Source organism: Leucoraja erinacea, chromosome 37 (genome assembly GCF_028641065.1).
Source record: "Leucoraja erinacea ecotype New England chromosome 37, Leri_hhj_1, whole genome shotgun sequence".
Classification (NCBI taxonomy): domain Eukaryota; kingdom Metazoa; phylum Chordata; class Chondrichthyes; order Rajiformes; family Rajidae; genus Leucoraja; species Leucoraja erinaceus.
Window position 1 is genome coordinate 3,988,708 of NC_073413.1, and position 55,304 is coordinate 4,044,011.

General features: G+C 51.8%; 3 protein-coding genes across 3 annotated transcripts in view; 1 reads left to right on the forward strand and 2 right to left on the reverse strand.

Moving 5' to 3' along the window:
• The first annotated feature begins 2,910 nt into the window (after nucleotides 1-2,910).
• On the forward strand, nucleotides 2,911-7,758 carry LOC129713793 (toll-like receptor 13). The gene is given in 2 exon segments (XM_055663095.1): nucleotides 2,911-6,191; nucleotides 6,193-7,758. Coding segments are annotated over 2 exon segments (2,922 nt in total). The 5' UTR covers nucleotides 2,911-3,530; the 3' UTR covers nucleotides 6,454-7,758.
• Nucleotides 7,759-27,313: 19,555 nt separating this feature from the next.
• cbx6a (chromobox homolog 6a) lies at nucleotides 27,314-33,640 on the reverse strand. The gene is made up of 6 exons (XM_055663118.1): nucleotides 33,483-33,640; nucleotides 33,330-33,373; nucleotides 33,183-33,248; nucleotides 32,964-33,030; nucleotides 27,841-28,627; nucleotides 27,314-27,788 (listed from the first exon to the last, which is right to left on the reverse strand). The coding sequence occupies exons 1-6, from the start codon at nucleotides 33,549-33,551 to the stop codon at nucleotides 27,637-27,639; spliced, it is 1,185 nt and encodes a 394-aa protein (XP_055519093.1). The 5' UTR covers nucleotides 33,552-33,640; the 3' UTR covers nucleotides 27,314-27,636.
• Nucleotides 33,641-49,728: 16,088 nt separating this feature from the next.
• cbx7b (chromobox homolog 7b) overlaps nucleotides 49,729-55,304 on the reverse strand; it is a 12,295-nt gene continuing 6,719 nt past the window's right edge. Inside the window, exons 4-6 of the mRNA XM_055663107.1 lie at nucleotides 53,053-53,119; nucleotides 51,237-51,573; nucleotides 49,729-50,217 (exon numbers count right to left, since the gene is read on the reverse strand). Coding sequence (XP_055519082.1) covers nucleotides 50,048-50,217; nucleotides 51,237-51,573; nucleotides 53,053-53,119 — 574 coding nt within the window. The 3' untranslated portion in view covers nucleotides 49,729-50,047. The remainder of the gene's footprint in view (nucleotides 50,218-51,236; nucleotides 51,574-53,052; nucleotides 53,120-55,304) is intronic.

The following is a 55,304-nucleotide window of genomic DNA, read 5'->3' on the forward strand; positions in this document are numbered from 1 at the left end:
ACCCGAGTTCAATCCTGACTATGGGTGCTGCTTGTGTGGAGTTTGCATGGTCTCCCCAGACAACATGGGCCGTGGGACATGGGACAGACAAGGGCTCTTAAAGATAGCGGAGTCAGGGGATATGGGGAACGGGGTACTGATTGGGGGTGAACAGCCATGATCACATTGAATGGCGGTGCTGGCTCGATGGGCCGAATGGCCTACTCCTGCACCTGTTGTCTTTTGTCTCTCTTGCCTCTTGTCTACGGATGCCATGCAGCCCATGAAGTCTATGCCATTCAATCATGGCTGGTCTATCTCTCCCTCCTAACCCCATTCTCCTGCCTTCTCCCCGTAACCCTTGACCCCCGTACTAATCAAGAATCTGTCTATCTCTGCCTAAAAAATATCCACTGACTTGGCCTCCACAGCCCTCTTTGGCAATGAAATCCACAGATTCACCACCCTCTGACTAAAGAAATTCCTGCCCGTCTCCGTCCCAAGGAAACGTCCTTTAATTCTGAGGCTATGTCCTCTAGTCCTAGACTCTCCCACTAGTGGTAACATCCTCTCCACATCCACTCTATCCAGGCCTTTCACTATTCCGTAAGTTTCAATCAGATCCCCCCCCCCCCCCCCCCCCATCCTTCTAAACTCCAGTGAGTACAGGCCCAGCGCTGTCAAACGCTCATCATAAGTTAACCGCTTGTTGCTCCCACATCCCATAGCCATGCAGGTGAGTAGGTTTGTTGACCACTGTAAAGATGCCTTAACATGTGGCTGAGTGGTATAATGAGCACAAATGAAGTGATGGGAATGTGGGGAGAATAAAATTAATTGGATTGATATTGGAACAGTGTGTAGGTGGTTGTTGAAACATAGAAACATAGAAATTAGGTGCAGGAGGAGGCCATTCGGCCCTTCGAGCCAGCACCACCATTCATTGTGATCATGGCTGATCGTCCCCAATCAATAACCCGTGCCTGCCTTCTCCCCATATCCCTTGACTCCACTAGCCCCGAGAGCTCTATCTAACTCTCTCTTAAATCCATCCAGTGATTTGGCCTCCACTGCCCTCTGTCCATAAATTCACAACTCTCTGGGTGTAAACATTTTTACTCACCTCAGTCTTAAATGGCCTCCCCTTTATTCTAAGACTGTGTGGTCCCTGGTTCTGGACTCGCCCAACATTGGGAACATTTCTCCTGCATCTAGCTTGTCCTGTCCTTTTATAATTTTATATGTTTCTATAAGATCCCCCCCCCACCCCTCATCCTTCTAAGCTCCAGTGAATACAAGCCTAGTCTTTTCAATCTCTCCTCGTATGACAGTCCCGCCATCCCAGGGATCAATCTCGTGAACCTACGCTGCACTGCCTCAATCACAAGAATGTCCTTCCTCAAACTAGGACTTGAAGAGGGGTCCGAAGGAGGGTCCTGACCCGAAACGCCACCCATCCATTTCCTCCAGAGATGCGGGCTGGCCCGCTGAGTCACTCCAGCACTTTGTACAAACCAGCATCTGCAGTTCTTTGTTTCCACAACAACTAATACTTGCGGCATTGCTAAAAGCCACGTGAAAATTCATGGTTCACAATTTGCCTGCAGTGAAATCCTTCCATTAAGTTAAATGAATTGTTAAATAATTCTCTTCTCAGCTCATTTATCATTTAAAGGGGCTGAATTTCAATATTCCCTTGACACTAGTTATGACTGTGGTAACTGAGACCCTGCCGACTTCTGATGTGAAAAAAATCCAGACAAGTAAAATATTTGGGATAATCAATACTTCATTGATTCTGGCCCCAAAATGTTATCTGTACACTGGAGGCTCGATCAGACCTGCTCACCTGAGACTTATTGATCTATTAAATATAATGATGACAACTCATATGGTCCACAGCTTTAATGAGATCTTCAATCATTTGGACTATGTTTGTTCAACTGAATCAACTTCACTACGAACATTACCAGTCAGCAGGGCACCTCATTTCAAAAGGGAATCGAATAAAAAATTACAAAAGGCAATTTAGCTTAGTTTCGAGTTACAGTGTACAAACTGGCCCTTCGGCCCACTGAGTCCGTACTGGCCAACGATCGCCCCAGTTCCATCTACACACTGGTAACAATTTACAGAAGCCAATTAATCTACAAACCCGCATGTCTTTAAGATGTGGGAGGGGATGGGAAGATTGCAACCTTCACGTGGTCCGCCCTGTTTCGACGAATGCAATCAACCTGGCGTGCACAGTCAAATAAGATCAAATAGAACAAGTTGTCCTACAACTTGAGGCTGTGCATGCCATACGCAAGAAGGAAAGGACGTGGGAGGAAACTGGAGCACCCGGAGGAAACCCGTGCGGACACAGGGCGAAGGTACAAACTCCTTACGGTAGTCAGGATCGAACCTGAGTCTCTGGCGCTGAGAGGCAGCAACTCTGCGGCTGTAGAAACGAGGAACTGCAGATGCTGGCTTAAACCACAAATGAGGAACAGAGTGAAAGTGCCAGTGAAAATATGTTTCACTTGATTACTGCACATCCTGCAAACGGAACAGAGAGAGGAAAGAGAACTCTGTCGGTATCTAACTACCCCCCCTGGCAGCTCGTTCAATACACCCACCACTCTTTGTGTGAAAATGTTACCCCTCAGATTTCTATTAAATCTTTTCCTCTTCACCTTAAACCTATGTCCTCTGGTCCTCGATTCCCCTACTCTGGGCAAGAGATTCTGTGCATCTACCCGATCTATTCCTCTCATGATCTTATACACCTCTATAAGATCACCCCTCATCCTCCAAGGAATACAATCCTAGGCTGCCCAACCTCTCCCTATAGCTCAGGTCTCGAGTCCTGGCAACATCCCGGTAAATCTTCTCTCCACACTTTCAAGTTTGCCGACATCTTTCCCTCTCAACTCCATTCTCCTGCCTTCGACTCTTAACCCCTGACACCCGTACTAATCAACTAAGAAACTGCCTTAACCCATTGACTTGGCCTCCACAGCCGTCAGTGGCAGAGAATTCCACAGATTCACCACCCTCTGGCTAAAGAAATTCCTCCTCGTCTCCTTTCTAAAGGAACGTCCTTTTATTCTGAGGCTGTGACCTCTGGTTCTAAACTCTCCCACTAGTGGAAACACCCTCTCCACGTCCACTCTGTCCGGGCCATTAATGTTCCTCAATTTTCGTGAGATCACAAACGTCTCTAGATCAGTCGTCAAAACGAAACTGCCGTCTGTAGATGGGCGCTTCCCCAATTTGTCCGAAACCATAATTCGACGAGACGCCGCGGGAGAACACTTGTTCGCAAGAGAGTCTCACGTTTTATTTTAAAACAGCGAAACAACCTTCAATGGCAGAAGCTGGACACTAAAAAGCAGGGCCAGGCACCTCTGGAGAGAAGGAATAGGTGAGACCGTTCTACGGCTGGTACTCAGCTAGTCTCTAGTGCTGGGTTGGCTCAGAAGTTCACTTCCCTGGAGATTGGAGAAATAGAGAAAGGGAGAGAGAGAGTGCGAGGGGCGAGAGTGAGTGTGGACGAACAGACCAAGATGGCCAAGATGGCCAAGATGACCAAGATGCCAGCTTCTTCTGGGCCAGAAGTGCTCACCAGCTTCCTACTTCTTCTGGCCTTGGTGGAGGTCCCTGGCGTGAGGTGCCTGTCTTTTAAACACTGTGCCGGGCATTACTATCAGAAGGACTCCCTCACCTGCATACGCCAGGGAATCAGGACCCTGGACCAGGCTGTTAGAGACCTCCCTACCTACACCAGGGTTCTCAACATTTCCGACAACAGGATCAGGCTTCTGCCGGCCAGAGGTCTGGAAAACCTGACGGCCTTGCAGCATCTCAGACTGGAGCACAACCAGCTGATGAGCATCGAACCGCACGCCTTTTGGAGACTCGACGCCCTCCGGGAACTCAATCTATCCCACAACCAGTTGGTCTACCTGCAACCCGGCGCCTTTGAATCCTTGCCCAACCTCACGGACTTGGTCCTCCGGGGGAACAGGTTGGCCATTATCTCCGGCGAGGTTGTCCGGCCCTTGGTGAGGCTCGCAAACCTGGACATCTCCCACAACTGCTTCAGGAATGTTTCCGCCGTGATGGCTGCACTTGGACTGGCCCCGGCCCTGAGAAGCCTCAACCTCCAGGGTTCCTGCGTGGCCTCGTTCGAAGTCACCTCGCGTTTCCCCCCGCTATTGAGTCTCTTGGTCCTCGCTAACAATTCCATCTCCGGGCTAAGCGGGGAGGCCGCTTTCTTCCGCAACATTCGCCGCCTGGACTTGTCCAACTGCGGGCTGACCCGAGCCGGGATCCTGACCTCGATTGACTTCTCCAGTCTCGGCCACCTGGACATCGGGGGCAACCCGATGGAGCGATCCCAGGTCATCGAGGTAGTGAGGGACATACGCGCTCCTCTGGTGAATATCACCCTCAGCAACTTAGAGCTGGAAACCAAGGAGACCCTACATCTAGTGCGTGGGGTATTACGGGATAGAAAGGTTCACTCAGTCATTCTGCAACATAATAGGTTTCAGGATGTGAGTGGGGTTTTCAACCAGAGTGATTCCATCTTGTACGTGGACCTGTCCCATAATAAGATTAAGAAGGCGAACTTATTCACCTGTGTTGGTTCTCCCAGTAGCGTCCAGGTCTTGGTCCTTGACCATAATAACATCCGGGATGTCTCTCTGTGCGGAGATGGTCCAAATGGGAGCCGGCGGGGCCGTTGCCTGGAGAATCTGCGCCAACTTTCCTTCCGATACAACCGCATCTCGGCCATCGAGTCGCACGCCTTCCAGCAGGCCCCCAACTTGGAGCGCCTCTCCCTGGCTTTGAACGAGATCAACTTCATCAACACGACCGCCTTTGTCGGCCTGACCAAGCTCAAATTCCTCTCCGTCACCAACAACTGCATCGGGGAGATCTTCAACACCACCTTCAGCCACGTCAGAACCCTGGAGCACCTGAAGATGCGGAATAACAGGATACCGATTGTCTACAGAGCCACATACTCCACCCTCACAAGGCTGGTGACCTTGGATTTGGGTGGCAACCACATTGAGATGATCCACGCGCGCGGTTTCAGCGGGCTCCACTCTTTGGTCAGACTCTACTTGGACAAGAATTGGTTGTCCTCCATTTCGGCCGGGATGTTCGAGGAGTTGCAGTCGCTTCAAGTGCTGGACTTGGCCAACAATAAGTTGTCCTTCAAAGTGCCGCCCGGCTCCGCGCCGCCGTTCACCCAGCTCCCCAAACTCCGCATGCTCAAGCTGCCCTCTCAGGTGTCCGTCGGCCCCATGACTCTCCACCACGACCTCTTCCAGGGCCTCCGGCAGCTGAAGACGCTGGACATCTCGGACAACAAGTTCACCACCCTCAACACGCTGCCCTTCCACCCGCTGGTCCAGCTGCAGTTCTTGCAGCTGAGCAACATCTACCACGGCTTCCAGACCATGCACAACGCTACCTTCGCAGGCCTGGTCAACCTCCGCGTCTTGATGCTGGAGAACGTGGGCTTGGAGTCCATCAGGGGAGTCCTCTTCGAGAACCTGAGCAGCCTCCGCACCCTGGTCCTCAAGAGCAACATGGTCCACGTCATCAGGGAGGGGGACATCCCTCGGCTGCCCAACCTCGTCAACCTGGACCTGCAGGAAAACCCCATCTCCTGCGTGTGTGACAACCTGTGGTTTCAGCGCTGGGCGGAGAGCAGCCAGGTGCAAGTGCCTTGGTTTTACCAGTACCCGTGCGTGGATCCCAGGGAGAACGGGACGAGGCTGTTGGCCCAGTTCGACAGCCTGATCTGCGACAACGGCTACGTGGTCTTCTGTTCGACGGCCCCCGCTCTCCTCGTCTTCCTGCTGGGCACCTTGGCGTACCACAAGGGCAAGTGGAACATCCACTATGGCTACTACCTCTTCCGGGCGTGGATACGGGAGAAAGAGCTGAGCAGGTCGCACACACGTGGCCACCGCTACGACGCCTTTGTGTCCTACAATTCCAAAGACGAGGACTGGGTCCTCGACCGACTGATACAGCACCTCGAGTTAGAAGGGCCGCCCTTCCACCGCTTGTGTTTCCACCACAGGGATTTCGCCGTGGGCAAGCCCATCGTGGAGAACATCGTGGAAGCCATTTACAACAGCAAGAAGACTCTTTGCATCATCTCCAAGAACTATCTCCAAAGCGAATGGTGCTCCATGGAGATGCAAGGTCGCCTTGTACAGACTCTTCGATGAGCACAGTGATGTCCTCATCCTGGTCTTCCTGGAAGAGATCCCAGCCCACGTCCTCTCTTCCTACCACCACCTCCGCAAGTTGGTGCGGGGGAAAACCTACATCAACTGGCCCACGGATGATGCGGGCCAGAAACTCTTCTGGGCCAAGTTAAGGGACGCCCTCCAGGCACATGGACCTCCTGCTGGAGAACAGGACCACCCACTTATCCGACACGCAAGCTTGCTGCGCTAATTTCTTCCCAGGTGAACAGTGAAGGAGCTGCTGCCTCACAGCGCCAGAGACCCGGGTTCGATCCTGACCACCTAACGGAGTTTGTACCTTCTCCCTGTGACCTGCGTGGGTTTTCTCCGGGTGCTCCGGTTTCCTCCCACACTCCAAAGGCGTGCAGGTTTGTAGGCGAATCGGCTTTGGTATCATTGTAAAATGTCCCTGGTGTGTGTAGGGTACTCATATAGTCATAGAGTGACACAGCGTGGAAACAGGCCCTTCGACCCAACTTGCCCACACCGCCCAACATGTCTCAGCTACACTAGTCCCACATGCCAGCATTTGGTCCATATCCCTCCAAACCTGTCCTATGCATATACCTGTCTAACTGCTTCTTAAACGTTGGGATAGTCCCAGCCTCAACTACCTCCCCTGGCAGCTCGTTCTATACACCCACCACCCTTTGTGTGAAAAAGTTACCCCTCACAGATTCCTATTAAATCTTTTCCTCTTCACCTTAAACCTATTTCCTCTGGTCCTTGATTCCCCTACTCTGGGCAAGAGATTCTGTGCATCTACCCGATCTTTTCCCCTCATGATCTATACACCTCTATAAGATCACCCCTCATCCTCCTGCGCTCCAAGGAATAGAGTCCCAGCCTACTCAAATGTTAGTGTGCGGGGATCGCTGGTGGTACAGACTCGGTGGGCCGAAGGGCCTGTTTCCATGCTGTATCTCTAAACTAAACTAAACATAGCTGCCCCGTCATCTAAAAAGAAACAAAACTACTGGAGGGACTCTGTGGGTCAGTCAGCATCTGTGGAGAGAAGAGGACAGATAATGGATCAGGACTAGACCTTTCTTCAGGCTATTGCAGTGGAGGAGTGTTAGATTTAGTTTTTAGTTCTAGTCACAGTTGAAGGATAAGGGGGAAGTCTTTTAGGACTGAGATGAGAAAAACATTTTTCACACAGAGAGTGGTGAATCTGTGGAATTCTCTGCCACAGAAGGTAGTTGAGGCCACAGTTCATTGGCTATATTTAAGAGGGAGTTAGATGTGGCCCTTGTGGCTAAAGGGATCAGGGGGTATGGAGAGAAGGCAGGTACAGGATACTGAGTTGGATGATCAGCCATGATCATATTGAATGGCGGTGCAGGCTCGAAGGGCCGAATGGCCTACTCCTGCACCTAATTTCTATGTTTAGTTTTAGTTTTAGAGATACAGCAGGGAAATAGGCCCCTCCGCTCACTGAATCTGCTCCAACGAACAATCCCCGCACACTTGTTCTATCCTACATGCCAGGGGCAATTTACAGAAGCCAATTAACCTACAGGCCTGCACGTCCCTGGGATGTGGGAGGAAACCGGAGCACCCGGAGAAAACCCACGGGGTCACGGGGAGAATGTACAAACCCCACACAGACACAGCACCCGTAGGTCAGGATCGAACCCGGGTCTCTGGTGCTGTGAGGCAGAAAGTGCACCGCTGCGCCACCGTGCCGCAGAGAGAGAAGGGTGGGGCAAGTGATAGGTGGATCCAGGGAGGAGGGATAGAGTGGATGTGGAGAGGATGTTTCCACTAGTGGGAAGGTCCAGGACCAGAGGGCACAGCCTCAGAATAAAAGGACGTAGTCTTAGAAAGGAGATGAGGAGGAATTTCTTTAGACAGAGGGTGGTGAATCTGTGGAACTCATTGCCACAGACGGCGGTGGAGGCCAAGTCATTGGGTATTTTTAAGGCAGAGATAAATAGATTCTTGATTAGTACGGGTGTCAGAGGTTACGGGGAGAAGGCAGGAGAATGGGTTTAGGAGGGAGAGATAGATCAGCCATGATTCAATGGCAGAGTAGATATCCCAGGCTGACTACAGCGCCTCCAGAGGTGGGAGTGTGTGATTATCCCCTGATATGTTCATAAAGGCAGTTCCCAATGCAGCTTTAATTGTGAACGGGAAACTTATAAAGATATGTTTACCGTGTTGTAGAAGATCTTAGAAGCAAATTCTTTAGATAAATTAATTTTATATTAGAAATGTAGAAAGTAGGTGCAGGAGTAGGCCATTCGACCCTTTGAGCCAGCACCGCCATTCAATATGATCATGGCTGATCATTCAAAATCAGTACCCCATTCCTGCTTTCTCCCCATATCCCTTGATTCCCTTAGCCCTAAGAGCTAAATGTAACTCTCTCTTGAAAACTCAGGATAAATCTCCCAATCTGTGTGTCGTAGGTACACAAAAATGCTGGAGAAACTCAGTGGGTGCAGCAGCATCTATGGAGCGAAGGAAATAGGCAATGAAATAGGCCCTTCTTCAGACTGATGTGTCGTGTTTTATTACATACCTGATATATAAAGATTGCTTGCAAAAAATATAGTACTTCTGTGTAAAATATGCTGTGCAAAACAAGAATGACTCGACCCAAGATGCCACCTATTCCTTTACTCCAGAGATGTTGCCTGTCCCATGTTACGGGGAGAAGGCAGGATAAAGGGGTTAGGACAAAGAGATATATCAGCCATAATGTTCCTTGCTGGAGTTCGTGAGAGTGATGTGTTAGAAAGTTTGATAAAAAATCAACTGATGGTAACACAATTCATGTCAGATTCAGATTCAGATTCAGATTCAATTTTAATTGTCATTGTCAGTGTACAGTACAGAGACAACGAAATGCATTTAGCATCTCTCTGGAAGAGCGACATAGCAAACGATTTGAATAAATAATAATAAGTGTCCGGCGGGGGGGGGGGGGGTGGGTGATTGGCAGTCACCGAGGTACGTTGTTGAGTAGAGTGACAGCCGCCGGGAAGAAGCTGTTCCCGGACCTGCTGGTTCGGCAACGGAGAGACCTGTAGCGCCTCCCGGATGGTAGGAGGGTAAACAGTCCATGGTTGGGGTGAGAGCAGTCCTTGGCGATGCTGAGCACCCTCCACAGACAACGCTTGCTTTGGACAGACTCAATGGAGGGGAGCGAGGAACCGGTGATGCGTTGGGCAATTTTCACCACCCTCTGCAATGCCTTCCGGTCGGAGACAGAGCAGTTGCCTTACCATACTGTGATGCAGTTGGTAAGGATGCTCTCGATGGTGCAGCCGTAGAAGTTCACCAGGATCTGAGGAGACAGATGGACCTTCTGCAGTCTCCTCAGGAAAAAGAGACGCTGATGAGCCTTCTTGATCAGAGTAGAGGTATTGTGGGTCCAAGAGAGGTCATCGGAGATGTTGACTCCCAGGAACCTGAAGCTAAAAACACGTTCCACCTTCGTCCCGTTAATGTGGATGGGGGTGTGCGTGCCGCCTCTGGACTTCCTGAAGTCTACAATGAGCTCCTTGGTCTTCTTGGAGTTAAGGGCCAGGTTGTTGTCAGCGCACCATGCTGCTAAGTGCTGGACCTCATATGTCACTTATAAAGAAGTAATTGATTGTGTCCTCGAGCCCTTTACCTATACATGCAATAAATCCTTTCTAAAAGATGTTTTTCACAATAAAATGAAAATGGCTAAGGTGGTTCCAATCTATAAAAATGGTGACAAACATAGACCTGTGTCTTCGCTACCTCCATTTTCTAAAATACTTGAAAAGCTATTTGTGAATAGACTTGATGACTTCATCGAGAAATCTATGAGTTATTGAGTGATCATCAATATGGGTTTAGGAGTAATCGATCGACATGTTTAGCGGTGATGGGTTTTGTAGAAAATTTTGCAACAGCAACAGATAAGAAACTACACACTGTGGGCGTGTTTATTGATTTATGTAAAGCATTTGATACAATTGATCATTCCTTACTTTTGCAGAATTATGGTATAAGAGGTGCCACACAAAATTGGTGGGGAAGTTATTGAAGTAATAGGTTTCAGTATGTAAAAATTAATAATACTGAATAACAGCTTAGAAGAGTAACCTGTGGTGTTCCACAAGGTTCGGTGCTGGGACCTAAGTTATTTATGCTTTGTTTAAATGATATCTGTAAAGTATCCAATGCATTGAAGTTTGTTACATTTGCGGATGATACAAACGTATTTTGTTCAGGGAATGATATGAAAGAACTATTGAAAACAGCAGAAAGAGAATTGATAGTGCTAAAAAATGGTTTGATATGAATAAATTATCCCTAAATGAAAACAAAATGTATGGAGTTTGGTGGTGACAGGGTTAATTATGAAATAAAATTGAATTTAAATGGAGTTGAAATTGAAAGAGTATATCAAACAAAATTCCTGGGAGTGATTATTGATCATAAACGTTGTCGGAAGCCACATATAGAATTCTTCAAACGGAAATTATCTAAATCCATTGCTATTCTTTACAAAACAAAGGATCTGTTGAATAAGAAGTGTTTGTATGTATTGTATTGCTTGCCTATATTGCCATATATATCATATTGTGTTGAAGTTTGGGGAAATGTATATAAAACAAATATAGACCCTATAATTAAACTACAGAAAAGAGTTATTGGAATAATACATAAAGCTTCTTACCGTGAAAATACAAATCCATTTTTCATAAAGACCGGTACCATAAAATGTTTGGATATAGAAACATAGAAAATAGGTGTAGGGGTAGGCCATTCGGCCCTTCGAGCCTGCACCGCCATTCAATATGATCATGGCTCAGTATCCTGTACCTGCCTTCTCTCCATTCCCCCTGATCCCTTTAGCCACAAGGGTCACATCTAACCTTCTTAAATATAGCCAATGAACTGTGGCCTCAACTACCTTCTGTGACAGAGAATTCCACACATTCACCACTCTCTGTGTGAAAAAATGGTTTCTCATCTCGGTCCTAAAAGATTTCCCCCTTATCCTTAAACTGTGACCCCTTTGTCCTGGACTTCCCTAACATCGGGAACAATCTTCCTGCATCCAGCCTGTCCAACCCCTTAAGAATTTTGTAAGTTTCTATAAGATCCCTCCTCAATCTTCTAAATTCTAGCGAGTACTAACCGAGTCTATCCAGTCTGTCTTCATATGTAAAGACATCCCAGGAATACGTTTCTGAGTTAGGACCTAAAAGCCTTCCTATTAGCATTCAAAAAAAAATTCCTTAATTAGGAGACCAAAACATTACGCAATAAGAGGAGGTGTGTATTTTTGATCCCCCCTGAGAACCAATCTAACATATAGGATATGTGTGCATGTTTGGGAGTCAAATTATGGAACGGGCTTAGAGACGAGTTGAAATTTTGTAGCTCTCTGTTGAGTTCCAAAAAAGCTTTAAAATGTAAAATAATTATAATGTAAAATGATTCAGATGTAAAATAAGTAAGGATTACAATTTAGAGTAATTTTTAATCCTTACTTATTTTACATTTTATAGTAATCATTTAGAGTAATTTTTTTTTCTTTGCTTTGTAATATTGATATTCTGGGTTATTTTATGGATTGTATAGGATAGGCAGAAATAATCTTTGTGGCTTCAGGCTAATCCTTTTTCAGTCATTGATTATGTGAACATTGTGTGAAATGGATAGTGTTGGTTCATATTCACACGGATTGTAGAATTTTCTTTTTAATGTATTGACCAAAATAAACCATTCATTGATTCATTCATGGCGGTGTAGACCTGAAGGGCCAAACGGCCCAATTCTGCTCCTATCACTTATGACTCGGCCCGGAGATTATTACCAAAGATCCTATTACAGAGTTGACGTGGAAAAGCTTTCCCACTGAGATAGGGAAGATGGCTTCAGGGGACATGACATTGAGAATCAGGGACTGAAGTTTAGGGGTAACATGTGAACATTGTTTGAAAGAGAGTGGTACAGCTGTGTGTTCATGAGCTTCAGTGAAGGTGGTGGAGGCAGGTTCGTTTTAATCATTGAAAAAAATAAACCATTTATGGATGGGAAGGGAATGGAGGGCGGTGGTCTGAGCGCAGATAGGGCCAAACGGCCCCAATTCTGTTCGGCACGGACTAGAAGGGTCGAGATGGCCTGTTCCGGCTGTTATTACCAAAGTTCCTATATATGGAGCAGGATAGACCACTCCTGCTAAATGCAATGGGCTGACGTGTAGTACGCAACGGGCATTTTTTTCATCCATTTCAGTAACCCGACCCGACCCGACCCGACCCGACCCGCAGTGTAATCAACGTTGCGGGGGAACAGTTTGTGTTAATAAATTATAATTCTGAAAATGAGGAGAAGATTTTTACCAAAGAGCTTTTATTTTTACAAGGATGTTTCCGTAACCGGCTTCCGTCTCCGCACTAGTATCTTTGCTCTGCTGCGGGATCTTTGGTGCGGAGACGGAAGCCGGTTACGGAAATGGGGGCGAAAATGACCCACGAATCTGCCCATGACCGGACTATGTCTTTTTTGTCGAGTGGACTATCTTGCTCGCTAGAGGATCTTTGATGATTAGAGGACTCCAAACCACGTGTGTCACTGCCACCTTGTGGCTGTCATAGTTAGTGCAACCTTGTGGCACCAACAACCAACATCCTCCCAGCTCCATAGATGCTGCTGCACCCGCTGAGTTTCTCCAGCAATTTTGTGTACCAACATCCTCCCATTGAATGGAGGAACTACAGTGATAGGTTTTGCCAGTTGCCCACTCCCCACCCTACGCCTGCTATCCCATCTATCTCTCTCTCTCAACTGCTGCACCTTAGAACAAGCAACTTCCATTTGTAACACTGACAGTCAGAACCTTCACCTCCCAATGGAACGGTCAAATACTGGGGAACATGGGGTTAAAGTAAGAGGAGCAAACTTTAAAAGATGTGCGGGGCAGGTTTTATTTGTTACTAAGAATTGGGTTGAGGAGAGATGACAGATCAGCCATGATTGAATGGCAGAGTAGACTCGATGGGCTGAATGGCCTAATTCTACTCCTATGGCTTAGCGGTAGAGTTGCTGCCTCACAGCGCCAGAGACCCGGGTTCGATCCTATCCACGGGCGCTGTCTGAACGGAGTTTATGTTACTTCCCTGTGGGTTTCCTCCCACACTCGAGATGTAGAACTTTTTTCACACAGAGAGTGGTGATCTCTGGAACTCTCTGCCACAGAGGGTCCAGTTCTTTGGCTATATTAAGAGGGAGTTTCCTCCCACACAGCCAGAGAATGGCGGTGCAGGCTTGGCCTACTCCTGTAATTTCTATGGTTTGTAGGTTAATTGGTTTTGACAAAATTGTCCCTAGTGTGTAGGATAGTGCGGGTGGTGGCATGGACTCGGTGGGCCGAAGGGCCTGTTTCTCCACTGTATCTCTAAACCAGAGATGTTAATATGTGAAAGAATATGTGATTGTGTTCAATATGTAAAATAATATGTGATTGTGTCTATAGTTTGTTTGTTTGTCTTTTTGCACAAAGTTCGCGAGCATTGCCACTTTTCATTTCACTGCACATCTCGCATGTGTATGTGACGAATATACTTGACTTGAGACTTGACTTGAGATGGGAGTTGGGGGTCTGAAGGGTCTCGACCCAAAACGTCGCCCATTTCTTTTTTCCAGAGAATGCCGCCTGACCCGCTGGGCTAACTCCAGCTTTTTTGTGTGTGTCTTCGGTTTAAATCAGCAGTCCCTTCCTACACATAAAAGAGTAAAGGGCCTGTCCAACTATACGAGTTTACCCAAGAGCTCTCACGAGTTAAAAAAATCGAACTCGTGGTAAGTACGTAGAATGTACGTAGCGGGTACGTCGGAGATTGGGACGTCTCTTAGCGGCTCGTAACGCTAACGGCAGGTACTCGGGGAAACGCGGTAAGCTCGTGATGTTTTTTCAAAATGTCCACGAGAGCCCCAAGTACCTACAAGCGGCCATTACCGTAATTTTCCGAGTTCGAATCAGGGGAAACTCGGGAGAACTTGAATTACCTCGTACAGTGGGACAGGCCCTTTGGACTTGGCATCATGATCGACACAGGCAGGATGGGCCGAAGGGCCTGTTTCCGCGCTGTATCTCTTAAAAAGAAATTCCGTTTCCATTTGTTTAAGAAGGAGCTGCAGATGCTGGAAAATCGAAGGTAGACAAAAATGCTGGAGAAACTCAGCGGGTGCAGCAGCATCTATGGAGCGAAGGAAATGGGCAACGTTTTGGGCCGAAACCCTTCCTCAGACTCTTCAGACCATTTCCATTTGTAGCCTTTAGCTTCAACCACTTTGCACACAATAACTTTTCACTCTGGTTATAGGAACATGACATTTATTTAATCCGACATTTCAAAGCGGAACAGAAGTGCCCAGTGCCTGCCTATTCAATGCAAAGATTTGTATATTTTATTAAAAATCGCAAAAAACAGCAAACAAATTTAACCAACAGTCATATCCCGGCCAATTATTGTCCTTTACAAAAAAACAAGTCATCACAAAATAAACGAGGAATTGGAGGGATGGGTGGGGGAGGGTGGGGGCGGAAATAACGGCTCAAATATTAAATATTTCTATTTAACTGGGTGGATGCGATTCAGAAATGGGTCAGATGTTAGAGATAGATTATATTTAGTGTCTGCCGCGACCACATTTATAGGCACAAAAAATGCTGGAGTAACTCAGCGGGACAGGCAGCATCTCTGGATAGAACGGGTGACGTTTCGGGTCGAGACCCTTCGAGAGATTTCTCTCTCGTTTCTCTTTCCCGTGACTTAGTCTGGAGAAGGGTCTCGACCCGAAATGTCACCCATTCCCTTTCTTCAGAGATGCTGCCTGTACCGCTGAGTTACTCCAGCACTTTTTGTGTCCGATTCGATTTAAACCAGCATCTGCAGTTCCTTCCTCCACAGCTCCAACACTTATACCCTGGGGAGCTTACAACCCAGCGGTAGGGACATTGATTTCTCTTGTCAAGTAACCCTTGCTTTCCCTTTCCCTCTCCCTCCATCTATCCCCCACCCTAGCTGTCTTGCTTTTTTTTTTTTAAACTGTTCTTATCCCTTCGTTTTCACCTTCTCCTCAGCCAACAATGGATCATTGTTGGCTCTTTGACCATCAGCGCAGTCTGCTTTGCTCTGCACCTTTCCATACCTCGTTTTCCTCTCCCCCCGACTCTCAGTCTGAAGGGTCTCGACCCGAAACAGTCACCCATTCCTTCTCTCCAGAGATGCTGCCAGACCCGCTGAGTTACTCCAGCGTTTTGTGTAAACCCAGCATCTGCAGTTCCTTCCTAGCAACTTGTCTCAACTCCACAGTCCCATTGGCAAAGACGATCTTGCAGGGCACACCCTTGAGAAGGCATCCCCTAGTTTGGGCTAGTCCAACATGGGACAAACTGCAACTAATCCCAACGTAACCCCCCTGATGGGATTTGGGGGAGAGAGAAAACACCATATAAGGCACAGGAGGGAAAGATAGACCAGCCATGATTGAATGGCAGAGTGGGCCGAATGGCCTATTTCTGCCCTTAGCTCTTATGATCTACTGGAGTCACCAACCATGGCCTACATTGCAATCAAACTAAGCTCCTTCCAATATGCACCTGCAAGGCCCCAAGCCCTAGAGGAGATTGAAACAGCCAGCTCCTGACCCCAACTGTGACTATCTTCACTGGTTTCATCTTGCACTAAACGTTATTCCCTTTACCATGTATCTGTGCACTGGGAAACTCTCGATGGTAATCATGTATTGTCTTTCTGCTGACTGGATGGCAGCAACAAAAGCTTTCCGCTGTACCTCGGCACATGTGACAACAAACTAAACTGTGGACTCAACCTGGCGGTGGGGTGGGAAGGGAGGAGATAGGAGGACCCATCAATGGTGAAGGAAGGAAGGAAGGAAGGAAGGGAGGAAGGAAGGAGACTCGCCAGTGTTTGGGGGAAGAGAGGAGACCAACAACTCCCAGTGGAGTCAAGTCAAGTCAAGAGAGTTTATTGTCATGTGTCCCAGATAGGACAATGACATTCTTGCTTTGCTTCAGCACAACAGAATATTGTAGGCATGACTACAGTCTTTACTGTGGTCGAGTCTTCACTAGGAATGTTCTTCCTTCTCCAGTCTGAGGTCCGTGGGGAGCCTTCCACCAATGCTTCCCCACCACACACACGACCTGGGGCAAAACCCCAGTTCAAACCCAAGGACCAACAATCCACATCAATTTGGCAGCACCTGGATCTACTCAATCCAACCGAGGAATTGGTGGCATCCTCTGGAGTTTGGACCAAGTTGAGCTACTTCCACCTACTCTGCAGACTTCCCAATCCCACCACACACACACACCAAGGGCACAAAATGCTTGGGTGACTCAGCAGGTGCAGTTCAATTGTGTTTCATTAGTCACAGGGACCAAGGTCCATTTTTTGTACACAGTTCAGTACCTGGATATCACTTGAAGCATCTCTGGAGAACGTGGATGCGCGGGGGTTTTGGGGGTCGAGACCTTTCCTCAGACCGACCCTTCCCCACCCTCGTTTACGTCCACGTGTGTCCTCCAGAGATCCTGCCAAGGCCCGCCGAGTTACCCCAGCACTTCCAGTCTCCTTTTGTGCATCGACCGGCGCCTGCCGTTCCTCCCGTCCCACGACACCGAACTCGGCCATCCCACTGCCAATCTCGCCCATCCCGAGACTTCTCTCATCCATCTACGCTCCACAACCAGGGTCCATCTGACCGGATATAATTACGGAAACTGGGGGAAACGAGAGTCAACAGACCCTCTCTCTCTCTCTCTCTCTCTCAACAGGCCCGTCGAGTTTGCGTTCCCCTGGACTGGGGGAGTTTCACGAGTGTTTGAGAGTCATTGCCGAATGTGGGGTGACAAACAAGGGCTTGTAATACAGCCCAACGCCACCAGATGGTGCCACACAGCGCGGGTATCGATCCAACGCTGAAGATAGTATAAGATTCAATACTAGGAAGATGTCACAACAATGTCTCTGATTTGTGGCCGCTGTCAGTTTTTGTATAAACTCCCCCAGGTGCCAAAAGTCAGGTTTGTGGTGGTGATATTAGCTTGGGGGGGGGTATTGGTAGATGACACAGAATGCTGGAGTAACTCAGCGGGACAGGCAGCATCTCTGGAGAGAAGGAATGGAAGACGTTTCAGATCAACATCTCTTCCCTCCAGAGATGCCCGCCTGCCCCCGCTGAGTTACTCTGGCATTGTGTGTGTCTATCTTCGATTTAAACCAGCATCTGCAGTTCTTTCCTGCACACAAAGAGTATTGGCATCTGAGACAAAGACACAGTATGATGAAAGATTGGGTCGACTGGGCTTGTATTCGCTGGAATTTAGAAGGATGTGAGGAGATCTTATCGAAACATAAAATTCTTAGCGGATGCAGGAAAAAAGTTCCCCATCTTTGGGGAGTCCAGAACCTGGGGGTCACACAGTTTAAGGATAAGGGGTCGGCCATTTAGGACTGAGATGAAGAAAAAACATTTTCACCCAGAGAATCTGTGGAATTCTCTGCCACAGAAAGGCAGTGGAGGCCGATTCACTGGATGATTTCAGGAGAGAGTTAGATATAGCTCTTAGGGCTAACGGAATCGAGGGGTGTGGGGAGAAGGCAGGAACGGGGTACTGATTGGGGATGATCAGCCATGATCATATTGAATGGCGGTGCTGGCTCAAAGGGCCGAATGGCCTCCTCCTGCACCTATTATCTGTTTCTAAGAAATATCTCCCTTCTCCTCTCCTCTGGAGTTTGGGAATGATGGATTATTTTTTTTTTTTAACGTCTGCCAAGATGGGGCAGACAGGGCCTGGTTTTAACGTCCTCTCCCAAGGACGGCGCCTCCCGCAGTCAATGACATTTGACAGCGGGAGAAATTATCCCACTCAAGTGTCCGGGCCAGGGGTCCAAACCCACAACAAACCTGTCGGGGGCTGCAAGAGAGATAACCACCACCCCCTCTCCCAACCTCCCCTCCCCTGCCAGATCGAGAGACACCGAGCAGCCACTCGCGAAAATAACATGCACACTTATGTGTCACTTAAACCAAAAGCAGCAATTTTAAAATAAACGTAACTATTTTCTTTTTTTTTTTTTTTTTTTAAATAAAAAGGAGCGTTTTAAAAATTCCTACATAAAAACCGCTTAAAGCACGAAGCCTCTCCGAGAAACGGGGAAAGAATGCACAATATATGGAGTCGCCCTGAAAATATAGTTCAGGTGACTTTAATTAATTAGGTTCAATCAAAAAAAAGTGCTTCAATTTACACAGACCTTTCAGGATCCAGCTCGGCTGCTGCCACTTCTCTGGCCAATAGGGGGCAGAGAGGAGTAGGGTGGACTGTGGAGGGGAGGGGGGTGGGGGGGGAGGGGGGGAAGCGTCACAGCGCCAAAGATCCGCGGTTCGATCCCCGCCTCGGGCGTTGCTGTCTGTGTGGAGTTTGCATGTTTTCCCTGTGACGCTTTGGGCTTCCCTCCCACATCCCAAAGTAGGGGGGGGGGGGGGAGGGGGATTGTAGCTTCATTGTCCCTCTTAGTATTGGCGAAGGGAGTGGATGAGAAAGTGGGATAACAAAATACTGATGTGAACTGGAGGCAGGTCTGTATCTCTAAACTGAAACGCAGGGACATTCAAGACAATGACCACTTCAATGGTCTATAGACAGGTTGGAGAATCAAAGCCGCCCACCGCTGTTATTCCACCTTCCACCCAGAGTCACGGGCTTCCATCTCTGCTTCACTTCCTCCCCACCCTCCCCACACATCCCTCAACTCTGGACATCCAGCAATCCATCCATTCACCTGACAAGACACAAAGTGCTGGAGTAACTGAGCGACACAGGCAGCATCTCTGGAGAGAAAGGAAATGGGTGACGTTTCTGGTCTAGACCCTTCTGCAGACTGTAAACAGTGGGGGGGGGGGGGGGGGGGAAGTTGAAGGGAGGAAAAGGCCAAAACAAAGCAACAGATGACCGAGGAAGGGTGGAGCCCACAATGGTCCATTGTTGGCTGGGGCAGAGGTGATAACGAAGGGATGCAAACAGTGGAACGAGTAGGATGCCCAGGGTGGGGGAGGGATGGAGAGAGAGAGGGAATGCAAGGGCTACATGAAGTTAGAGAAGTCAATATTCATACCGCTGGGGTGTAAGCTGCCCAAGGTGCTGTGCCTCCAATTTGCGCTGGGCCTCACTCTGACAGTGGAGGAGACCCAGGACAGAAAGGTCAGTGTGGGTAATCACATATTGTCTTTCCGCCGACTGGTTAGCACGGGACCAAAGGCTCTTCACTGTACCTCGGTACACATGACAATAAACTAAACTGCAAACTGCAAGACCCCCCCCCCCCCCCCGAGCACACAACTCCATGCCACGCTCCACCCCAGCCTCTGCTCTGGGAATAATCAGCGGGGATCTGGGATGCATCCCTCCATGTAAACCTCACCCCTGGAGCTGGATTAGTTTACAAGTGGCAGAACAAGTTTCAATCCAGACCACCCGCAACTAACCCCCCCCCACCCCCCGCCGACTTTAGTCTGACCCGAGACATCACCCATTCCTTCTCTCCAGAGATGCCGCCCGTCCCCGCTGAGTTACTCCAGCATTTTGCGTCTATCTTCGGCGTAAACCAGCACTGGATGTTTCCTTCCTACACAACTAACACTTGTGCGAGTCACTCCCACTTTGAGTGGGGGTGTCCCTACATGGAACTTGGTAGGAAAAGCATGCAGGAACCTAGATGACTTCCCGCGGAAGTTCTTCACACAGCCTGTCCACTTTGCCCCGACTCTCGCTCAGAAGAAGGGTCTCGACCCAAAACGTCACCTACGCCTTTTCGCCAGAAATGCTGCCTGTCCCGCTGAGTTACTCCAGCAGTTTTTGTGCCTGTCTTCGGCTTGAGCCAGCATCTGCAGTTCCTTTCTACGCACTTCCCCCAGCCATTGGTTTAACCTTGAAACTTTTTAAACAGCCTCCCTGCCTCTGGAACTCTGTGGGAAAATCAGGGACGGGACGCCAGGATTTGAGACCTCCCCTCTCCCAAGGTTCAACGTTACACCAGTTACACTGCCGGCCAGGTTCAGTATATTCCTAGCAGGCTTAACGCTTAAGTGCTTAACCAAAATAAAAACAATAACAACAACAAAAAACTCAATTGACCACAGGACGGTGACCAGAACAAAGACAACACCATCTCCCATCAATAGCAGCCCAGACTACTGTTGCCCCCATTAGTGTTACGGCCAGTTAGTGCATTGGCAAAAAATCCCACAAACAAGATGTTGTGTTTTTCTTTAAAAGAACAAAAACTGTCCAGCCCACACGCCCGGGATTCTTGCAATAGAAAGCAGAGAATATATTGTCCATATCAGTTTGGAGTCTTCACCACCAGGGAGGCAGTGGTAGAGTTGCTGCCTCACAGCACCAGGGAGGAAGGTAGAAAAAAAAGTCCACCTTCCTTAAATAGGATTAGGGGGAGGTGGGGGGGGGGGGGAGGGCAAGGGAAGGGGGGGGGGGGGGGGGAAGGAAGGGGGAAGGGGGAAGAAGAGGGGGGAGGGAGAGAGAAGAGGGGGGGGGAGAGAGAAGAGGGGGGGGGAGAGAAGGGAAGGGGGAGGGGAGAGAAGGGAAGGGGGAAGAGAGGGGGGAAGGGGGGGATGAGAAGGGGGGGGAGAGAAGGGAAGGGGGGGGGAGAGATGGGAAGGGGGGGAGAGAAGGGAAGGGGGGGCAGAGAGAAGGGAAGGGGGGGGGAGAGAAGGGAAGGGGGGGGAGAGAGAGAAGGGAAGGGGGGGGAGAGAAGGGAAGGGGGGGAGGGAAGGGAGAAGGGAAGGGGGGGAGAGAAGGGAGGGGGGAGAGAGAGAAGGGAAGGCGGGAGAGAGAAGGGAAGGGGGGAGAGAGAGGGGGGAGCAGGGGGAGGGAGAGGAGCGGAGAGGGAAGGGGGGAGAGGAAGGGAAGGGGGAGAGGGAGGAGAGGAGGGAAGGGGGGGGGAGAGAAGGGAAGGGGGGAGGGAGAGGAAGGGAAGGGATGGGGGGAGGAAGGGAAGGGTGGGGGGGAGAAGGGAAGGGGGGGAGAGAGGGGAAGGGGGGGAGAGAAGGGAAGGGGGGGAGAGAGGGAGGGAGAGGGGGGGAGAGAAGGGAAGAAGAGGGGGGAGAGAGAAGGGAAGGGGGGGGAGAGAGAAGGGAAGGGGGGGAGGAGGAGAGAGGGAAGGGGGGGGAGAGAGAAGGGGGGGGGGGAGGGGGGAGAGGGGAGGAGAGGAAGGAGGGGAGAGGGAAGGGGGGAGAGGGGAGAGAGAGGGAAGGGGGGGAGAGAAGAGAGAAGGGAAGGGGGGAGAGAAGGGAAGGGGGGAGAGAAAAGAGGGAAGGGGGGGGGGAGAGAGAGGGAAGGGGGGGGGAGAGAGAGAAGGGAAGGGGGGAAGAGAAGGGAAGGGGGGGGGGAGAGAAGGGAAGGGGGGAAGGGGGGAGAGAAGGGAAGGGGGGGAGAGAAAGGAAGGGGGGGAGAGAGGGAAGAAGGGGGGGAGAGAGAGAGAGAAGGGAAGGGGGGGAAGGGAAGGGGGGGGGAGAGAAGGGAAGGGGGAGGAGAAGGGAAGGGGGGGGGAGAGAAGGGAAGGGGGGGAGAAGAGGGGGGGGCGGGGAGGGGGAGGGGGGAGGGGGGGAGAGAGGGGGGGGGAGAGAGAGAGGGGGGGGCAGAGAGAGGGGGGGGCAGGGCCAGAGAGAGGGGGGGGCAGAGAGAGGGGGGGGCAGAGAGAAGGGGGGGGGGCAGAGAGAGAGGGGGGGGGGGAAGGGGGAGAGAGAGAGAGAGGGGGGGGGGGGGGGAGAGTGGGGGGGGAAGGAAGGGAGAGGGGGGGGGAGGGAGAGGGGGGGGGGGGGGGGCAGAGAGGGAGGGAGAGAGAGAGAGGGATGGAGAGAGAGAGGGGGAAGAGGGAGAGAGATGGAGAGAGAGAGCGAGAGGGGGGGGGAGAGAGAGGGGGGGAGGAGGGCAGAGAGAGAGGGGGGGCAGAGAGAGGGGGGGGCAGCGCAGAGAGGGGGGGGGCAGGAGAGGGGGGGGAGAGAGAGGGGGGGGGCAGAGAGAGGGGGGGGGGGCAGAGAGAGGGGGGGGCAGAGAGAGGGGGGGCAGAGAGGGAGGGGACAGAGAGAGAGGGGCCAGAGAGGGGGGGAAGAGAGGGGGGGGGGGCGGGAGAGGGGGGGGGGGCAGAGAGAGGGGGGGGGGCAGAGAGAGAGAGGGGGGAGAGAAGGGGGGGGGGCAGAGGAAGGGGGGGAGGGAAGGAAGGGGGGGGGGGAGAGAGGGGGGGGAGAGGGGGGGGGAGGGAGGGGGGGGGGGGAGGGGGGGGGGAGGAGGCGAAGGGGAGGGCAGAGAAGGGGGGGAGCGAAGGGGGGTGGGGGAGAGGGGGTATCAGTGATCTTCCTCCCAGCTGAAGCGGACATGTTTGCTGACCGCTGAATGTGCACATCCACGCACACCTCCTCAGCGAGCAGAAGCAACGGCAAGCTCTTCCACCATGCATGCCACAATATATATTTGTATATGTCTTCATCAGGGAGCACGAGGGTAGAATTTCTGCCTTACAGCACCAGAGATCCAGGTTCGATCCTGACCAGGGGCGCCTGTCCGTACGGAGTTTGTACGTTCTCCCCGTGACTGCGTGGGTTTGCTCCAGGTGCTCCAGGTTTCCTCCCACACTCCAAAGAAGCACGGGTTTGCAGTCTTCGGTGTGATTGTAAATTGTCCCCAGTGTGTGGGACAGGGGTCAGCGCTGGCCAGCGGGGTCTGAAGTACAAACTGTTCGCGCCAACTCTCCGTGGAACACACTGGCCGGCCCCTCCCTTAGAGAATTCAGACTGAAAAGAACTCGGTCCAACCTGTCAAATGGTTACAACTAAAGGAATAGTACATTGAATGAAATGGGAGGGAGATTTTGAGATAGAAGTGGGTCCAACCCGCTCTGAGGTCCCCAATATCAAAAGAACAGCAGCGTTCATAGAGTGATAGAGAGCGGGGAAACAGGCCCTTCGACCCAACTTGCCCACACTGGCCAACAATGTCCCAGCTACACTGCCTGCGTTTGGTCCATATCCCTCCAAACCTGTCCTATCCATGTACCTGTCTAACTGTTTCTTTAAAAATGAGACAGTCCCAGCCTCAACTACCTCCTCTGGCAACTTGTTCCATACACCCACCACCCTTTGTGTGTAAAAGTTACCCCTCAGATTCCTATTAAATCTTTTCCCCTTGAACCCATGAACCTATGTCCTCTGGTCCTCGATTCCCCTACTCTGGGCAAGAGATTCTGTGCATCTGCCCGATCTATTCCTCATGATTTTATACACGTCTAATAAGATCACCCCTCATCCTCCTGCGCTCCAAGGAATAGAGTCCCAGCCTACTCAACCTCTCCCGATAGCTCACACCCTCTAGTCCTGTCAACATCCTTCCAAACCTGTCCGATGCATGTACCTGTCTAACTGTTTCTTAAACGTTGGGATGGTCCCTGCCTCAACTACCTCCTCTGGCAGCTCGGTCCATACACCCACCACCCTTTGTGTGGAAAAAGTTACCCCTCAGATTCCTTTTAAATCTTTTCCCCTTCACCTTAAATCTCCGGTCTTTTAGCTACCGAGTCAGGAGGAGGATCTGGAGTCATCCAGAGTCCATGGAGGGAGAATCCATTGGGCTTGGAGGAGACGGGGTGGGGTGGGGCGGGGGGGGCGGGCAAGAGTTCATCTGTCACGGATGCACCAGGCTCCTGTTCACAAGACGCACTCCCCTCAACGAGAAATTAAGAAATTAAGCTGTGTATTAAGAGCAGAGGAAAACCAATCAGGATATTTAGCCATTCTGCACGTGTGCGGAGGTGAAAGGTCAAGGGGTGAACGTTTCACCTCCGCCGAAAGGTCACTGTCCCAAATCGTCAGCCTCTGCCCACTCCGCGGACCGACATGCCGAGTAACCGCTTGCTCAGAGCATTCCTCATTTCCCCCTTTCCGGAATGACAGAGGAATAATCAAATCTCCTTGATTGGAACGTAGGAAGGGACAGCACCAGCACCGGCCCTTACAATGCCAGTGCCCAAAGTGATGCCACTATAACCTCACCTGCCCGGCACGGGATCCATATCCCTCCATTCCCCACGCAGCCATGTGGCCCCATCTATCTAAAGCAGAGCTGCCAAGTTTTGTCAGAGCATTTCAGTATTCTAGTACCTGAAAATCAGCATTTTGCTGAGGAAAGCAGTATTTTTACGCTGTGCCATTTTGCTGAATGTTTTTAAATGTGCAGTCATACCCATGTAAGAGTACAAGAATGCATAACTTTGCTACCAATTGACATGTCTCTATGCACCTTACATGACAGTGCATTCATTGCCATCTCTTTGTATGCTGCTCTTTGAATGGCTGCTTCCTGCTTTTAGCACCTGACGATGATGTGGAAGCCATTTTGGAAGCCATTTTGGAAGCCTCCCTCTCCCACCCTCCCTCTGCCACCCTCCCTCCTTCCTCTCTTTCCCTCCCTCTTCCTCCCACTCTTCTTCCTTTTTTTCTCCCTCCCACCCACTCCCTCTCTCCCTCCCCTAACAGTCTGTGACCCATGGCACTGTGGCCATAGCGCTATGTGTAAAGCTTTCCAGCTGGGAGCGCTATTTTTTTAACCCACAGCGCTGAAATCCCCATGCGTTAAACTGACAGCGCTGTTTAAACCTGGAGCGGGGCAGGCAGATCAAAGCTTACAAAAAGATCTTGACATTTAAAATACTAATAGACTAATAGATTTAATCTGCTATCATTTTTAGAGTTACAGTATGACTTTTTAAATTCTTGCATTTTTTTAAGCAGCAAGATGAAACAGGGTTGGGCCGATTTTTTAAAAATCCGTATTTTACAAAGCAATTCCTTACATCCGTATTCTGATCGCATTTCCGTACAAAATACGGAAAATCCGTACTACTTGGCAGCTCTGCTAAAGGCTTCTTCAACACCACTATCGTGTCTGCCTCCATCACCTCCCCTGGTGATGTAGAGCAGGCACACACCACCCTGCGTGGAAAAACGTACAACGTCCATCTCCTTTAAACTTCGCCTCTGTCATCTTAAAAGCTACGTTCTTCAGCTTTTGACTAGATTCCACATCATTGTTTTACTTGGCAAACGCCCGCGCACGCACGCACGCACAACACACACACGCACGCACACACACAAACACTCACACACACAAACACTCGCGCTCACACAAACACTCGCGCTCACACAAACACTCGCGCTCACACAAACACTCGCGCTCACACAAACACACACACACACACACACACACACACACACAAACACTCGCGCGCGCACACACACACACAAACACGCTCTCTCACGCCTCAGATGATGTTTCACGATCACGCTAGCCAGACCGATTTAAAACCTCAACATGCACGTGACACGGTGGCGCAGCGGTAGAGCCCCTGCCTCACCGCGGCAGACAACCCCGGGTGCGATCCTGACCTCGGGAGCCGCCCGTGTACAGAGTTTGCACGTTCTCCCCGTGACCGCGTGGGTTTCCACCGGGCGCTCCGGTTTCCTTAAGGACACGCGGGCTTGTGTGGTAATTGGCTTCTGGAGTGCAGGGAGTGGATGAGAATGTGGGATAACATAAAAACTAGGGTGAAGGGGGTGATGGATGATGGCTGGCATGGGCCCGATGGGCCGAAGGGCCCGTTTCCACACTGTATCTCTAAACTAAAACAATCTATCTCCAATCACTAAGGACCACGATCACATTCATCTCAGAGAGAGGAGCAAGATTCTCCTTCCGAGGGTCAGGAAGTATCGGGACAGACCTCAGCTTTCCCGGCTGATGGGGAGGGTTCTGCCCGAACCGACCTCCCACCCGCCCCTCTCCCGGGCCCACGTGTCCCTGGAGGGGATAAAATCTCCCTGTTCACAAACATAACAATAGATGGCGGCTGAGTTGACGTTGATACACAAAGTCCTACCTCCAGCTTGCATCCCCACCACCTGCAATTCCACACACGATCCCGGCCAGATGACAAAATCCCTTTCCTATCCACAATTCCCAAATCTCTTCCTAAACGCAGTCGGATTTGACCGTTACCCCCTCCCCCTCCCCGCTATTAGCGCTCTAACTAGTGCCTTTTTTGCTTTTCCTTACGATAAAATTATTTGCGCCAAAGTCCCCAAAAAAAAAAAAATAATAATAAAAAATTTAAAACATGGACATTTTTGAAAAATCCCAAAATGGCTCTGGGTAGTTTTTTTTTTTAGCCAGCCGGAGATGCTGGGTTAGGGATGGGGAATGGGGGGGGTGAGGCCGATCCCATCTCTTAAAGTGGCCGCTGTACGCTTTATATTAACGATTAAGCCGGGCGGCAAAAACAGGGCAGGCAGGGCCGGAAACGGGAGCTCGGCATTCCCAGGAATTCCCGTCTGCTGCTTCCCAGCAGGATTCGCGTCTAACGGTTCGGGAACAGGGGGGTGGGGGGACGGGACGAGAACCAGCGACAGGAGAGAGAGGGGGGTGTGGGGATGGCAGGTGGGAGGAACCATCGAGGGTTGGGGGGGGTTAAGTGCTATAAGGGGAGGGGCGGGGAGTAAAGGGGGGGGGGGGGGGGGGTAACACAAGCAAGGGGGACAGAATGGAGGAGGGACACGGCAGGAGAGGGGGGGGGTAACAAGGAAGGGGGATATAAGATGGGGCAGGGAAACAGAGGGGAGGGAGGGAGGGGGGGGGTCGCAAGAGACAGTCAGGGGTCTCGGGAAATGGAGGGGGTGGGGGAAAAAAAAGAGGCAGAGGTGGGGGGGGGGGGAGAAGGCAGAAACGATGGAGGAGGGGAGAGAAAAGGAGACATGGTTAAAGATGGGGAAAGGGGGAGAGAGGAAAATAGAGAGGGAGAGAAAATGGGTCGAAGGGTGGGGTTGGGAGCGAAAGGAAGTATGTGGGATAGAGTGGGACAAAAAGGAGAGGAGAGAGCGGGATGAGAAGGGAGACACAGAGGGGGCACAGACAGAGAATGAGGGGGAGAGAAGGAGGGGGATATAGAGAGAGAAAGAGGGGGAGAGAGAGAGGGTGCGGGCAGAGAGGGGACAGATAGACAATGCCTATACAGAGAGGGACAGAGAGACATGCAAAAAAAAAAAAAGCGAGTAGGAGAGAGGCGAGAGAGAGGATGGACGTACAGCGAGGCAAAATGACAGAGCGAGAGAGAGAAATGAAGTAATTGGAAAGAAGAAATGAAATTTGGTGAGTGATGGTTTCAGGGGGCAGAGAATTACCACCCAGGTGAACACACACTGGGTGTAGGGTGAAAGCTGGCCTGGTGGGGGCAGTGGAAAGTTGCTAGGGATGGGGATGGGGGGGAGAGACGGGGGGGGGAGAGACGGGGAGGGGGTTTCAGGGATTGAGAGCTGGGCCCTTGACGAAGTTGTCTGCGTTGCAGAACTCTTTGATGGTGACGGTGAGGAGGTTGGTGGTGACGTCGGTCACCACCACGTTAGAGCAGGGAGACATCTCGGGCCTCCAGCCCGGCACCTCGGCCTCAGCCTCTGCCTGGTCGTCTGGGCCCCCTCCATGCCCCCGTGCTGGAGCGGGGGCCGCGCTGCGGAGGAGGAGAAGGAGGAGGAGGAGGAGGAGGATGAGGAGGAGGTGGGGGGGGCGGGGGAGGGGGCCGGCGGGGCGCAGCAGCAGACTCGGGGGGCAGCGAGAGATCCAGAACCTCGGCCTCCCTCCAGTCGGGAGTGGCTGGGCTGGGAGATTCCCCGGGAACCTTGGCCCCCCCCCTCCGCCCCCCCTCCCCCGCCGGGCCCCGGCCACTCGCTGGCGGGCTGGGGGGGCGGGGTCGCGGGGGGGGGTAACGCAGGGCGGAGGGGGCGGGGGGGGGCTGGGAGCGCGAGGTGCCCGGGTCGCCCTCCGACCTCCGGCCCTCGCCCCCGGGCAGCGGGCGGAAGGACTTGTCGTAGACGGAGAAGTCGTTGAACTTGAGGTGGCGGATCTGGGTGCGCAGGATGCTCTCGCTAAACTTCTTGCTCTTGCCGATCACCCTGTTGCGGGACGGGATCTTGGCCTTGCCCAGGGGCTTGGCCCCCTTGTCGATCACCTTGAGGTTGAGGATGATGCGGCTGCGCCGTCGTTTCCGGGGCTCCGCCTTGCGGTTGATGATGCGCACGCTCTCGGGCAGCGGCAGCGGCCCCCGGGCCTGCCCGCTCAGGCCCGGCTGGGGCTCCACCCGCGACAGGGCCCGCTTCGAGGTCCGGTAGCAGCGGCGGATGGTCTTCTTCAGCTTGTAGGCCGCCAGGCTGCCGGGCAGCTTGGCCGAGCTGCCGGGGCCCGGCTTCATGGAGAAGTGCATGTCTCCGATCCGCAAGGCTTCAGCCTGGGCACGGGCCTGTGTAGGAGAGAGGGGCAACAGTCAGTCTGAAGAAGGGTCTCGACCCGAAACGTCATCCATTCAGTCCCCCCCCCATCAGAGATGCTCCCCGTCCCACCGAGTTACTCTGGCATTTTGCTATGTTTCTATGTAACTGCAGGAGACAGCAAGGGCTAACAAAATTGGGAGAATTCAATGTTCATGCCACCAGGAATGCAGACTCCCCAAGCGGAATATGAGGTGCTGTTCCTCCAATTGTACTAACAGGTTTAAGTTGAGTACAATTGTTGAGTACATTAAGTTGAGTACAATTTAGCCCTTGTGGCTAAGGGGATCAGGGGGTATGGAGAGAAGGCAGGTACGGGATACTGAGTTGGATGATCAGCCATGATCATATTGAATGGCGGTGCAGGCTCGAAGGGCCGAATGGCCTACTCCTGCACCTAATTTCTATGTTTCTATGTTTGTGTCTATCTTCGGTTTAAACCAGCATCTGCAGTTCCTTCCTACACTAGTTAAGTTTATTGTCACGTGTACAGTGAAAAGCTTTTGTTGCCAGCCAGCCAACAGAAAGACAATACATGATTACAATCGATCCACTTACAGTGTGTAGATACATGATAAGGGAATAACGTTTAGTGCAAGGTAAAGCCAGTAAAGTCCGGTCAAGGGTAGTCAGAGGGTCACCAAAGAGGTAGATAATAGTTCAGCACTGCTCTCTGGTTGTGGTAGGATGGTTCAGTTGCCTGATAAACAGCCAGAAAGAAACTGTCCCTGAATTTGAAGGTGTGCATTTTCACACTTCTGTACCTCTTGCCGATGGGAGAGGGGAGAAGAGGGAGTGGCCGGGGTGCGACTGGTCCTTGATTATGCTGCTGGCCTTGCCGAGGCAGCGTGAGGTGCAGATGGAGTCAATGGAAGGTTAGATGTTCATGTGATGGTCTGGGCTGGGTCCAGGTTACTAAGAAGGGACTCGACCCGAAATGTCACCTATTCCTTTTCTCCACAGGTGCTGCCCGACCCGCTGAGTTACTCCAGCTTTTTGTGTCTGTCCCCCAGTTTATACATATACATACAGTTTATGCACTCTGCATCTTCATGTTCTAGGAGCAGAATTAGGCCATTCGGCCCGTCAAGTCTACTCCGCCATTTAATCACGGCTGATCTATCTTTCCCTCTCAACCCCATTCTCCTGTTTTCTCCCTGTAACCCCTGACACCCGTACTGATCATGAATGTGTCAATCTCTACCTTAAAAATATCCACTGACTTGGCCTCCACAGCCGTCTGTGGCAATGAATTCCACAGATTCACCACCCTCTGACTAAAGAAAATCCTCCTCATCTCCTTCCTAAAGGAACGTCCTTTTATTCTGAGGCTGTACCCTCTAGTCCTAGACTCTCCCACTAGTGGAAACATCCTCTCCATGTCCACTCTATCCAGGCCTTTCACTATTCGGTGAGTTGTAATGAGGTACCCACCTCATCCTTCTGAACTCGAGTGAGTACAGGCCCAGTGCCGTCAAACGCTCATCATATGTTAAGCATTATCTGCCACCCCCCTTTGACCTATCTATCCACCAACTGGAGAGCAGTCCTGACCTACCATCCATCTCATCGGAGACCATCAGACTATCTTTAAATCAGAGGTATACACAAAGTACTGGAGTAACTCAGCGGGTCAGGCAGCATCTCTGGAGAACGTGGATAGGTGGCTTTTCAAGTCGGAACCCTTCTTTAGACAGGCAATCCACTGCCATAGACATTTAACGCTTCTAAACAATGCAACAAACAGCCTTTAATATTTTTAGCAGTAACAAAAATACATTTTTAGCTGTTAAAAAGATCTTTGTATTTGAAAATGACATTGTTTCACAGAGTAACCACTAGGTGGCTGGAGCTATAACCGAACCCTTTTAGTTAGAAAGTTAGAAACATAGACAATAGGTGCAGGAGTAGGCCATTCGGCCCTTCGAGCCAGCACCGCCATTCAATGTGATCAAGGCTGATCATCCAGAATCAGTAGTTTTTACCCCATATCTCCTGATTCCCTTAGTTTAGTTTAGAGATACAGCGCGGAAACAGGCCTTTCGGCCCACCGAGTCTCCACACCTAACAGCGATCCCCGCACACTAACACCATCTTACACAATCTAGGGACAATTTACACATACACCAAGCCAATTAACCTACAAACCTGCACGTCTGGAGTGCAGAAGGAAACCGAAGATCTCGGATTAAACCCACGTGGTCACAGGGAGAACGTACAAACTCCGTACAGACAGCACCCGTAGTCGGGATCGAACCCGGGTCTCTGGGGCTTCAAGCCCTGTTCAGCAGCAACTCTACCGCTGCGCCACCGTGCCGCCCAAAGTATAATTGAGTTGATTATATTATTGTCATGAATATCGAAGTGCGGAGGGAAGCTTTTTTATTGCGTCTATTCTACTTCTACTTGTCTGACGAAGGGTTCAGATTTAAGGGCGGCACGGTGGCGCAGCGGTACAGCTGCTGCCTCACAGCGCCAGAGACCCGGGTTCGATCCTGACTACGGGTGCTGTCTGTGTGGAGTTTGCACGTTCTCCCCGTGCCCTACTTTGCACGTTCTCCCCGATTTCCTCCCACATTCCAAAGACTTGCAGGTGTGTAGGCTAATTGTGCCTCTGTGCACCGTCCCTAGTGTGTAGGGAGTGGATGCTATAGACATAGAATGAGCATGAACAACTGATCGACGGTCGGAGTGGACTCAAGTGGACCAAAGGGCCCATTTCCATGCTAGTTCCGTAATGTCACCTATCCACGTCCTCCAGAGATGCTGCCTGACCCACTGAGTTACTCCAGCACTTTGAATGCCTTTGGTAAATCAGCATCTGCAGATTCTTACTCTCCTTTCTACCTCTACCAAGTGGTAATGTTTAGTTTAGTTTATTGTCATGTGTACTGAGGTACAGTTAAAGTGCCAGTCGGTGTGCAGAACCTCAGAGGAAATGCCCATTATTTGAGGGCAACTCAGTGGCTCAGCAGGTAGAGCTGTGGCCAAAGAACCAAGTTCAATCCCGATCCCGGGTTTCCATACGGGTCCTTCGGTTTCCTCCCACATCCCAAAGACGTGCGGGTCGATAGGTCGTTCCTGACTACAGGGGTCTTTCGGAACGGAGGTTGTATGTTATTCCCATCACCGAATGGGTTTTCTCCAGGCGCTCTGGTTTCCTTCCACATTCCAAAGACGTACAGGTTTGCAGGTTGACACAAAATGCTGGAGCAACTCAGCGGGAGTTGAATCTAGAGAGAAGGAATGGGTGACGTTTCGGGTCGAGACCCTTCTTCGGATTTCAGGGGAGTGGGCGGTACAGAGATAGAATGTAGTCGGAGACAGTTAGACTTGGTAGTAGAACTGGGAAGGGGGAGGGGATGGAGTGAGAGGAAAAGCATGGGCTATTTGAAGTTAGAGAAGTCAATGGGTATAAACTACCCAAGCGAAATATGAGGTGCTGTCCCTCCAATTTGCACTGGGCCTCATCTGACGATGGAGGAGGCCCAGGACAGAAAGATCAGATTGGGAATGGGAGCATCCGGGAGATCAGGTAGGTTAAAGCGGAATGAGTGGAGGTGTTCAGCAAAACGATCGCCGACCCTGTGCTTGGTTTCTTTCCTACACAAATTTGTAGGTTAATTGCCTTGGGTAAAGTTGTAAAATTGTCCCTAGAGTGTAGGATAGTGCTAGTATACGGGAATCGCTGGTGGGCGCGGACTCGGTGGGCCGAAGGACCTGTTGCCGCGCTGTATCTCTACAGTCACTTTGTTCTTTTATTTTGTAAACTAGCATCTTCACTTCCTTGTGTCAGTGGGAACAGCAGATGTTGGTTTATACCACAAAGATTTATCTATAAACTTCTGAAGAAGGGTTCGGACCCGAAACGTCACCCATTCCTTTTCTCAAGAGATGCTGCCTGACCTGCTGAGTTAATCCAGCATTTTGTATCCGTCTGCAGTTCATTCTTTCCCTCCCCCACATTAAATCTAATTCCCACAAATCTCACTTTCTCCAGTTCTCAGGGATAAAAAGTGGGAATTGCAAATGTAATAATAGCAGCTAAAAATGAATTGCAAAAATATCACCACACAATTTCTGTGCACAATTCTGCAAAATGACAACAGACATTTACACTAACAACTAACGCAAAACTGAGGCACAGTGCTTTGGGGATATTTAATGTAGGTTTTCTGAAATGTCAACTAAACACTATTAAAGGGACTTGCATTATTTGAATCTTAAGGTGGCATTGTCTCACGTCACTTGTTCCGAAGTGTTTTGTTTGATATTTGTTGCATTTTTTTTAAAGCATGAAAGACTCACTTTCAACAGGAATGTTTTGGGCTTGGGGCCTCGTTTCTTCGGTCCGTATAACTCCCGTTCCCTCTCTCTGCAAGACATGCAAAAACAAAAGGACAAATCCTCATTTTGCAGAATGCACAGCAGCAAGAACACATTCTTTTAAATGCATAAAAATAAATAAATCCAAAATGGACCCGATTCAGTGAAGAAACATATTCTACCGCTTGTCTGTCTATGTACCTTTGCTCGAACGCCGCGATTAAACGGGCATCCAAAATATTCTCCTCTGGCTCCCAAGTACTGTACCTAAAAAGAGAAAACAGTTAAGCGAATGCAAAAATGCACATTCAATTGTAATTTTGCATTTTGTTTTGACCCGACACTTACTTGATAGCCCATCCTTTCCATTTCACCAGATACTCGATGCGGCCCTGTCAGAAATGCAAAAGGGAGAGATTACTCGGGGCGGAGGCTGCGTGCAACAGCAGCGGTTTTCTGCATTGGTGCCGGTGCATCCTTGCCGGCGACGCCGCCTCATACCTTGCGAACCCGCCGCTTGATGATCGACTCCGCCGCGAACACCCGCTCGCCCACCGCCGAAAGCTCCATCTTGGCTCCAGCTCTGGCGCGCGCAGCCGCCGAGCCCCGCGCACGTGACCGCACCGTTGCCAGGGTCCCGGCCCTTCCCCGGCGGCGGTTGCCAGGGTCACGGCCCTTCCCCGGCGGCGGTTGCCATGGACACCGCCCTACCCCGGCGGCGGTTGCCAGGGTCACGGCCCTTCCCCGGCGGCGGTTGTCAGGGAAGGCAGGATGATTGACAGGCTCGACGGGTGCAACGGGACCTGCACTGCATTGGCGTGCAAGGAGGCAATGCATCGGGGACTTGACAGGAGGGTCCCCAGTTGCAACTGGGATGGTCTTGGATGCATTGGCATCCAAAATGCATTCCGTAGAGTAAAATATCCATTCAATGCAAATGCCATCCAGATTATAGGATCGTGGAATGTCACTGGAAGTGGCAAAAAACAGCAACTTTTAATGCAAAATCATTGAATAAGGGTCCTGGCGATGACCATAGTTACTCAACCAGACACAACTAAATTTAAGGTAGCTCTTCTTCTCCAAGGATCCTTTTTTGCTTCAGTCCACCCTCCGCCACCTCCAGTTTAGATTCCATTTAGAATATTTTGGAGGACCAAGAACCAAGGACCAAGGATCAAGAGTTGCAGAGATTGCAAAATAAAGGAAATTTGCAGGATGAGATTAATAATAATAACTTTATTGTCATCGTAAATACATACAATGAAATTTCAGGCGCACTGCCCGAGCGGAGCTCCAATGTATATCAAGATCCAAAATTCAAGAGAGTTTATTGTCATGTGTCCCAGATAGGACAATGAAACTCTTGCTTTGCTTCAGCACAACAGAATATAGAAGGCATAAATACTAGGCATGAATACAGATAAATAATAACGAATAACAAAAACGGCAGGAAAACATCAAGTCGTCATGATGTGTAATATATTTCACAGTCTAGTGTTGTGGCAGTACAAAATATTGGCTATGGGGGCTGTGTGTTCAGTGTGGAGTTCAGAGTGGTGATGACCTAGGGGTAAAAACTGTTCATTAATCTTGTGTGTGATTTGATGGACCGGTAACGCTTTCCTGAGGGCAGAAGGGCAAACAAGTGATGGGCGGGGTGAGATGAGTCCTTTAGTATGCGTGATGTCTACCGCAGGCAACGAGAGCTATAGGTCTCTTCCAGGGCAGGCAGGTGTGTGTTGGTAATGTTCTGGGCTGTGTTGATTACTCTCTGTAGAGCCTTCTTGTCAGTCGCAGAACCGTTGCCATACCACACCAGGATGCCATGTGTCAGGATACTCTCTATGGCACAACGGTAGAATGACACTAGCAACTGTTGTGGCAAGTTGACTTTCTTACAGTCGTTGTGCCTTCTTTACCAGGGAGTGCGTGTTCAGCCCACAATGATTAGTTGTGTCCACAATATAATGATACATGTACCTAGGTGCTGTGAAATTCGTTTTGCATACAATCCAGTAAAGAGATTGTTAAGGGTTTGGACACACGAGAGGCAGGGAACATGTTCCCGATGTTGGGGGAGTCCAGAACCAGGGGCCACACAGTTTAAGAATAAGGAGTAAGCCATTTAGAACGGAGACGAGGAAACACTTTTTCTCACAGAGAGTGGTGAGTCTGTGGAATTCTCTGCCTCAGAGGGCGGTGGAGGCAGGTTCTCTGGATGCTTTCAAGAGAGAGCTAGATAGGGCTCTTAAAAATAGCGGAGTCAAGGGATATGGGGAGAAGGCAGGAATGGGGTACTGATTGGGGATGATCAGCCATGATCACATTGTGTCCAAAGACAGGCAGCTCGATTTGTTACTAACACCTATGAGAGAGAAGCGAGTGTCACCAAACTCCTGAATTCTCTGGGGTGGAACCCTCTCCAAGACAGACGTGAAGCTCACCGTTTGTCCTGTTTTTACAAAATGTTAAATGGTCAGCTCGACATAGACTACAAGACCCACACCAAACCCAAACCAATTAGGAGCAGACGAGGGCATTTGATGCAATTTGTGATCCCAGCTACAAAGACAGATGTGTACAGCAATTCGTTCTTCCCCCGCACAATTAAAGCATGGAATAATCTCCACCCAACTATAGTTACCCAACCAGATGCAACTAAATTTAAAGTAGCTCTTTCTTCCCAATAACCCTTTCTGGCTTAAGCCCTCCCTTCACCACCTCCAGTTTAAATTCTGCTTGCAATATTTTGGAGGACCAAGAAACCAAGAACCAAGAATGGCGGTGCTGGCTCGATGGGCCAAATGGCCTACTCCTGCACCTATTGTCTATTGTCTATAAAATCATACAATATGTAATCACAGTCATAGATAAGTTGTTATGGTAAGGGATTTTAACTTTCCCAATATTGATTGGGAAAATTAAAATGTGAAAGGTTTCGATGGGATGCAATTTTTCAAAGGTGTTCAGGAGTGTCCCCTCCAGCAACATGTAGAGGGCCCCGCATGTGAGAAGGTAACACTTGATCTAGTCTTGGAAAATTGGGAAGGGCAAGTGAATGAAGTGTTCGTAGAGGAGCCTTTTGGGACCAGTGACCACTGTTTGATTAGGTTTAAGATAGTTGTGGATAGAGACAGAGAGGGCCCATGTGTTATAATGCTAAATTGGGTTAAGGCCAACTATGAGGCCAAAGTTGTGACCGCTGCCCGGTCCATCATCGGCTCTGACCTCCCCACCATCGAAAGGATCTATCGAGGTCGCTGCCTCAAAAAGGCAGCCAGCATCATCAAGGACCCACACCATCCTGGCCACACACTCATCTCTCGCTACCATCGGGCAGAAGGTACAGGAGCCTGAAATCTGTTACAGCCAGGTTCAGGAACAGCTTCTTCCCCACAGCCATCAGGCTATTAAACTCGCCAACGAACAGACTCTGAACTGTAACAGCACTTTATCTGCTTATTTATGTGTATATTGAACTGAACCGTTCTGTATTTTTGTTTACAATACTCTGCTGTGCTGCAGCAAGCAAGAATTTAATTGTCCTATCTGGGACACATGACAATAAACTCACTTGACTTGACTTGAGGGGATGATAGAAAGTCTTGCTTAAGTTGAGTGGGCAGGTTGTTTGAGGGGAAAGGAACATCAGCCAAGTGGGATGTTCAGGCTATGAACGTCCCTGTTAGAATGAAGGACAAATGTAAGGAAGCTTGTCTAACAAGAGAAATTGAGGCATTGGTCAAGATTAAAAAGAACGCATGGGACAGGTATGGGCAGCTGGGATCAAGTGTATCCTTGGAGGAGTTTCGGGAACTAAGAAGCAGAGTTAAAAAAAAGAAATCAAAAGGGTAAAAATGGCCCAGGAGATAGCTCTGATTGATAGCATTAAGGGCAATCCCAAGAGATTTTTTAAATACATTACATAGAAACATAGAAAATAGGTGCAGGAGTAGGCCATTCGGCCCTTCGAGCCTGCACCGCCATTCAATATGATCATGGCTGATCATCCAACTCAGTATCCTGTACCTGCCTTCTCTCCATACCCCCTGATACCTTTAGCCACAAGGGCCACATCTAACTCCCTCTTAACTACCTTCTGTAGCAGAGAATTCCAGAGATTCACCACTCTCTGTGTGAAAAATGTTTTTCTCATCTCAGTCCTAAAAGATTTCCCCCTTATCCTTAAACCGTGACCCCTTGTTCTGGACTTCCCCAACATCGGGAACAATCTTCCTGCATCTAGCTTGTCCAACCCCTTAAAAATGTTGTACGTTTCTATAAGATCCTCCCACAATCTTCTAAATTCTAGCGAGTACAAGCCGAGTCTATCCACTCTTTCCACATATGAAAGCCCTGCCATCCCAGGAATCAGTCTGGTGAACCTTCTCTGTACTCCCTCTATGGCAAGAATGTCTTTCCTCAGATTAGGAGACCAAAACTGTACGCAATACACCAGGTGTGGTCTCACCAAGACCCTGTACAACTGCAGTAGAACCTCCCTGCTCTTATACTCAAATTCTTTCCTATTTAAGAGGAAAAGGGTAACTAGAGAGAGAGGGACCCCTCAGGAATCAAAGCGGTCACCTCTGTGTGGAGCCACAGAAGATGGGCAAGGTCGTCAATGAGTATTTCTCCTATATTTACTGAGGAGAAAAACAGGAGGGCAGAGGAACTTGGGCTAGTCAATGGAAGTGTCTTGAGAGCAGTCAGTGTTACGCTCGAAGAGGTGCTGAAGGTGTACCTTAATGTATGCAGGTAGACAAACCTCCAGTGCCGGATCAGATATATCAGAGGACATTGTGGGAAACCAGAGAGGAAATTGCGGGAGCCCTGGTTGAAACACCAGCACTCACAAGTCCCTTTGCACCTCTGATTTCTGAATTCTCCCCCCCATTTAGAAAATAGTCCACACCTTTATTCCTACTGCCCAAATGCATGATTTCATTTTCCATCTGCCCACTCTCCCAACCTGTCCAAGTCCTTCTGCAGAGTCCCTGCTTTCTCGACACTACCTGTCCCTCCACCTATCTTGCTATCATCTGCAAACGTGGCCACAAAGCCTTCAATTCCCTCGCCCAAATCATTGATATACAGCGTGAAGAATAGCGGCCCCAGCATCGAACTCTGTGGAATTCCGCTATTCACTGGCAGCCGACCAGAAAAAGCCCCCTTTATTTCCACTCTTTCTGCCATCCAGCCATCCATGCCGTGTAAGAGAGAACTGCAGATGCTGGTTTAAATCGAAGGTAGACACAAAATGCTGGAATAACTCAACGAGTGAGGCAGCATCTCTGGAGAGAAGGAATGGGTGACGTTTTGGGTCGAGACCCTTCTTCAGACTGATGTCAGGGGAGGGGGCGAGACACGCTAGAGGCAGGAAACATGTTCAAGATGTTGGGGGAGTCCAGAGCCAGGGGCCACAGTTTAAGAAGTAAGCCATTTAGAACGGAGACGAGGAAACACTTTTTCTCACAGAGAGTGGTGAGTGTGGAATTCTCTGCCTCAGAATTGGGGATGATCAGCCATGATCACATTGAATGATAAAAGGTAGTCGGAGACAGTAAGACTGGTGGGAGAACTGGGAAGGAGATGGAGGGAAAGCAAGGGCTATCTGTAGTTAGAGAAGTCAATGTTCATACCGTAGGGGTATAAACTACCCAAGCCAAATATGAGGTGCTGCTCCTCCAAATTGCACTGGGCCTCACTCTAACAATGGAGGAGGCCCAGGACAGAAAGGTCAGATTGGGAATGGGAGGGGGAGTTGAAGTACTGGGCCACCGAGAGATCAGGTAGGTTATGCGAAACGATCGGCGAGCCTGCCCTTGGTTTAAGATTTGTAGGTTAATTGGCTTGGATCTCTGAGGATATGACATGGTCATCACACGCCTCAGCACTGGTGAGTAAAGCAAGGCAGCGCCTTTACCACCTTAGGCAATTGAGGAAATTCAGAGTGTCTCCGAGGATCCTCCAGTGCTTCTACGCAGCGGCGGTGGAAAGCATCTTGTCCGGGAACATTACCATCTGGTTTGGGAATTGCTCTGCCAAGGACAAGAAGGCTCTGCAGAGAGTAGTGCGTTCGACCGAACGCACTATGGGAACTTCACTCACCCCCCTGCAGGAACTATACAACAGGAGGTGTAACTCCAGAGCCAACAATATCATGAGAGACCCCTTCCACCCCTGCAATGGACTGTTCCAGCTGCTACGGTCAGGCAAACACCTCCGTTGCCATGCAGTGAGAACGGAGAGGTTGAGAAGGAGTTTCTTCCCAGAGGCAATTCGGACTGTAAACGCCAATCTCACCAGGGACTAACTCTACAGAAAGTTTTTCCTTCTATTATTTATTATGTAAAAGAATATGTGAGTTATGATTGTGTTTATAATTTGTTTGGTTGTTTTGTTGTTTGTCTTTTGTCCGCGAGCATTGCCACTTTCATTTCACTGCACATCTCGTATGTGTATGTGACAAATAAACTTGACTTGACTTGACTTGGATAAAGTTGTGGAGAAGCTGGAATGATCCATGCTAGTACCTTCTCTCCATTTCCCGTCCTTTCTTGAGAGAGCAAACGTCCCTGTGCCACTATCCACCACCCAATGAAATGAGGCGTTGTAGAATTGATATAGATATTTATTTATATATTTGGAAAAGAAAACATTGAAGCGTTATCTGTTGAGGGCGCTGAGCTCCGAGCTTGACAGACACGATACAATACGCACTAAGGAAGCTCTGGATCTCGCTCGGATTACCAACAGGTGTCAAAACCGTACAAATGTGGAACGTATGTTTAGGACAGGGACTGGGGAAGTTGAAGGGACTTGGCACTCGCTCCCCAGATAGACTTAGGTCCACCTACTCCACACGTTATAGACCCACAGAATCCCATGGCCATGATACTGAACAAAAGTCCAAGCATTCACCATTTCTATAGAGTTGCACAGTGTGGGATAGAGGCCCTTCGGCCCACCGAGACCGTGCCAGCCACCATCCCATTTTACTTCTCCCCACATTCCCAATGGATGCATCCACCCACTGGCACTCCATAATGTACAGTGGCCGATTGGCCCACCGATAGAGGGGTGTGGATCCCGTGCAGGCAGGGGAGAGTTGGTCTTGGCATCGTGTTCGGCAGACATTCCGATGCGGTTCTACGTTCTAACTCGCACGAGGAAGCCACAGCGCACCGCGGGGGAGGAGACCCCCACGCCGTCACCAGTAGAACGTGCGAACTCCACACAGGCAGCAACGGAGGCCGGGATCGAACCTGGGTCGCTGGGGTTTGTGAGGCAGCGGGTATACCCGCTACGCCACTTGCCCGCACTCTTAACACGGACGGGAAGCGGTTCCTAAGGGGCTGTTGCGTCGATGGTGGAAATGGAAGTATAATCAAGATGGCGCCAGACCCAGGCGACTCGTTGTGTGCTGGTCACAATCACGCATTACAATCGCTCCACTCGTTAACTTAAACCTCCACTGCTACACCAACATTTAAACAATCTTCCCTTCATCATGTATCTGTACACTGCGAATGGCTCGATTGTAAACATGTATTGTTTAGTTTAGTTTAGAGATACAGCGTGGAAACAGGCCCTTCGGCACACCGAGTCCTGGTTGGCCAACGATCCCCGCACACACTTACGGACAATTTACATTTATACCAAGCCAATTAGCCTACACACCTATACAGTGTGGGAGGAAAAACCGGAAGATCTCGGAGAAATCCCACGCAGGTCACGGGGAGAACGTACAGGAGGCAGCACCCGTAGTCGGGATCGAACCCGGGTCTCCGGTGCTGCAAGTGCTGTAAGGCAGCAACTCTACCGCTGCGCCACCGTGCCGCGTGGAATTTGCCAATGACAAGGAAGATGCACAATTATATGAGCAGGTTTAACCCGAGAGCTCACATGCTGTGGGGAAGCATGATGGGAAAATGGTCAACATAGGATGGTAATAAATAGAGAGTCATACAGGGTAGAAGCAGGCCCTTCGGCCCAACTTGCCCATGCTGGCTCGCAACAAAAGCTTTTTCACTGTACCTCGGTACACGTGGAAATACACTAAACTGGGCTGTGAGGCCCTAGTGAATATGTGGGGCAGTATCTTGTACTGCTCCACACCGTCCCCCCCCCCCCCCCCCCCCCCAATAATTCCCCTCTCCCACCCACACGCATTCAAAGACAACTTCAAAATCACACAATAACACAGTAGGCTGCACATTGAATACCAGATTCATTTGCCAAATAAAAAACGCCTCATATAACTAAGACAAGGCCACCATAACAAAGAGAGTTGGTTTTTAAAGCCCTTCAAGTCCGATGTGAGAGATGGTGATGGAGGGAATACGATGACCATTGGGTGTGGAATAAATCTTACAAAACTGCAGCAACGGCCAAGCCATTTGATGATAGCGTATAGCAGAGGCCCGAGTTCGGTTCAAGCAAGAACTGTGCGGATGCTGGGAAGATGAAGGTAGACAAAAAATGCTGGAGAAACTCAGCGGGTGAGGCAGCATCTACGGAGAGGAGGCATTGGCAACATTTTGGGTCGAGACCCTTCTTCAGACTGATATCAGGGGAGGGGGCGGGACAGAGATAGAATGTAGTCGGAGACAGTAAGACTGGTGGGAGAACTGGGAAGGAGATGGAGGGAAAGCAAGGGCTATCTGAAGTTAGAGAAGTCAATGTTCATACCGCTGGGGTGCAAACTACCCAAGCGAAATATGAGGTGGTGTTGCTCCAATTTGCGCTGGGCCTCACACTGACAATGGAGGAGGCCCAGGGCAGAAAGGTCAGATTGGGAATGGGAGGTGGCGTTGATTTGCGCTGGGCCACCGGGATTGCCAACGTTGTGAAACGTCGCCAATTCCTTCTTTACATAGATGCTGCCTCACCCGCTTGAGTTTCTCCAGCATATTTTGTCAACCTCCCAATTTAGAGATACTGCCCCGGAAACAGGCCCTTGTCCGAGTCCGCACCGGCCCGCGATCCATGCACACTAACACCATCTACACACACACACTAAGGATAATTTTACATTTATACCGAGCCAATTAACCTACAAACCTGTACGTTCTTTGGAGTGCAGGAGGGAACCGAAGATCTCAGAGAAAACCCACGCAGGTCACGGGGAGAACGTACAAACTCCGTACAGACAAGCACCCGTAGTCGGGATCGAACCCGGGTCTCTTGCGCTGTGAGGCAGCAACTCTACCGCTGCGCCACCGTGCTGCCCAGATGAAATCCCACACACACTGGAGTGATGGCCAGACTATTCGAAGGTAGCTGACCCAACTTGTGCAGAGAAAACAGGGCCAGTTTCTTCCCAGCTGTTATCAGGCAACTGAATCATCCTACCACAACCAGAGAGCAGTGCTGAACTACTATCTACGTCTTTGGTGACCCTCGGACTATCCATGATCGGACTTTGCTGGCTTTACCTTGCACTAAACGTTATTCCCTTATCATGTATCTGTACAATGCGGATGGCTCGATTGTAATCACGTATTGTCCTTTCCGCTGACAGGTTAGCATGCAGCAAAAGCTTTGCACTGTACCTCGGTACACGTGACTGTAAACTACACTGAGAAAATCCCACACACTGCAGTCATGGGCAGGCCACTCGGGGGTGGCCAAGGATAGATGTTCACCCCCCCTGGACTTGGGTCGAAGGTGCAACTGATTGTCGACGGGGGCCGAGGAAATCCTCCGCTCCCGTGGGAATTGCAGGACTTCACTTGGCACAGTGTTACTCCCTCACCCACGCTCCCGGGAAGAACTGGGGCAGGCGGGCAAGAAACTGGATTGCTGGCCTCGTCCTAACTTCGCTTTTCGCAGGCAAAGGGAAAAAAAGTGCATTTTAATTAGAAACATAGAAAATAGGTGCATGAGTGGGCATTGGAGTAGGGTGGAGTCCCCCCATGCCACGGGTACCATGTAATCCCGTGCTACCTGCTCCAGGGTCGGATAGTCGGCGACTAAACCGTCTCCCCCACACTGGGTTTGCCAGGTGAGGAGGGGGCTGTGGACCCCCAGCAGGACCAAAAACAAGACCTGTCGAAGGGCGGATGAGCTCCTAGCGAGCCGACGGCCGTCCACACTTCAGAAGTTGCGATCACTGTGGTACACGGCATTGTAAGGAATGATGATAAAGCACACACACATCAAAATCCTGGACTTCCAGCGGCGGAAGTCCGCAGGAACTGGAGGACAGGGATGTGTGGAGCGTCCGTCAACGTTCCCGTCGGAAACCAGCGCCCCTGATGTTTCCAGCGATGATGATGAGTCGGCCATTCGAGGCAGCACCGCCATTCAACATGATCATCCAGAATCAGTATCCCCTGCATTCCTTTCTCCCCACATCCCTCCGATTCCGTTAGGAACACATCCATTCCGTGAATACATCTACCTCGGCGTCAATATTGGCCTCAAACACTCTTGGCCTTCGAGGCAGCGACCAAAGCGGCCAGTAGCTTCATCGCAGCCACACAAAGGCATCCCTCCCTCCTCCCCGATACTGTGCAAAACATTCCGGTCAGACTCTTGGCCCCCGGGCCTGGTCATCCACGAGTCACGGTGCCAGGCGGAAGAGGGGTTACGTCCGTGCCGGGGTGGCACTAGAGAGAGACTGAGCGCTGTCCACAGGCGCCCGGGAGGGGGATTTCCCGGACCGCGGGGGGTGGAATACATCCTCAATAAGGATGGGGAAATATAGTTGTATCCAATTTTTAAGAACAACTGCTCTACTTTGTATTACGGTGGGTGGGCTTGTTCATATCTTTGTACTGCCCATATCATTTTTGTGAATTATTGGAATGGGTGACGTTTCGGGGTCAGACTGTTCTTTGTTTCTACACACGAGGTGAAGGTTTGCGGTCGGATGGGGGATTTTAAAAGCAGGGAGGAGATGTGGGACATGTGTGTCTGGAACTGATGCTCAACACTGCTGAGAACTATATTCTGCACTCCGTATCTTTCCCATTGCGCTCGAGTTTGGTCTGATAGTACTCATGTATGGTATACCTAAACGTATTGGATAGCACCCAAAACCTATCACTGTACCTCTGTATCCGTGATAATAACAAACCAAACCTTGTGGGCGGCAAGGTGGCACATCGGGTAGAGCTGCTGCCTCACAGCATCAGAGCCCCGGTTCTATTCTGACTGCGGGTGCTGCCTGTACGGAGTTTGCGTGCTCTCTGTGACCGCGCGGGTTTTCTCCGGATGCTCCAGTCCCCCCCCCCCCCCGAATGACGTGCGGGTTCGCAGGTTAATTTACATGGTAACATTATCCCGGGGGGGGAGGGGGGGTAGGATAGTATTAGCGGGCGGTGATCGCTGGTCGGCACGGGCTAGGTGGGCCGAAGGGCCTGTTTCCGCGCTGTATCTCCCAAGCGGCCATTTTGAAACTGCCTCTAACGTTCAGGGCGCGGATGGGAAAGTGGGATAGCGTAGAACTAGTGTGTGAAGGGGTGATCGATGGTCGGCGTGGGCCCAGTGGTGAAGGAAAAGAGGGTAGACACGAAATGCTGGAGTAACTCAGCGGGACAGGCAGCGTCTCCGGAGAGAAGGAACGGGTGCAGTTTCGGGTCTCCATCTGAAACGTCACCCATTCCTTTCCTCCAGAGATGCTGCCTGTCCCGCTGAGTTACTCCAGCATTTTGTGTCCATCTTCGGTGTAAACCAGCATCTGCAGTTCCTTCCTACACAAAGGAGAAAAAGAGGGTGGTGAAACACAGTGGGTAACTGTGTGTGTGAGGAGCTACAGGAAGGGGGGAGGGGATAGAGGAGGTCGACACAATGACAATGTTCAAAGCACAGAGGGTGTAGACACAGAAAGCTGGAGTAACTCAGCGGGACAGGCAGCATCTCTGGAGAGAAGGAATGGGTGACGTTTCGGGTCGAGACCCTTCTTCAGCCTGATCTATTATTATCCCAATGTGACTTGCAGTTGCCAAGTGAGTTGAATGGCCTCTTGTGTTTCCAGATCTTGTTTTTTTTGGGAGGCAGTCATGTTTTATTCCCTCAAAACTTGGACTGGTTCCTCCTTGGTTTTTAATGCATCAAGCTGTCTGGCACTCTGTACCCCCTCCCTTCTCTGGGCCTCTGCGACTTCATTCTGGGCTCCTCAGAGGGCACGGCCAATTCTCGGAGGCCCCCCCCCTCATCTCCCGAGAAGGGTCAGGGATTGACGTAGTTTGCTCCGAGCGCTATTTACAACTGAGCCGTTTACAGGAATACAGACTGCTGCAGCCTTGAGCCAGTGACTAGCTGGGACTTGCTCAATCACTTCACAGAAGAGTTGCTGAGAATCTGGGCTGACCAAAAGGCCAGACCCAGCTACGGACTTCCACAAAATTCATTAATTCATTTAGTTTAGGAGATACAGTGCAGAAACAGGCCCTTCGGCCCACCGAGTCCGCGCCGACCAGCGATCCCCGTACACTAACACTATCCCCCACACACACACACACACACACGAAGGACAATTTCTTTTTTAACCAAAACAAATTAACCTCCAAACCTGTGTCAGAAAGAACTGCAGATGCTGGTTAAAAGCAAAGGTAGACACAAAATGGTGGAGTAACTCAGCGGGACAGGCAGCATCTCTGGAGAGAAGGGATCTGGACCTACAAACCTAGACGTCTTCGGAGCGTGGATGGAAACCACTGCCCTCCGGAAAAACCCAAGGCTATTAAGAGTTTAGAGATACAGCGTGGAAACAGGCCATTCGGCCCGCATGGACCATATAACAATTACAGCACGGAAACAGGCCATCTCGACCCAACAACTTTTTTCCCTTAGCCCCACCTGCCTGCATTCATACCATAACCCTCCATTCCCTTCTCATCCATATGCCTATCCAATTTATTTTTAAATGATACCAACGAACCTGCCTCCACCACTTCCACTGGAAGCTCATTCCACACCGCTACCACTCTTTGAGTAAAGAAGTTCCCCCTCATGTTACCCCTAAACTTCTGTCCCTTCATTCTGAAGTCATGTCCTCTTGTTTGAATATTCTGAAGTCATGTCCTCTTGTTTGAATATTCTGAAGTCATGTCCTCTTGTTTGAACAGTGATCACCCGTATGCTAGCACTATCTTACACACATTAGGGGCCATTCACACTTTACAGGAGCCAATTAACCTACAATCTCGTTTTTTTTTTAGTGTGGCCGGAGACCAGAGCACCCTGAGAAAACCCACGCGGTCACAGGGAGAAGGAACAAACTATGTACAGCCGAGGTCAGGATCGAACAGGGGTCTCTGGCGCTGTGAGGCAGTGACTCTACCGCTGCACCATCTACTTGAGGTTTGTGGAGGGATTCCGAGCGGTGGTGGAGGGGGGGGGGGGCAGTGGTGGGTGAGCGATATTGAGAGGGGGATTGGCAGGTGGTTGATTAAATCGTGTAGATGGTCAGTTCAATTTAGAGATACAACGCGGGAACAGGCCCTTCAGCCCACCGGGTCCGCACCGACCAGCGATCCCCGCACACTAACACTACCCTACACACACACTCAGTGATAAAAATGACATAAAAAAATATATCAAGCCAATCGTGGAGTGTGGGAGGAGACTGAAGATCGCGGTGAACTGAAGATCGTGCAAACTCCGTACAGACAGCACCCGTAGTCAGGATCGAACCCGGGACCCTGGCGCTGTGTGGCAGCGACTCAACCCGCTGTGCCACCGTGCCCCCAGCAAGGTTCCTTCACAAGTTTTGTAGGGTGTTCAACCAGTGTGTACAATGTATACAGAACAGTGATAGGGAGTTGAGTGGGCCTTGGTAGTGGGATACAGACTGGCACCAGCTCACTGCATCCCTCCTAACCAGTGGCACAGGGGGCTTGGACATTCACAACAGCTCATACTACATCGGAGCAGAATTAGCCAGGTCAGCCCATCGGGTTCGCTCCGCCATTTAATCACAGCTGTTCTATCTCTCCCTCTCAACACCATTCTCCTGCCTTCTCCCCGTAACCCCTGACACCCGTACCGATCCGAGAATCTGTCAATCTCCGCCTTAAAAATATCCACTGACCTGACCTCCACAGCCTCTGTGGCAATGAATTCCACAGATTCACCACCCTCCGACTAAAGAAATTCCTCCTCATCTCCTTTCTCCCACAGATTCACCACCCTCCGACTAAAGACATTTCTCCTCATCTCCTTTCTCAAGGTACGTCTATTTTGTTCTGAGGCTGTGGCCTCTGGTCCTAGACTCCCCCACTAGTGGGAGCATCCTCTCCACATCCACCCTCTCCGGAACGAGTCTGCACGTTCTCCCCGCAGCCCACGGTTACTCCCACATCCTACACGTGAATTGCTATTTCTCCCCATAACATCTGATACCCGTACTAATTAAGAATGTCCGCCTTAAAAATACCCTACGACTTGGCCTCCACTGTGTCTGTGGCAATGAATTCCACAGATTCACCACCCTCTGGCTAAAGAAATTGCTCCTCATCTCCTTTCTAAAGGTACCTCCTTTTATTCTGAGTTTATGTGCCCCATCATTCGATCGGGGCTGATCTATCTTTCTTTCTCATCGCCGTTTCACGGGGGATGGAGAGGGGGGGGGGGGGGGGGGTTGAGAGTTTGGTGACCTTGTGAACACGCTGCCCCCCTCCCTCCCCACCCGTGTAACACCCATGGCAAACACGCGGTACCAGGCGTGACGACCCGTGACACACATCACCGTGCCACCCACGCATGTACCTGTACACGGACCGCCCATGACACACGCCTCCGTGCACGGCACCATCCATACGTGCCTGTACACGCTACACACGTGACCCCCGTGCATTGCAGCGCCCACCTGTACACGGGACGCGCGTCTCTGCGCCACCCACACGTGTCCCCGTACACGGACCGCCCGTGACGTATGTCCGCACGGAGCACGCGTCTCCGTGCGTGGCACCACCCACACACACGTGTGCACACGCTACACGTGACACGCATGACCGTGCCCGGCACCACCCACACATGTACAGGTCCACCGCTGATTTCCCGGCAACTGATGGTCCGGCACTTCCTTGAATCCGGATAAAATCACCAGAGCCCACTCGAAATCTCCCCCCCGCCCCCCCCTCCCCACGGAAGTCCCCCCCGACAACATGGCGGCCAGGCCGGGTGAGGCGGCCTATCCCGACCTCATCGGGACTTCCGCGGCCAATCGGCGGGTGGGGATTGCCCGCCCTCTGCCTGTACCGGTGGGACTGCTCTGCTCTGGCGTGGACCGTGTGACTGCCGTTGGTCCGCTTGGCAGCGAGGATAACCCGGCAAGGCTCCGGGAACCAAGGGAGCCGGGAAGGCGGGTGGCGGACCTGCTCCGTACACGTTTACAAAGTATTTACAGCCTGGACGCGGGAACGATACAAAAATATACGGCTGGCGGCCTGGAGCCAAACACAAACACTGACGGCCCCTTCACACTAACTTGTGCGGAGCAGTGGCTAATCTCAAGTGCAAATAGTCTCCAGACTGGAGGGAGATGGACGGAGGGGGGGGGGGGGGGGGGGCAATAGAGGGGCGGAACGGCCTGAGGTGTGGGTGTGACTGGGACTGGGACTGGGGAAGAGACAAGGATGGGGAGATAGACAAGGGGGGGGGGGGGGAGACAGGTTCGGTCGGGGGGGTCAAGGGAGGAGAGGCGGGTAAAGGGGAGGGGCTGACGGGCAGGAGAGGGAGTTACAGGGGGGAGGGGGGGTGGAAGAGAGAGAGTGGTAAGAAGGTGGGGATGGGGGGGGGAGAGGACACACGGGGGTGGGAGCGAGACGGGGGGGGGGGGGCAAGACAGAAGGGAGGAGGGGGGAGGGGGGAGAAGGTGGCAGGAGGGGGGAGAGCAAGTGGTGAGACGGGGGGAGGAAGAGAGAGACGGGGGGGGGGGGGAAGGGATCGAGAGAGGGGAGAGAGGCAGAGAGAGGAGGAGGTTTGAGTCAGAAGTCCAGCCCTGGGCAGTGTGTGACTGGTGTGTTACACCCCCAGAGGTCCTTGAAGTGATCCAGAGGGGCTGAGATGGGGGGGGGGGGGGGGGGGGGGGGGGGGGGGGAGTGTGGGGGGGGAGATTTGGGGCATGACGTTGGGGTTGGGGGATTTGGGGGGGGTTGAGGAGTTCAGTGGTAAACTCCCTGGCAAAGGGCATGCAGCAGGAACAGGTTCGCTCCGAGACCCCGCAACCCCCCCCCCCCCCCCCCCCCGCCCGCTTTGTAAAGACAACACAATCTTTGGAACTCAAGCACAAGAGGCGGGACCCCACCCCCAGCTCAACCCTTGACCTCCTGCGCTCCCCTCTGACCCCACATCGCCCCCGAACCGACCCCTTGTTCACCCACTTCCGTCCCGACCCACCGCTCCTCAAACTCTCGCCCAATCCACACCTCCCTCCCCCCAACCCAACCCCTTCTCTCTACCTAACAACACCCGACCCCTCCTCTCCCAGCTCCTTCAAACCAACAATCCTTTCCTTCCACCCCCCCCCCCCCTTCCAAGGGAGGGATGGGAAGGAGGGAGGGGGAGGGGAGGGAGGGAAGGGAGAGGGAGGGGGGGGGAGGATGTGGGATGTGTGGTGCAGGGGCCAGGGATTCATGGCCCTCCCGCTAGGATGGACGACCCATTCCCAAGATCAACCAAGGGTGACCTTGTGCATCTACCGACCCTCTCTCTCCAGAAGCCCCATCCGGGGGGGAGGGAGGGGGGGGGGGGGGGGGGGAGAGAGAACGTTCCCTAATGAAACCCCCACCCCCCCCCAACGTCTCCATGTCTCCAGGCAGCTCGGGTGCCGGGAAACAGCGGCGTCCGATCCCCGCCGCGTCCCAAGACGTCTTCTGGATGGAAGTCCGACCCTTGGCCATTGTGCCGGACGTGCGTGTGGCCGACCTCAGTGGCGGCGAGGCAAGAGAGAACGTTGACGCCAGACCACGAGGTGCCGCGAAAGGGGAACCTTCGCTGCGAGGGAAGACGGACGAGGGACTTCGGAAGACGGACAGGAAGCGGGAGCGGATATGGGGGGGGGAGGGGGGGGGAAGGGAATTTCCTTTCGTTTTCCTTCCCCGTTGCCGTTAGCAACTCAGGCTGCGATCCCTGAAAAATCCTTCGGCCACCAGCGCTTCCCGGAAGGTGACGGGGAGGGAGTTGGCCGTGACGTCCGTCACCGTAATGTCCCCCAGCGGGGAAGACGGGTTCCATCCGGCGCCGATGGCCGCGGCGCTCCTGCCGGGAGAGGTCGGACCTGTCGGTGAAACCAGAGAGGGGGAGGAATAGACAGCAGGTCAACTTTTGCATCCAGAGAGTTGTGAATCTGTGGAAGAAGGGGGGGGGAGGGGGGGAGAGGGTGGGGGGGGGGAGGGGGGGAGTGGAGGGGGGGGGAGGAGGGAGGGAGGGAGGGGGGAGGGGGGAGGGGGGGAGGAGGAGGGAAAGAGGTGAGGGGGGAGAGGGGAGAGGGAGAGAGGAGAGGGAGAGGGGAGAGAAAAGGAGGGGGAGGGGGGAGGGGGGAGGGGGGGGAGGGGGGGGGGGGGAGAGGAGGGGAGGGAGGGAGGGAGGGGGAGAGAGGGGGAGAGGGGGGAGGGGGAGGGGGGAGAGGGGGAGGGGAGGGGGAGTGATGGGAGGAGGGGAGGGGAGTGGGAGGGGGAGGGAGAGTGAGGGAGGGGGGGGGGGGAGGGGGGAGAGGAGGGAGAGAGGGGGGGGGGAGGGGGGGGGGGGGGGGGGGGGGGGGGGGGGGGGGGGAGGGGGGGGGGGGGGGGGGGGGGAGAGGGGGGAGGGGGGGGGGGGGGAGGGGGAGGAGGGGAGGAGGGGGGGGGAAGGGGGAGGAGGGGGAGAGGGGGGGAGGGAGGGGGAGGGGGAGGGGGGGAGAGGAGGGGGGAGGGGGGTGGGGGGGGGGGGAGGAGGGGGAGGGGTAGGGGGGTGGGGGGGGGGGGGATGGGGAGGGGGAGAGTTGGAGGCGAGGCGAGACAGAGAGGGAGAAAAGAGCGAGAGAGAGAGGGGAGAGGGGAGAGGGGAGGGGGAGAGGAGAGGGAGGAGTGGAGAGGGGGAGGAGGGGGAGGGGAGAGCGAGAGAGGAAGAGAGGGGGAGGGAGGGGGAGAGGGGAGAGGGGGAGAGGGGAGAGGGGAGAGGGGGAGGGAGGAGGAGGGGGGGAGGGAGGGGGAGAGGGGGGAGAGGGGGAGGAGGGAGGGAGGGAGGGGGGAGAGGGGAGGAGGGGGGAGAGAGGGAGAGAGAGGGGAGGGTTAGCAAGAGGTCGAGCTTCTCTCCCACCTTCCGTCGTGTCGGGGATGCTTTGCGTTTCCTCATCATCGTACACTGAGTCGGGGAAGGTTCCCCGGTGGTTGGGCCCAGGCTCTTCCTCGGAGAAGCCCCCGTCCTGGTGTGCCTGGGCCGCGCTGACCACCCGCGCCAGCTTGCCCTCGGTCACCTTGAAGATCTTGTGCTTCCGAGCCAGCGGAAAGTGGATGCGTTTGGCGTTGTCGGCGAGCTCGCGCGGTGCCGGCCCCGACTCCGGGCCGCCGTGGAACCTCCGGGAGGACAGCGAGAGGCGGACCTTGCCCTTGTCCTTCAGCTTGTTGGCGCTGCGCAGGTCCATGCCATAGATCCGCTGGCGGGGAAACACAGCACAGTGGAACAAACACTCCCCATCTCTCCATCCCCTCCCCCTTCCCAGTTCTAACCAGGGGCTGTCCCACTTGGGCGTCAATTGCACGTCACGCAGATAGAGCGCGAAGACTTTGTCATCGTGCACCATGCGCGCATCACGTGCTTCGTGACGCGTAAATGATGTCACGTAAGTTACGTGCAAATGACAGCCAAGTGGGAGAGGCCCTTTACTGCCTGACTATCTGTACATATCTCTACCGCTCACTCCTGACAGCAGTCTGAAGAAGGGTTCCAACCCGAAACGTCGCCCATTCCTTTTCCCCAGGGATGTTGCCTGTCCCGATGAGTTACCCCAGTATTTTGTGTCTACCTTCGATTTAAACCAGCATCTGCAGTTCTTTTCCACACAGCAGAACGAACAAGCTCGCCAGAGATGTTCCCCAGAGAAGGAACTGCAGATGCTGGTTTACACCGGATGTAGACAGAAAATGCTTGAGTAACTCTGGGGTTGGGGGGGTGGAACGGTGGCGCAGCGGTAGAGTTGCTGCCCTACAGCACCAGAGACCCGGGTTCGATCCCGACTACGGGCTCTGTCTGTACGGAGTTTGTACGTCCTCCCCGTGACCTGCGTGGGTTTTCTGCGATATCCTCCCACACTCCAAAGACATGCAGGTGTGTAGGTTAATTGGCTTGGTGTAAAATGTAGTCTGTGTAGGATAGTGTTAGTGTGCGGGGATCGCTGGTCGGCGCGGACTTGGTGGGCCGAAGGGCCTGTTTCCACGCTGTATCTCTAAAGTAAACTCAACTCAGTGGGATAGGCGGTATCGCTGGAGAGAAGGGATGGGTGACGTTTCAGGTTGAGACTCTTCAGTGGTGACGGTGAGACACTTGGTCAGACTTTGGACTTCAAATATTCAGGGTGGAAGCAGAATGTACGGGGAAGAACGTACAAACTCCGTACAGGCAGCGCCCGTAGTCTGGATGGAACCCGGGTCCCTGGACCCGTGAGGCAGCAACTCTACCGCTGCGCCATCTTGCCGGGCCTGAGCACACCTTGAAGGAGGAGCCGGTCTTGAACCCTTGACTCACGTGGAACTCATTGCCACGGATAGGCCATGGAGGCCAAGTCATTGGATATTTTATACGGCAGAGATAGATTCTTGTTTGGTGTGGGGTGTCAGGGGCTAGGGGGGAGAAGCCAGGGGAATGGGATTGAGAGGGGAGGGGGATAGATCAGGCACGATTGAATGGGGCTGAATGGCCTAATTCTGTTCCAGGGGCTATTGAACATGACACTCAGATCTCGGCCTCGAACATGTTCACCCGGGATGTAGCGGAACTGGGTTTCCGCCTGTTGGACCCCCATCTTCCCTTCCTCCTCCTTCCCCCCCCCCCCCCCCCCTCCCCACGAGCCACCCCCCCCCCCCCCCCCCCCCCCCCCCCCCCCCCCCCCCCCCCCCACCGAATCGCCTCCCCTCACCTGCAGTAGGAATCGCTTTGGTTTGGGACCTCGTTTCCTATAGCCGAGAGCCCGGTCTCTCTGCTCTCTGTTGGGCAAGTCGACAGGCCGGAGTCAAGGTTCACGGAGGGAAGGAGAGGAGAGAGTGGAGGAAAAAAAGATCAAAAGATGTCAGTGCATGTGAGGCATGTCCCCGTGCACCCACCCCACCCTTTCACAACCCACTTTGGTTTATTCAGAGATATACGCCCGCTGGAAACAGGCCCTTCGGCCCACCCAGTCCGTGCCGACCCACGATCCCCGAACACACTCCATCTGTATCTGCTCGACACAAGGAACTGTAGACGCTGCTTTACGAAGAAAAAGAGGCAGAGTGCTGGAGTAACTCCGCGGGTCAGGCAGCAGCATCCCTGGAGAACGGGGATAGGAGACGTTTTGGGTCGGGACCCTTCCTCAGGGTTTAGAGATACAGCGCGGAAACAGGCCCTGCCGCCCACCGATACCGCACCGGCCAGCGATCGCCCCGTACACTGACACTATCCCCCACACACACACACACAAGTGGGACAATTTACACTTTGCAGCAAGCCAATTAACCTACAAACCTGCCCGACTTTGGTGGAGTGTGGGAGAAATCCGGGTGAAAACTCACGCAGGTCACGGGGAGATCGTACAAACAGCAACCATGGTGAGGATCGGATTCGGCTCTCTGGCGCTGTGAGGCAATAGATCTATCGCTGAGCCGCCCACTAGGAGGAGGGGAGGGAAAGCTTGTCGAGTGGCAGGTGGAAGCAGACGAGCGGGGAGAGCGGGGAGTGGTTGGCGATCTCCCAGTTGCCTTGGGAATTCAATGCACGAGAGAGTAACGCCTGCCATTAAACCAGGGTGCTTCAGTAAAGGACTATTATGAACGCATGTTAAACAGACCTGATGAAAGCAGAGACAAATACACAGCACAGGAGTGTAGTAACGCAGGGCGTCACGGTGGCGCAGCGGTAGAGTCGCTGCTTCACAGCGCCAGAGACCCCGGTTCGATCCTGACTACGGGCGTTGTCTGTACGGAGTCTGTACGTTCTCCCCGTGACCCTCGGGAGTTTCCTCCCACACTCTAAAGACGTACCGGTGTGTAGGCTAATTGGCTTGGTATACATTGTCCCCAGTGTGTGAGTGTTAGTGTGCAGGGATCGCTGATCGGTGCGGACTCGGTGGGCCGAAGGGCGAGACTGCACGCTGTATCTCTTAACTAAACTAAACGGGGTGGGAGATTGCAACCTTCGTGTGGTCCACCCTGTTTCGACCAATGCAATCAACAAACAGAAATCAAACAGAACAAGTTGTCTTCCAACTTCCAGCAAGAAGAAGAACTAAACTAAATGTAGAGGAGTCTGAAGAAGGGTCTCAACCCGGAACGTCACCAATTCCTTGTCTCCAGAGCTGCTGCCTGTCCCGCTGAGTTACTCCAGCATTTTGTATCTACCTTAAGCTAAATGTGGAATGTGCAGGTTGGCTTCCAATTGGAGACCCTCCGACTGACTTTGATCGGACTTTGCTGGCTTTATCTTGCACTAGACGTTATTCCCTTTATCCTGTATCTATACACTGTGGACGGCTCTCGATTGTAATCATGTGTTGTCTTTCCGCTGACTGGATAGCACGCAGCAAAAGCTTTCAATTCTACCGTGGTACTCGTGATGGTTAACTATTTACTCATTCAGTAAAATTGTCCCTAGTGTGTAGGATAATACTAGTGTACAGGGTGATCACTGATCGGCACGGAAACGCTGGGCTGTAGGGCCTGAACAAAATCCAACAGGTTCAGTTTAATTTCCACATAAGAGTGATACAGTGTGAAAACAGGCCCTTCAGCCCAACTTGCCCAACATGTCCCAGCCACACTAGTCCCACCAGCTTGTGCTTGGTCCATATCCCTCCAAACTTGACCTATCCATGTACCTGTCTAACTGTTTCTTACACGTTGAGATAGTCCCAGCCTCAACTACCTCCTCTGGCAGCTTGTTCCATACACCCCCACCACCCTCTGTATGAAAAAGTTAGCTCTCAGATCCCTATTAAAACTTTTCCCCTTCACCTTATACCTATGTCCTCTGGTCCTCGATTCCCCTACTCTGGGCAAGAGACTCCGTGCGCCTACCCGATCTATTCGTCTCATGATTTTGTACACCTCTAAAAGATCACCCCTCATCCTCCTGCGCTCCAAGGAATAGAGTCCCAGCCTACTAAACCTCTCCCTAGCTCACACCCTCTAGTCCTGG

Coding starts and splice junctions, on each gene's coding strand:
- cbx6a (XM_055663118.1), bottom strand. CDS start 33,551: ATGGAGCTTTCGGCGGTGGGCGAGCGGGTGTTCGCGGCGGAGTCGATC. Junction 33,249..33,329: donor TGGAAAGGATGGGCTATCAA/GTAAGTGTCGGG, acceptor TTCTCTTTTTAG/GTACAGTACTTGGGAGCCAG. Junction 33,031..33,182: donor ATCGCGGCGTTCGAGCAAAG/GTACATAGACAG, acceptor CATGTCTTGCAG/AGAGAGGGAACGGGAGTTAT.